The sequence below is a fragment of the Cannabis sativa genome, chromosome 9 (genome assembly GCF_029168945.1).
Source record: "Cannabis sativa cultivar Pink pepper isolate KNU-18-1 chromosome 9, ASM2916894v1, whole genome shotgun sequence".
Classification (NCBI taxonomy): domain Eukaryota; kingdom Viridiplantae; phylum Streptophyta; class Magnoliopsida; order Rosales; family Cannabaceae; genus Cannabis; species Cannabis sativa.
Genome location: NC_083609.1, coordinates 58,207,305 through 58,278,831, shown reverse-complemented (window position 1 = coordinate 58,278,831; position 71,527 = coordinate 58,207,305). Strand labels below are relative to the sequence as shown.

Sequence of the window (71,527 nt, the reverse complement as noted above, 5' to 3'; positions counted from 1 at the left end):
GTGAATTAATCTAAATATTGACTTTGTATAAAAATCAATTAAAATTAAATAATATATATAATAGATAATACCGAAATCTAAAGGCTCCAATCATTGTTTTGTCTAATACTTTGTATTTAAGGAGGAGTTGACGCAATTTACGTTGGATCTGTCATATAAGAAAGAAAAAACATTCCAGAGAAATAAATTTATTAATTAATTAGATAGCAAGAAAGGAAAAAACACAAAAGTTCATATATATATATTTTACGTACGTACCTTCTTATCTTCTTTTATATCTAGACGATTCACCATATTTATAATATTCATGTTTTGATTGTTGGATGCCATCCTATCCACTCTTGGGTTAGACAAGAAAGCATCTAAAATTTCGACATGCCATGATGAAGTAGCAGCCATATGAAGCAAGGGAGTATCTCCCTCAATGTCTTTTCCATTCAAAAAGCAGTAGTCATTGCCAATGAACTCATGTTCCAAGAGTAGTTTTACTGTACGAACATCTTGAGTTGTGACAGCATAATGTAGAGCGTTTCTGCTCTTATTATCAACAATTTGGCAGCTATCTGGACATCTACTTATGATTTCATTCGTTACCCTCAAATTGTTATTGGCAATTGCCATGTGGAGAGGTGTCATACCATGTTTATTTTTGATGTAGGCACTACTTTTATCTTTTTCAACCAACATCTTTGTAATAAATAGACCAGTAGAATAATGAATAGTAGCCGCATGGTGCAGAGGAGTACATCCCTCCTCATCGCTTTGGTTGATCAGATGTTCTACTTTTGGTAAAACCTTTTCCACCAAACCTGAGTAACATAAGATTGTACCTCATATACTCAAAATATTAATGTACAATTATACATAACAATCAACGTACGTATGTATATCGTGCTTACTTAAGATTCTATTATCTTTTAACTAGGGAATACGTTCGCTATTCGGGCGGTTTAATCATTTTTTTTTTATTTATATTAAAATAAATTAGATTTTTAGTTAATTCTGAATGGAATTTAAAATATATTTTTCTTTAATTTTTCTAATTATACAATATATGTAAATTAGGATTAATAAAGCTAATTCATAGTACAACAACAAAAAAAAAATTGTTTATTGCATTAATTAAGTTATTTATAGTAATTAATACTTAAAAAAATAAATTAAAAATATTTCTTTTAGTCAGCCAAATATTAACTGACATATTTTTCTTCATTGGATGAAATCCTGAAGTCTTAGAAAACAATTTAAGACCTTGAAGCAAGTATTAAATAGACTTGATCAAGTCTCCATGGAAAAATAAGAAGACATCATCTGCAAAGCTTAAATGGTTGAGTCTTAATTCTCCACACCTTTCATGGAATTTAAAATTCTCCATGAGCCCAATCTTTTGCATAATTCGAGATAAACACTCAATTCTCAGTACAAAAATTAATGGAATAGGATATCCTTGACTTAATCTTCTTTTAGATTCAAAAAATTCATGTATCGAACCATTAATCAAAAGAGAGAATTTAGGACTACAAACACATTGCATGATAAGTGTGATAAACTAACTTGGGAAATGAAAAGCCACTAGCAATAATTCTATGAACTCCCACTCAATAGTGTCATATATAAATTTTTTCGTAAGTCTTAACTTAATCATGCAATTTTTCTTGTTTGATTTCCTTCCATAGTGCTTCACAAGATCTTTGCAAATCATAATGCTATGCACAATGAAGCGCCCTTTAACAATTCCTCCCTAATTTTGACCAACCAAGCTTGGTAGAGCATTTCTTAATCAGATATTGCAAACTAGGCTATCTTATAAAGCACATTACAACAAGTTATGGAACGATAGTCACTTTCCGTGTCTGGGCATTTCGTCTTCAGGATGAGAGTCAAAACGGTTGAATTAATCTCTTTAAGCAAGAGACCCGAATTCAAGAAAAAAGTGATAGCTACACTCACTTCTGTTAAGGTTGTTCATATAATTCGCAATTTGTGGTTCTAAATCCCAACTAATCTAGACCAAACCATTTAAGATCGGACAAAGTGAATTCGGTGTCAATGATTTGGTCAATCTAGACCATTTATAATTTTTTAGTTCAGTTATGGTTCTAAAATTCATGTACGCTGTTTAAACCAAACCAAATTGCCTAATATATTAATATATAATTAATAGGATATTTTTTTAATTTTTTGATTGAATATTAATATTTAAGAACGATCTTAGGCATAATATTGATAGTTACCTTAATATTATTTTTAAGAATTTCTAATTTCTTTATTTTTGACATATCATAAGCTTTAAAGTAAAAGAATTTAGTGAAAGAATGAGAATATTTACGAATTACAAACCATGATTTCAAACCAAACAAATATGTTATTAAGTGGACTACTTTGATTTGGTTTGAACAATTAATTGGTTTTAAATTTTAAAAAAACCAGCATTACTGGTTTGGTTCAAAAAAATAAAACTCCAGACCAAATCAATCCATGAACATCCTTAACTTTTGTGCCTATGATATCCTATGATACCCCAATTTTTGAGAACTCTTCTTGATCATCACTGTCATCTTCACCGTGATCGTCAATTTGAATAGTCTTTTCTGGATCTTCGAGTATCTCAAACTCCACCTTAGAAAGAGTATTTGAGATTTCATTATCTTTCTCTAAGGTAGTCTGTCTTAGCATAACAAACTTATCAAATCTGACATCTCGACTCAAGACAATCTTCTTGATTCACCACACCAAAGTCAAAAACCTTTGACCCCTTCATTAAATCTAAGAAAATAACTTTCTTTGCTCTAGGATCCAGTTTGGATTCTTTGACAAGGAAATGTGCAGGACATCCAAATATTCATAAGGTGTCATAATCACAAACATGTTTTTCAGACCATACCTCTTTAGGTTTTCTCCCATCTAGTGCATTTTTAGGAAGTTTGTTAACGTTATGGGTTGCATATGACAAAACCTCAACCCAAAAAACTTTGCTCAGTTTGGATTGAGATAGCATGCATCGAACTTTCTCAACTAAAGTACAGTTCATTCGTTCCACCATGCCATTTTTCTGTGACGTACATGGTTTTGAAAAATGTCTGATTATCCCTTCATCTTGACACACTTGTAAGAAAGGATTGAATTTGTACTAACCACCATTGTCAGATCTGAGACTCTTGATCTTCCTGCCTGTCCGAGTCTCAATCATTTTCTTCCATTTAAGGAAGACATCTGGAACTTCATCTTTGTGTCTCATGGTGTATCCCAAACATATCTAGAGAAATTATCAATAAAAGTTACAAACCATCTTTTACCTCCAAGTGAAGCATTCTTGGAAGGTCCTTAGATGTTTGTGTGGATTAAGGCGCTATACTGGTAATGGTGCTTCTACAAGGGTATTTAATGATCCTTGGTTACCACGACCACCATCTTTTCTTCCTAGTACAAAAAGCCACTTTTAATGTAATTACAGTATCAGAACTCATTGATCCTCTTGGAGGTGGGGACGTTTATAAGGTGAATAACACGTTCAATGCACCGGATGCCGAACTCATCCTATCGATCCCATCAAGTCCTTTTGAGCACGAGGATAATTGGTGTTGGCATTACACAAAACATGGTAATTATTCAGTAAAAAGTGGTTACAATCTGGCTATGATGAGAGATGAGGGATTGCCTTTCTCTTCTAGTGAGGTGTTCTCAATATGGTGGAGGAAATTTTGGGGTTTAAAAATTCCACGAAAAATTCTTCATTTTGCATGGCGAGGTTTCCATGAGATTCTACCCTCAAATGGTGGCCTATTTCGGCGTAAGGTAATTCCTCATAACAACTGTCCTATTTGTGGTTATGGGGGTGATTCAAATTCACATGCAATTTTTTGGTGTCCCTGGGCTCAAGAAATTTAGACTTTGTTAGATTACCCTTTCCTTCACGAGGCGAAGGAAGATTTATCTTTTAAGCAAGTAATAAGCTATGCTTTTGAGATTGTGGAGAAAAATTCCTTTGAAAGATTAATTATTAGTTCCTGGGCAATATGGACAGAGAGAAATAAGATGACTCATGGTTATCCTCAAAAATATCCTAAGCAGATAATTAGTTGGATCTCTAGTTTCTGTGACTCTATTGATTTAACGAAGGAGCTAGTAAAGTAAAGTTTGGCGATGAGTGAGGAGGGGGTTTCTACTCTACTTCTCAAAGGGATCCTTTCACAATCAATGGATCCACTTTGCTGGTAGATGCAGCTGTGTTAAAGGAATCTAAGATATTTGGTGTGGGAGCCATTATAATGTCAACAAATCATACCATTTAAAGGTTAGTATTGTAAATTAATTTTAAGGTTTTTATTTCATATAGGGAACAATAGTAATTCTAAAAGTTTGAGGATTTTGACAATTTAATAATACTGCACTAAGGAGTAGTACTAACTAAAGGACTCTAAGTAGAGGAGTATGGATTATGTGTGTCGCATTGCTCAGTTTGTACATGAATTATAACTTTGTTTGTTACTAACCAAAGTGTAGGACTTTGGTTAGTAGGGGCTGTTTAGTTATTTTCTTTCATTGTTTTATGTAATTTTTGATCGGTGTTAAATGGGTCTTATTTGAATGTTTTGTATTATTACTACTTTTCTCTTATTAGTGAATAGTAGGTTTTCCTGCGTGTAATAATATTATTTTGTTTGTCTGTTGTTTGATTCTTTACAGGTAGTATTACTGTTTTCAAGCTGAAACTTTTGCCCTGCTGACTGGACTAAATTGAGCTCATTCGTGTGAGATTCCCCTAGAAGCGGTTAAATCTGATTCACTCTCCGTAGTTATGGCCATCAATAACAATAAGGTTTTCGCTAATGAGATGGGTGTGCTGTTTGAGGATGTCATAGTTTTATTGTCTAAATTTCTGATGGCAGTTTTGTCTCATGTGTCCTGCAAAGATAACACTGCGGCCCATGGATTGGCTAAACATGCCCTTAGGCTAGACAATGAGTTATGCTGGTTTGAAGGGATTGCAACACTGATTGTTGAAGTCTTCTCGGGAATGTCCTAATGTGATTCTGATCACGTTTTTCAAAAAAAAAATATTTATATACAAAATACTTAAGTCAAACTCAACTTTTTTTCTTATTTTTTTTTTAAGCCGATGGGACAACCCTAACTCATATAATGTAAAAAGAAGAGATTTTTTCAACTAGATAGAAAATTTAAGTATAAAAACGTAAAATTTCACAATATTACCCATAAATAGGTAATACTCATTAAGAGTACACCCATATATATATATATATATATATAAATTTATATAAAAAAGAAAGCATTAAGGAGGTTGATGTGGCATCACACATGAAATTTCTTCTATATTTTCTACTTTCTCCATTTTCTTCTTCTTCGTATTTTTATAAAAACAAAAATTTGTAACAAAAAATTATTCATATTTTTGTATCTTTACATCATTTATGTTTAGATTTAAAAAAAACTATTTGTATTATTTATATAACTCTTTTTCATTTATGTTTATACATTAATTTTTATATTAATTATCAAAACTATTGGTAGTCTTCTACTAAAAACTTAAACTATATATTTTCTTGTATCTTATTATGTTTATATATAGTACCCCAAACTCAAGTTAAAATTTTGTGTCCACTCATATAAGTTTCAAGTTGTTTTTAGAAAAGAAAGATTATTGGTATTTAAAAAAATATAAACACTTTATATAATGTACACTTTTAATAGGATATAATAATTAAAAAATAGTTTGGTAAACAATATTATGTTAAAAAAAATGAAGTAATTATATCTAATATATAAATTTCATACTAAGAGTTGCACATGAAATAAATAAAATATTTTATGCTTCTATATCCACTAATATCTATATATTTATATAAAGAAAATTACAAAAAACTTAATATAAGGTGGCATTCTAAATTATTTTTCATCTATTTTATTTGAATTTCAGTTGCTTAATTAATTATAATTTTTTACTTATTTATTTTGAGCCATAAAGTCAAAATTTATAATTTAAAAGTGGACTAATATTATATCTTAATAGTACATCTATAAATTTATAATTTTTAAAAGTGGACTAGCTAATAATGTTTTTAAATAGCATACATATATATTATATTATTATTTAGGGATTTATTAATTTTAATATTTTTTTAGTTAGCATTTTTAATATTTGTCCCAAAATTACAATCTTTCTATATATTTTAAAAATAACAAATCATTTTTTTAATTACAATACTATTAATTTGTTTATAATACACATGTTGAAATTAATGTTATACTTTAGATTATATTACTCAATGCGTAAAAATATATATTCATATATATATATATATATATACTAGGTTGATGTACGTGCAATGCACGTATAATTAATTTTTTTTTAATTAGGTTCAATTATTTTATATATTAAGTGTAATACATGTATGTTTATTTTTTTTTTTTAATTATGTAATGTATTTTTTTAATTTTTAAATGGGATTTGAGATTTTGATCTTTAAGAAAAAAAATTTAAATATAGCTATATTGATGTGTCATTTGGATATGATTATATATATACGTATTTTTTTAAAATTTTTAAAATTTTCTTAATTAGGTAACATATACTATATTCTTAACCAAAACTCACATAATTAAATTTGAGTGTGTCTTAAATTTGATATAAATTTTTTTATTCCCAAACTTTACGAAAAATATGGTGTATGAATCAATTTACCACAACTAAAATAAAAAGCAATCAATTTCTTATTACAACCATTTCAATTTAAAATATAAAATAAATAATAATAAAGTTAAAAATATAGTTAAAAATATTTATAATATTTTAAATTTAATTTTTTTTAAATAAAATATTTACATAATTTTTTTTTTATTTAATTGAGAGTTAAACTAATAAATTTAAAAATATAATTAAAAATATTTATAATATTTTAAGTATTTTAAATTTAAATTAAAATTTCTTTATATAAAATATCTACATAATTTTTATAAAAATTGAACAATGGCTTAATTCCCAAGTTTTAATATAATTATTGTAAAAATTGGTTAGATATTATTGTGTATTGTAATTATTGGGCACTGTTAATTATAGCATTGCTCAAATAAAAGGTTCCAAATTAATGTGGATAATATTAATTAATTACCTATGTTGCCTGTTTTAATTGCAGCATGCAGTAGAGTTCCTCCTCCATTAGGAACACCAGTGTCCAGTGTCGACCAATTATTCAGTAGTTCATCAACCAATTCCGGGAAGGAGTAGTTTCTTTGGATGGCTAAGTAAAGCGGAGTCTCACCCGCTTCATTAGCCGAATACCGGAAACCAGGGTCTTCTCCGGTCAATATTCTTACAACCTCAAGATGTCCGTACCTCACAGCCTCATGCAACGCAGTATCCTTTTCAATATTCTTCATCCTCATCATCTCTTGTTTCTTCTCTTGGTCGTTTCCACATTGTTCAATAAGAAACTTAACCATAGAGGCACGACCACACCTTGCTGCCATAAGTAAGGGAGTCTCGTCTCTTGCATCAGTTTGCATCAACAGTTCTGGACACATCTCCAAGATCTCTCTTGCGAAGCTAATTTCGTCATCTGTGGTTTTTCCATAAATGATATTGAGATGCAAAACTGTGTTCTTTCTTCGGGTGATTACTTTGGTAAGATCGAGTTCATTGCACTTTTCCTTAAAGGGGTCAATTTGGCCATTAGAGGCTGCCTTGTACAGCACTGGATCCATATCCTCAAATTAAACTTAATTAATATGGAGCTGTTGTGGTGGAGAAGAAAAGAAATTAAGTAGGATTGGAAAATTTTAATTGTAGGTTGTCTACTTCATATGTAATCCATGTTAATATTTCTCTACTATATATATATTGTACAGCACTGAGGCCATGTCCTTAAATTAACTTGATATCTGTGGTGGAAAGAAGAAAAGAAAAGTAGGACTGCAAGAATCTTATTCCCAGTTTTGAGAGGAATTTTTCTGACTTGGGATTTAAGGAAATTAAACTATCGCTGTTGTGTTCATCAAACCCCTTCAAAGCTACTCATAACAGATTCTATAACTTTATTAGAACTCACTTCCTATTAGGGATGCACACGGGACGGGGAATTAGCGGGCAGTGCTCTCCCCGTCCCTATCTCCGTTAAGGATTTTAACCCCATCCCCGTCCCATCTTTGCTTATTCCCCGGGGAATCCACTAATGGGGCGGGAAAGGGGCGAGAAATTCTTTATTGTAAGAATAAAATTTATTTTAAAAATTTAAATATATAAAATTATTAAATTACAGATAAAATATTACATATTATTTATTATTTAATAATTATTATACAAAAACACAACTTCAAAAATTATAAAAATAATATTAATATACTAAAAAAATACAAAGGCATATATAAAATATTAATAAATTAAAGGGGTTCCCATCGGAATGGAGAGTGTCATCCCCGTCCGCGCCCCGTTTAATATTCGGGGACAAAATTTGATCCCCATCCACGCCCCGTTACTCATTTTGACAAAAAATTCCCACCCCATTAAAAGCGAATTCATCCCCACGAGAAAAATATGCATCTGCTATAATATATATTATATGTAAAGATTTAATTAATAGTATGTAGCCTTGCTCTTTAATTTAATCTCATTTTATTATTTTATCCTGAAGTAATTTATAGTAGTGTTGTAATAATAATTTGCCAATATTGCATGCATATAGTTATATAGTAATTGGGATACTGAGCTAGTTCGGGACATGTTCAACAACCGGGATGCTAACCTTATTCTAAGTATTCCCCTCAGTTTTTCTGCTTCTTCAGATTTCTGGTCTTGGTCCAAAGAAAGCTCTGGCCTTTTTTCGGTTAAAAGTGCTTATCAACTACTTCAAGACTCAAAAAATCCTAGAACAGGCAGCAACAACTCTGGCTTTTGGCACAAACTATGGCATTTGAAGATCCCACCAAAGGTTCGCAACTTTCTTTGGCGTGCTGCTTCTGGAACACTTCCGACTTGCGTCAATCTCAGAACGAAGCATGTAGACATTCCCTCACTGTGCCCGGTCTGTCATGCTTCTCCTGAAACTGTTTCTCATATCCTTCTGTCATGTAACTTTGCTACTTCTTGTTGGAATCACATTGGTTTGCCAGCCGGAGTCTACTTAGATCATTCCTTTGCCAGTTGGTTGGATAGTCTTTTTACTATTCTGGATGAAGACCGTGTGTGTTCTCTCTCTATGGTCTGTTGGTCCTTATGGAAAGCAAGGAATTCCATTGTTTGGAAGGACAAGGTTCTCACTACTGCAAATGTGGTAACATCAGCTCGTATTGCTCTTGATCATTGGCGAAAAGCTCAAGATAACAACTCTCTGTCTCATATTTACTCTGGTAATTGCGATGACGGAACTGAGCTTTGGACTAAACCTGATATAAACACAATCAAGATCAACGTTGATGCTGCACTTTTCACTAGCGATAACCAGTATGGATATGGTATGGTGGCAAGGAATGACACTGGTTCTCTTATTGTCGCTCAAGCTCATTGTGACAAGCTCATTGTTTTAATGGAGCTTTCGCCCCTGAAGTTGTGGAAGTCATGGGAATCAAGGAGGCACTAAGCTGGATCAAACGACGAGGATGGCAACATGTTGAGTTGGAATCAGACAGCTTAGTTTCCATCCAAGCTATCCGGTGCCGCTCACCTCTCTCTTCTGTGTTTGGAAATTTAGTTCAAGATTGCATTTCTCTTTTGCTTTCTTTGCCTTTTGTTAAAATACGTTTTGTTAAACGATCAGCAAACCGTCTAGCACATGCTGTTGCTAGAATGTCACGGTCTCTCTCTGGTCGTCTTATTTCTGAGTCTAATGCTCCTGTTTCTATTCTAGATATCTTGTACTCAGAAAGTTGATTTAATGAAGTTGAAATTTCATCAAAAAAAAAAAAAAAATATATATATATATATATATGTAAAATTAAAAATATATATAGAAAAAATTCTTAGATAATGATATTATTTTCCCTCCTAATATTTCATGGTTAATTTAATTTCTATATATTTTGCAATGGTGAGTCATTATAATTCATTTTTTTCCGTTGTTTTTAAGTATAAAAACTTTGAATAATTAGTTGACCAATAACGGAGTAGATAGTATTACTGGTTTGGAGTGTGGTCGACCAATAACGGAGTCAAAAGAATTCTGTTAGATTAGTTGAAGCTTCTTCATTGTACGTGCTTGCAACAAGCAAATAGCGGCTAGCGATAGAAAGGTCTGGTCCAATTCAACTAATTCTTTAATTAATTTTAAATTTAGTTTTTCTCATTAGTCTTGTCTTTTGACATGGTTCTTTAGTCTTTTGTGTTAGAATTTGAGAAATAAGATGAATGAGGTTCCATCCCAAAACCAATTGGCAATGGAAGGAGTAGCCCTTTCATCTTATATATCACAATTTATTTCCACACATTAGCAATGTGGGACTAACTCTTAATACACCCTCCTCACGTTTGGGCCTGGAAAGTGTGGGTATAACGAACGACCTTTAAGAGACCACAGGACCGAACGTGACATTTGAAAGAATCCCACAAGGCCAAATATCGGGAAACTTGTGGGTGTACACGTCGGGAAATTTATGGATTTTGAAAAATGTCAAAGACCCAACACTGGAAATTGGCACACATTGGCCGAAAGGTCCCAAATGGAGGTTAAAGGGAGACAGCGGAAGTATCTGTTTGGACCGGCGGCACTTTGGCTCACAACGGATCACAAACGACTTTTTCGACCGGTGGCAATTTGGGCTCACAACGGGAATTTGAGAAATAAGATGAATGAGGTTCCATCCCAAAACCAATTGGCAATGGGAGGAGTAGCCCTTTCATCTTATATATCACAATTTATTTCCACACATTAGCAATGTGGGACTAACTCTTAATATTTTGTTTTTAGTTTTTTCCATTAGTCATATCTTTTGACATGATTTTTTAGTCTTTTTCTTTTAGTTTTTTCTGGTTCGAGTCTTGTCTTTTAGCATGGGTTTTGTAGCTCTGAATCATCATGGTGCTATGGTAGAAATATTTAAGAAGGGGAAGATTGGATGTGTTCAACCCAAAATTACTGAGAAAATAGGCATTAAAGAAGCTTTGAGTTGGATTGCAACTCATTTGTGGTATAGAGTCATGTTGGAAACAGATAGCTTGGTGTGTGTCCATGCGATTCAAAGCGGTATTTTTATGCCTTCACAGTTTGGTCTTATTGTTTAAGATGTTCGAAATTTACTTTTGGCTTTATCTTATGTTGATTTGTGTTTTGTAAAACGATATGCAAATAAGTTGGCTCATTGCTTGGTAAGAGATTCTTGTTTCTCTACAGGTCGTGTGCTTCAACTAGAAGACTGTTCCTCTAAAGTGCGTTCGATTGTTTTGAACGAATTTATTAATTAATAGATCTTATGATTTTTATTCAAAAAAAAAAGCTCTGAAATAATTAATTTAAAATATGAAAATCATGATTAAAATAGTTAGTTAGTTGTTATTATGCTTGAAATTAATTATTTTAAATTTTATTTTCAATATCATAAATTATTAATTTTTTGAAAAATCATGTGAGAGGTGTGTTATACTTATAATGTACAATGTTATTATTTGAAAAAAAAATAGCTAGGATATAATTTTGCTAAGAGTCGAAAATAGAAAAGTTCATTCAGGTAGAGAAAAGAATGATGTCTTTAGTTAAGAAATAGGGTAGCATAAATATTAAAGTTTAATCTTTGGTTACAGATAAATACCTAAGTTTAAATTTATACAGTAATAATACTTTTTTTTTTATGAAAAACAAAGCTTTATTGAAAAACAAAAGGCCTAAAAACCAAATTTATACGGTAATAATATTTAAATTATATAATTTTAGAACTTTCGTAGATATTTTAAATGTGAAATTATTAGTCACATGACAGTTCTTGATTGGTCAAGTTCATTAAATTTTTATTTTATTTAAAAATTCATTTAAATATACCAATAAAAAAATGACACGTGGATATTGCTGACCTCGCTTTTAGCCAACGACAATGAGTCTTGTAAGCGATACGTGATATAATTTAGATATAATATGAAAAGATAAATAAAGAACAGAGAGTTTTTAAAAAAGTTTGGTCCCGAGTAATTCGGTAATAACCTACTCCCCTTGATTTGTATTGACTTAAGAACAAAGAACACAACGTTCCCTCTCTTAAAGCTCTTACAATGAAATCTCTGAGTATGCTCTCTTAGATAATTCTTTACCCTTTGTCCAGTGAGAATGGATCACTATTTATAGAGCTATGTGCTTGAGGAAAAGTTTCCCTTCTGCTTACAATGTCTATAATTGGTAAGATTACACATTACATATATAGAGTACACAGATTGAGGAATTTTGACAGCTTGCCATATGTGATACGATCCCAGATTTATAGGGATTGCTCTTGTGCTTCACGATGCAAATACTGAAATTGATAAGTGTTGATATGCTTTTTGGATTGTCTACTGCTCGGCTGGGAGGACCTCGTCCGTACAGGTATACACAGCGCTCGACTCGGAACATCTCCTTTGGACAGATATGGGAAATCACTTCTACGTGTCACCAACATGTGATGCTACGTCAGAGTACGAAAATTGGGATAACTTATATTGACTCAGATAGGTACCTATAGAAGTTCTAAAAATATATATAACTTAAATATTATTACCGTAAAACTTAAACTTGTATTCGAGAATTAAATTTAAATATTTATACTACAAATTACTCTTATGAAAAATCTCCCATATATTCATACATTACTTAGACTTAATAAATTTTAATTGAAGTGGCCTTAAATTGGACCTTTTTTTTTCAATATACTTGTCAATGTGAGTGTCACATTATTTGATAGTAAATAAATTAGGATATAATGCTTCAGTAGAGGTATTAAAAATGACTTTATATAGAGTCATTTTTTTAAATAGGTGTCATTGTTTCATTTTAGTTTTATATTTAATTTTATTTTTATAATTATTTGTCAAAAATACTCATATTCACTAAAGAAAATTATTTTTTGGTGGATATAATTTGAGAGGCCGGAGAGATATGTACAAAATTTTTTTGCATTGTTCTGTAAAAAAATATCAAAGTTCTTAGCTTTAGTTATATTTTAGGTTCTTTGATAAATAACTTTTAAGAACTTTTAAAGAAAAAGATGAAGGAGAAGAAGAGAAAAGTGAACGATAATTTTTTTTTAAAGAAAATAATAGTATTTTAAACAAATAATTATATATGTAAAAAAATTAAATAAGAAAATAATATTTAATGAAAATAAAATAAAATAATGACACATATTAAAAAAAAATACTCTACATAAAGTTATTTTTGATATTTCTAATGAAGCATTATTATGTATTAATTAATTTTGATTGGATCAATGATATTTTATATTTATATATATAGATATATAAATAGGAAGAAAGAAAATAGATAAATTAAGTAAGTTTTGATTGGTTATATTTGGGAGAATGATTTGAAGAGATGAAGAAGAAGATTCTTTTGACTTGAGCACCTAATTAAGCTAATAAGCTAAAAAGGTTTGAAACTATACATATAGCTACTATATATATTAGCTATAAGGAATTTAAAAAGGAAGAAAAAAAAATGGTGGGAGAGAAAGAGATGCTCTTTAATTTTCTTGGAGATTGTTTGGACGAAAGGAATTATGGAATATGGAACACATTCCATTTTGTCTCCTTCAGTAAGTTTGGTACTTATTCAGAACATATATATAGTTATATATAACTATATATATATATAGAAAATGGAAAAGCCTCAAAAGTCTTTAGTAAAATTCTTCAGTTGGTATAAGACAACCGGCAGCTGGCTATTCTTCAATTTTTTTTGAATAAGGCTATTCTTCAATTTTGTCTCCTTGTTCTTGACTTGTTCCCTTTTCTTTCTTTCTTTCTTGGCTTTACAGATTCTATTTACATATGTATACACATGTATATAAATAAATATATATAAAAATAGACTATGGATGTAGTCACTCATCATTTCTTTTCTAGACCAGTCATGCAAAAATATATTATTATATATTAATATGCCATGTGAGTCCTTTAGAACTATTTAAGAAAAATAATTTATATTGAATTAAAATAAATATTAAAATGTTTATAAATTGTATAAATTAATTTTGACACATTCTAATACATAGTTGTTATAGCCGGTTGTTATTACTGATTTTATCATCTCCAAAGCTTTATATTAATTAATGGGTGAGCAATTTAGTAAAATCATCACTTTTGTGAAGGATCCAAAATGTAAACTTAATATAATTTATTTATTTGGTAAATTTAGATTTTAGGAACTAACTTGTATATATATAGAAGGGAGGGATAGGAAAAGTCATAGTTCAAACTTAGGATTTAAAGCTAAAATATTATTACGCTACACTCAAAAAAAAAACTTGTATATATATAGAACAATATATACATACAATGAGTAATAATTTAGAGACTAATTAAAATTTTTGCCCCTTAAATTTTGACATGTACCAAATCACAACTTTTTTATTTTTAATTACAAATTTTGTTGCGACTAAAAAAAAAAAATAGCATTTCTCAACTAAATTGGGTGACCGATCTAACCTAATCTCTTTATGAGTTGTGTTTCATTAATTAATTCTCTCTTATTCTTCCTTTTAATTTTTATTATTGTTGATCTTAATCTCTTTGTTCATAATATCTGTTTGAATACATTGAGATCATATATATTTACAGCTTAGCTCCGTTATTTAATCATGACGTTCATATTTATGTTGAGCTAAAGTACTATAATAGTGTCGTATCAAAATCGTGTTGACTCGAAACACATTGCTTAGCACCCGCTGGGATGATAGTACGGTGGAAAACATAGGATCTCCAATCTCGTCTTGACGCTCTTCTTTATAAGGAAGAGAGTTACTGAAAGCAACGGGCTAGAACCCAATGGTTAGCACAAGGGGACAAAAATACAAAGTTCTTCCATCGCCACGCCTCCTACAGAAAGAAAATCAATAGGATTCTCAAACTCCATAACTCGAGCGGGGGCATTGTCGCCACGGATGAAGACATCACACACGAAATCGAATCTTATTTTCATTCGCTCTTCACTTCCACTAACCCTTCTGCAATCGACATGCAAACTGCCTTGGAAGGTATTGATTGCACCTTGTCCGATAGCGACAAATCCTAGTTGGATGAGGCTTTTTCGGCGAAGGAGGTTGAAAAAGCGTTCTTCCAACTCCCTTTGCATAAAACTCCTAGACTTGATGGTTTCAACTAACTTTTACAGAGCGAACCGGCCCCTTGTCAAAAAGGATGTGTTGTCTGCCTCGCTTAGCTTTCTTAATGGTATTGGGGACATTACTCCTCTCAACACCACCCTCATCACTCTCATTCTCAAGGTCAAGCAGCCCATTTCAATCAAGGACTTTATACCTATAAGCCTCTGCAATATCATTTACAAAATTATATTCAAATATATTGCTGATAACTAATGTAATTAGTTAGCTAATTGGTTAGTTAGTTAGTTAACTACTTTGCCTTTTCTGTTTTGTAATAACAGAATTTAGTTTAACTAAATTCTTGATTTTTGTATTACTGTAAGCCTATAAATAAAGTTCAGTCCTCATTATCAATGTTAAGCTTTTTAGCATTGTTTTGAGGCTTTCATTTTCTCTCCTGCTGTTAATCTTTTCATGGTATCAAGAGCAACTCTGACTCGCGTCCATGGCATCCTCCGGCGACAACTCGTCTCCTGTCGGTGTCTCTGATCCTAGGCCTCAAGCCCCAACTCCAGCTCCTCAATCAAATCCGTTTTCTCATTCTCTCACATCTTCCCTTACCATCAAGCTCGATCGAGCTAATTTTCTCCCATGGAAATCACAGGTTGTGCCTACTGTTATAGGACACGATCTTGATGAGATCCTTTTTACTGATATTTCACCACCTGAGAAACTCGTCAATGGCGATCACAACCCTCAGTTTCTTCAATGGCGCCGCAAAGACCAGCTTCTCCTATCTTGGCTGCGCTCATCCATGTCTGAAAATATTCTTGGCTCTGTCTCTGGATATAATACCTCCAACTCTCTCTGGAAAGCTCTTGAGCAAAGATTCTCCAGTCAGTCCAAAGCAAGGCTCCTGCAACTTAAATCTCAACTCACCAATCTTCACAAAGGTTCACTCAGTATCTCTGATTACTTTGATAAAATAAAATGCATCTGTGATTCTTTGGCCACTGCAGGACACACCATTACTGATCTTGATATGATTCTTCACCTTCTTAATGGCCTTGGCCCTGAGTTTGATCCAGTTGTATCTGGAATCACTTCTCGCAGTGATGCTTTGTCTCTCGAAGATGTTCAAGCATTGCTTCTTGCTCATGAAACAAGACTTGAACGGCACCATTCCATGCTTGATATCACCACAAAAATGTCAGCCAATTTAACCTTTGGTTCTCGGCCTGGTCCTTATCGCCCACCTCCTTTCTATGCCAGAAACTCCAATACAGATCACTCATCCAAAACACAGCCTCGTCACCCCTCTCGTCCTTCACAAAACAATCGCCCACTATGCCAACTTTGTCTGAGATATGGTCATACCGCCCCTGTCTGTCACTACCGTTTTGACAAAAATTGGGTTACCCCAAAGCCACCTTCCTATCAGCCTCAAGCTCATCTCACTGAGCAAACCTTTGAATATGACCCTCAGGTGCATGTTTCTCAGTCGCTTCCTGATTTTGGTGACGATGCCGGTTGGTTTGTTGACACAGGAGCCACCAACCATGTTACTTGCAACATGGATGTTCTTGATTCTGCCACCACCTATTCTGGCCAAGAAACCGTGGCTGTTGGCGATGGTAAGAGACTTGTAATTTCTCACATCGGTAAAGCTACTCTTTCTTCCAATTCTTTACCTCCTTTAAAATTAAAATCTGTCTTGCAAGTCCCTGCTATGACCAAGAATCTTGTTAGTGTATCCAAACTAACAAATGATAACAATGTTTTTCTTGAATTTCACAAGTCTTGTTGTTTTGTCAAGGACAAGCAAACGGGGGCTGTTCTTCTCAAAGGGAAGCTTAAGGATGGTCTATACCTTCTTGGAGATGAAGACTCTGATTTGTCTCATCATAGCTTGGAATGTCATTTAGCCACTTCTACTATTTCAGCTTGTAATGACACTCATTCTTTTTCCAATTGTAACACTGCTACTGCAGCAAACTCTTGTAAAAGTTGTCATATAAATAAAATTGATGATTCCAGTTATACTTCTATCCATACTCCAGCAATATACTCTACCTCCTTAAAGTCAGATATCAATTTATGGCACTCCAAGCTTGGCCATCCTGCCCCTGCAATTTTAAAATCTATTCTTACTGCAGCCAACATTCCCCACTCCCTTAAAGAACTTAAAATTTGCCCTGCTTGCCAGTTAGGAAAAAGCCGTAGACTCCCATTCTCTTTGTCCACCAAAAGAGCCTCTCAACCCCTTGAATTAATTCACACTGACATTTGGGGTCCCTCTCACACTGTGTCCATAGATAACTTCCGATATTATATCATATTCATTGATGATTACAGCAGGTTTTCATGGTGTTTTCCCATGACATTACGATCCCAAGCATTTGACATTTTCATTCACTTTAAAAGCCTTGTGGAAAAGCAATTTAATTTGCCTATAAAACAAGTTCAGGCTGATGGAGGGGGAGAATTCAGACCTTTTGAAACTTTCTTACGAGACCAAGGAATCAAGTTTCAACTACCATGTCCACATACACATGAGCAGCACGGGCGTGTTGAGAGGAAACACAGGCATGTGACTGAAACTGGTCTGACTCTTCTTGCTCAATCTGGCCTTGATATGACATATTGGTGGCATGCTTTTCAATGTGCTGTGTACTCCATCAACCGAATGCCCACATCGGTTCTTGGAAACATAAGTCCATTTGAATGTTTGTTTCATAACAAACCTGATTACAGCATCCTTAAAGTGTTTGGTTGTGAGTGTTATCCTCACTTGAGACCATATAATCATCACAAATTGGAGTTCAGATCTGAGAAATGCACCTTCTTGGGCTACTCTTCCAAGCATAAAGGCTACCTGTGTGCAAATTCAGCAGGAAGAATATTCATCTCTCGCAATGTTATTTTTAATGAGACTCAATTTCCTGCTCAACAATGTTCTTCCTCATCTCAGGTACCTCCTACTCACCCTAATATATCTCCTACAGCTCAATTTTTTACCAATACTACCCATAATATCACTCACTTGTCTTCCTCTTTTGCTGCCAATGAGTCCTCACCCTCTGCTGCATCACCATCTCATACCAGTATTCCTACTGGTTCTGCTCCAGCAGTACAACCTGCTGCATCTCCTTCTGTGGATTCTGGAACAATGGTGGCTGCCACAATTAACTTTGGTGATAATTCCACTCATTCTCTCCCATCTGCAACTGCTGCTGTGAGTGATAATACTAATAATGCTGCAACTTTTGCAAATGGTGATGTTCATACTGCTTTGAGTAACACTGCTACTGCTGCCCCTCCAAGGAGTCATTCTATGGTTACAAGATCTCAAAATGGGATTTACAAACCCAAAGCTTATCTTGCTACCAAACACAAGTTACCCGAATCTCTCTTACCAAAGGAACCAAAATCTCTCAAAGCTGCTCTAAAGGATCCTATTTGGAATGCAGCAATGAATACTGAAGTGCATGCTCTTAAGGCTAATGGGACATGGACTTTAGTGCCTTATGAGTCACATATGCACTTGATTGACAACAAATGGGTTCACCGAATTAAACTCAAAGCAGATGGCTCTGTTGACAGGTTTAAATCAAGGCTTGTTGCCAAGGGGTATCTTCAAGCTCCTGGGATAGATTATGCTGAGACGTTTAGCCCGGTTGTTAAACCGGTTACTGTACGATTGGTCCTTACTCTTGCTGTCTCCTTTAACTGGGAAGTGAGACAATTAGATGTTTCTAATGCCTTCCTAAATGGCATCCTACAAGAAACAGTCTATATGACTCAGCCGCATGGATTCGAAGACTCCTCTAAACCTAATCATGTGTGCTTATTACACAAAGCTATCTATGGACTAAAACAAGCTCCTAGAGCTTGGAATGACAAACTTAAATCAACATTACTGGCTTGGGGGTTTAAAGCTTCGAAATCTGATACTTCTTTATTTGTCTATGGCTCGGGTGAGACTCTCCTTATCTTACTAGTATATGTGGATGATATACTTGTAACTGGACCTAACACTTCATTAATCAACAAGCTCTTACTTGATCTCAACAACCACTTTCAAATGAAAGACCTTGGGCAGCTGCATTATTTTCTAGGTGTTGAAATATGCAGAAACAAAGATGGTATGTTCCTTTCTCAAAGCAAGTATATTGCTGATCTCTTGGTCAAGGTTCAATTAGATGGTGCCAAAGCTTGTGCCAATCCTACAAGTTCTGCTCATAAGTTGTCTCTATCTGAGGGTACTCCTTTTGAAGACAAAACTTTATACCGTAGCACTCTTGGTGCTCTTCAGTATCTCACGCTTACAAGACCCGATGTTGCATACATAATAAACAAGTTATCTCAGTTTTTACATGCTCCAACTTCTGTCCACTGGGAAGCATGCAAGAGACTGCTTCGATATCTCAAGGGTTCAATATCTGAAGGTTTGCACCTAAAACCAGTTGACAGGATGTCCATTTCAGCATACTCTGATGCTGATTGGGCAAGCTGTATCGATGATAGACGCTCAACTGGTGGCTATGCTGTCTTCCTTGGTCCAAACTTGATCTCCTGGTCAGCAAAGAAGCAACAAGTCGTTGCTCGATCTTCCACAGAATCTGAATTCCGTGCTCTTGCCAATACTGCAGCAGAAATCAAATGGATCAACTCTTTATCCTCTGAACTGCAACTTTGTTTTGCTGATATCCCTGTCATATGGGTCGACAACCAAGGTGCAGCCGCACTTGCTGCAAATCCTACGCACGGTGCAAACACATCGAGATTGATCAGCATTTTGTGAGGGATCAGCTTCTTAACAATGAACTATCTGTCAGATACGTTCCCTCTGTCGACCAAGTGGCTGACATTCTCACAAAATCTCTTCCCAAAGATAGGTTTCAGTATCTAAAGGCCAAACTCAAAGTTGTAAATACCCCTTTTCGTTTGAGGGGGGATGATAACTAATGTAATTAGTTAGCTAATTGGTTAGTTAGTTAGTTAACTACTTTGCCTTTTCTGTTTTGTAATAGCAGAATTTAGTTTAACTAAATTCTTGATTTTTGTATTACTGTAAGCCTATAAATAAAGTTCAGTCCTCATTATCAATGTTAAGCTTTTTAGCATTGTTTTGAGGCTTTCATTTTCTCTCCTGCTGTTAATCTTTTCAATTGCTAATAGACAAAAGTTAGTTCTTAACAACTTGCTAACAATTTATTAAACACTATATATAAAAATCCATTTTACATATCACCGAACCAGGTTTGGTTGATGAGTTCATCAAAGTTTTATGAACTCTAGATCTTGTGAACATCTTACAACTAAAGTAGCCTATTCTAAAACAGACACCACTAAAGATTTCGATATTTCAGGAGAAAAATAACTTTGATAGTTTACATGCATTTGATATTAATTATTTAATAAATATATATATATATAGAGAGAGAGTGAAAAGTAATTAATAATTGGAGAGTACTAATAAACCAAATCATTTATTGGAGGTAGAGGGAAGAGATGGGTAACTTGGGGACATGTGATTTTTTTCGGAAACGTATTACTGACAAAAAGAAAACGAATTTAAGTATATAGCAAGCTTCGTAATCGCAAAACAGTTGTACTGGGCATTTGCTCTTGCTCTTGCTCCTATTTACTGTGTAGTATATAACACCAAAGAAAGACAATCCAATAACACCAGTGGCAATAGCAAGAGCAGGGGAAGGTGACAACACTGCGTACGTACCCGTAACAAATGCTATCACCATTAATCCCATAGCCACCATTGCTAAAACCATAGTCCCAATATAGCACGACAGTAAGTCTTCACTTGTATGTTTTTCAGAAGACAGTATAGTGAGGAAGAGGTTCATAAAAACCGATGTAGTAGACAGAACCATGGCTATTGTGTCTGTTATCATGAAAGCTTGAAAGGCTTTGTTATTAGTGAGAACAGCAGTGCCAAGTAGTTGTTGTTGTTGTTGATTTTTAAGCTCATTACTAAAATAGCCTCCAGGGAAAGTGAAATTGGCTGTAAATGTTACTGTTGCAATTAATGTGGCTGCAACTAGAGCTGACTCTTTGTATTTTGTAGTGATGAACTTTTTTCTTTCATTCCACTCATTTCTCTCTTTCATTATTTCTTCGCGGTCTGTTAATCTTTTTTCATAGTAAGGATTTACTGGCATTGATTCTGGGTAAATAACATCTTTCTCTAAAATTTTGTGTTTAACGAGGACTTGATGCAATTTCTCTTGGATCTGTCATATAAAAAAGAAAAGAAAAACATTGTAGAAATTGTCATAACTAACTAATAGCAAGAGAGAAAAAAAAAACAAAGTTGATATTGTAACTACATGCGTACCTTTATATCTTCTTTTTTGTCCAAACGATTGACCATATCTATAATATTGATGTTTTGTTTGTTGGATGCCATCTTATCCACTCTTGGGTTAGACAACAAAGCATCTAAAATTTTGACATCCCATGATGAAGTAGCAGCCATATGAAGCAAGGGAGTATCTCCCTCTATATCTTTTCCATTAAAAAACCAGTGATCATTGCCAACAAGTGAAGAATGTTCCAAGAATACTTTTACTGTATCAACATCTTGAGTTGTGACAGCATAATGTAGAGCATTTCTGCCCTTGTTATCAACAACCTGACAGCTATCTGGACATCTCCACATAATTACATTCATTACATTCCAATTGTCATTGGCAATTGCCATGTGGAGAGGTGTCATACCATGTTTATTTTTGATGTAGGCACTACTTTCATCATTTTCAACCAACATCTCTGTAATAGTTTTACCAGTAGAATATTGAATAGTTGCAGCATGGTGCAGAGGAGTACATCCCTCCTCATCGCCTTGGTTGATCAGATGTTCTACTTTTGGTAAAAGCTTTCTCACCAAATCTGAGTAAAATAAGATTGTACCCCATATACTCAAAATATTAATGTACAATTATATATAACTTTTGAGTATACTGTTGAATAATAGAAATTAGTTAGGTAGTTAGTGGTAGTTATTCTGTTAAATGGTAGTTATGCAAGTTGTTATTTTCTATTTTGGCTCTTTCGTTCTCTGTTTTAGCTGCTACTACTATAAATAGCAGCTTCAATTGTAAAGTTGATTTTTTTATTTTTATAAATTGACTTTTTTAATTTTTAAATTATTTTTAAAATATTTTAAAATTAATATTACGTGGACCATTAAAAATTTGCCACGTGTACAAGTTTGTACACGTGGATAGTCTACCATGGTACTTAACTGTAATTTGTGGACGGAGGGATACAGAGCAAAACAAAATTCAGTAGGTTTTGTTACCAAAATTTTGGCTTTTTTGATTAAGTGTTACAAAACCTAAAGTTCAAGTGGTTTAGCCACTAATATCCCTTTTAAAAAATATAGGGTCTATTTTGTCATTTAACAAAACAAAAGGTCTAATGTGTCATTTTTCCAAAACACAGGGTCCAAAATAATATTTACCATTTTCATTACCTTCCAACCAAACACCACCTAGGTGGCATTTGGTTAAAATAATGAAATAGAATGGAAAGGAAAGGAAACAATCATCATTCTATTCTTTTGTTTGGTTGCATATTAAAGTGTTAGAATGTCATTCCAATAGAATGGACTTTTCACCATTTTAGTGGAATGTATATTCCATTTTGAAATGGGAGGAAAGACTATTCCAATGCATGATGTAAAAAAATTTAATAATTTTTTTATCAATTTTTTTATATATTTTAAATTTTATTCCATTTCATTCTTATTTTTATTCTTATTCCTATTCTTATTCTCATTCTCATTCATATGTTTCATTCCTTCCAACCAAACATCACCTAGTTATTTATTAAGTTCTAGTTTGCTTTTTAATTAGTTTCTAGATTGAGTCTATAAGTTCAAATCCGTAAAGAATTTGTGGTCAAGAATCAATTGAATCTTATATATTTTAATTTAATAACTACTGTCGTTAATGTCAAAAGTAGTTAGATACTATTGTCTATTGTAATTATTGGGAAGTATTAATACCTAATATTAGCATTGCTCAAAATATAGTACCTTGGTTGCCTGTTTTAACTGCAGCATGCAGTAGAGTTCCTCCATTAGGAACATCAGTGTCCAGTGTCGACCAATTCTTCAATAGTTCATCAACCAATTTCAAGCACCAGTAGCTTCTTTGTATGGCTAAGTAAAGCGGAGTCTCACCCGCTTCATTAGCCGAATACCGGAAACCAGGGTCTTCTCCGGGTAATATTCTTACAACCTCATGATGTCCAAACCTCACAGCCTCATGCAACGCAGTGTCCTTTTCTATATTCTTCATCCTCAACATATGTAATTTCATCACTTGGTTGTTTTCACATTGTTCGATAAGAAACTTGACCATAAACACACGACCACACCTTGCTGCCATAAGTAAGGGAGTCTCCTCTCTTGCATCACCTTGCATCAACAATGCTGGACACATCTCCAGGATCTCTCTTGCGAAGATTTTGTCAGTGGTTTTCTCAGAAATGATATTGAGATGCAAAACTGTGTTCTTTTTTCGGGCAACTAATTGGGTAAGATTAAGTTCGTTGCGCTTTTCCTTGAAGGGGCCGATTTGGCCATTAGAGGCTGCCTTGTACAGGTCTGAATTCATATAAGAAAATTGGGTAAGATTGGAAAATTTTGTAGGTTGTCTACTTCATATGTAATCTTAACATGTTTCTCTACCATATATATGTTGTACAAATCCATATCCTTAAACTTAATATCTGTGGTGGAGAGAAGAAAATAAAAGTAGGACTGAAAGAAAATGTGTACGTTGACTTTGTCATCTGTTTCTCTACTATACAAAACTTGTTGAGAAATAAGAAATGTAATTCCACTTTTTTCTTTAAATATGAAAATAATTACATAAAAAAACAAACAGCTAATTAACTATCTATATAAAGTAAGCATACCCAAATTGAAAAAATGGCTACTCTCGAAGTAGACGCTCCCCCATGTCTTTCTTATTGATATTTACGTTTTTAGTTATATATCTCAAAAGTCTAAACTATACACACACATTATTATTCACTTTCTTCTCATATTGTATCTTTTCTAAAATGTCTACTTTGGTCAACTGTTTTGGGATAGTTTCATACAAAATTTTGTGTCCCAGCTGGATATTGTCCCGTCGCGACGGGATTTGGCAGCAACATATTTTTTTGGTTTTTCTTCTCAATTCTTTCACCACTTGTCCTCAATTCTTGTAAATACTTTCTTTAAACACTCGGGGACCTGAAACAAAAGAATCAAGCGTAAAATAGTCCTAAAACTAGAAACAAAGAGTGAAAACTAACCGAAAATACGTCTCGAAACTTAGACTAATTTTAGCCTAACAATAGAAAATCAAATTTCCCTTATGAAAAGGCTTTTGATATTGATCTAAGTTGTACTGAAATCTTATTCTAACATAATAATAATTTCATTAGCAATAGATCAATGAATATTGATTATTCTTTCCTACTTATAATTTTATTCGTATTGTGTCATGCTAATTTATAATATCGTGTTGTGTTCAAGTTTATATTTTTTTGTATCTTCTAAGTTCATGTTAGTCTCGTGCTATGTCAAAAAACTCGACTCATATTTACAACACTAGCTATAATAGTAATACAATGAAAATTCTGAATAGTTTACAATACCGAAAATAAGGTTTAAACAGTTACCACACGTTTAAGAAAAAACAGTCGTGTGTACAATAAAATATGTAAATCTTATTTTTGGCATTGTATATTACTCGGAGTTTTTTTTAAAAAAATGTATAAGTGGTACTAAATAATTATAACATACACGATCATAACAAAAAATAGACTAAAAGATTCTCCTAATTGCTGATAAGGAGTTTATTAAAACACACATTTAAGGGGTATACTAGTAACTAATATTAGCTGAATTTTTTAAGAGTATAAAATATTGAGCATTGATATTGGGCACCAGTAGTGCTTATAGCACCTCTAAACATATCGCCTTGCGATTGGCTAGCGATACTCCTTAAAAGTTATTATATTAAACTATGTGGTATCTAATACTTAATTAGACCTATAGAGATGTTGACACATGGGTGAGTATTAGGCTCGGCCAAAGATAAAGAAGCTGAGCTGTACCAAGACTGTTAGAACAGTTAGGATATGTTGTTAGAATTCTGTTATCAGTTGTAACAAATGATTTCCATCCTTTACAGCAGATGTAATTCTATATAAACTGTATGTACCTACTGTTCAGCTAATGAAGAGCTTCTTTCTTTTCTTCTTTCTTATCAGCTTTCTTTCTTTCTTCTTAATAAACTTCAATGGTATTAGAGCAAACTTTGGTTCAACAATAAAAAGAGTTTGTTACAACTGATAACAAAATTCTAACAACATATCCTAACTGTTCTAACAATCTTAGTATAATTTCTTTATCCTTAACAGGCACCACTAACCCTTTTAGCACTTCTCATAAAATATTCAATGCTAAGTTTAAAAGATTTTGATATTTCAGGAGAAAAATAACTTTGATAGTTTACATGCATTTGTTATTAATTATTTAATAAATAGAGAGAGAGAGAGAGAGAGAATTAATTAATAATTAGAGAGTACTAATAAACCAAATCATTTATTGGAGGTAGAGGGAAGAGATGGGTAACTTGGGGACAGGTGGTTTTTTTCGGAAACGTATTACTGGCAAAAAGAAAACGAATTTAAGTATATAGCAAGCTTCGTAATCGCAAAACAGTTGTACTGGGCATTTGCTCTTGCTCTTGCTCCTATTTACTGTGTAGTATATAAGACCAAAGAAAGACAATCCAATAACACCAGTGGCAATAGCAAGAGCAGGGGAAGGTGACAACACTGCATACGTACCCGTAACAAATGCTATCACCATTAATCCCATAGCCACCATTGCCAAAACCATAGTCCCAATATAGCACGACAGTAAGTCTTCACTAGTATGTTTTTCAGAAGACAATATAGTGAGGAAGAGGTTCATAAAGACGGACGTAGTAGAGAGTACCATGGCTATTGTGTCTGTTATCATGAAAGCCTGAAAGGCTTTGTTATTGGTGAGAACAGCAGTGCCAAGTAGTTGTTGTTGTTGTTGATTTTTAAGCTCATTACTAAAATAACCTCCAGGCAAAGTGAAACCGGCTGTAAATGTTACTGTTGCAATTAATGTGGCTGCAACTAGAGCTGACTCTTTGTATTTTGTAGTGATGAACTTTTTCCTTTCATTCCACTCATTTCTCTCCTCTTTCATTATTTCTTCGCGGTCTGTTAATCTTTTTTCATAGTAAGGATTTACTGGCATTGATTCTGGGTAAATAACATCTTTCTCTAATATTTTGTGTTTAACGAGGACTTGATGCAATTTCTCTTGGATCTGTCATATAAAAAAGAAAAGAAAAACATTGTAGAAATTGTTATAACTAACTAATAGCAAGAGAGAAAAAAAACAAAGTTGATATTGTACGTACTTGCGTACCTTTATATCTTCTTTTTTGTCCAAACGATTGACCATATCTATAATATTGATGTTTTGTTTGTTGGATGCCATCTTATCAACTCTTGGGTTAGACAACAAAGCATCAAAAATTTCGACATGCCATGATGAAGTAGCAGCCATATGAAGCAAGGGAGTATCTCCCTCTATATCTTTTCCATTCAAAAACCAGTGATCATTGCCAACAAGTGAAGAATGTTCCAAGAATACTTTTACTGTATCAACATCTTGAGTTGTGACAGCATAATGTAGAGCATTTCTGCCCTTGTTATCAACAACCTGACAGCTATCTGGACATCTCCACATAATTACATTCATTACATTCCAATTGTCATTGGCAATTGCCATGTGGAGAGGTGTCATACCATGTTTATTTTTGATGTAGGCACTACTTTCATCATTTTCAACCAACATCTCTGTAATAGTTTTACCAGTAGAATATTGAATAGTTGCAGCATGGTGCAGAGGAGTACATCCCTCCTCATCGCCTTGGTTCATCAGATGTTCTACTTTTGGTAAAAGCTTTCTCACCAAATCTGAGTAAAATAAGATTGTACCCCATATACTCAAAATATTAATGTACAATTATATATAACTGTTGAGTATACTGTTTGAATAATAGAAATTAGTTAGGTAGTTAGTGGTAGTTTTTCTGTTAAGTGTTAGTTAGTTATGCAAGTTGTTATATTCTATTTTGGCTCTTTCCTTCTCTGTTCATAGTTGCTACTACTATAAATAGCAGCTTTAATTGTAAAGTTGATTTTTTTAATTTTATAAATTGATTTTTTTTAATTTTTAAATTATTTTTAAAAGTTAATATTACGTGGACCACTAAAAATTTGCCACGTGTACAAGTGTGTACACGTGGATAGTCTACCGTGGTACTTAACTGTGATTTTTTGACGGAGAGGTACAGAGCAAAACAAAATGGGAGTTCAGTAGGGTCTATTTTGTCATTTAACAAAACAAAAGGTCTAATGTGTAATTTTTGCAAAACACAAGGTCCAAAATAATATTTACCCTTTTCATTACTTCCAACAAAACACAACCTATGTGGCGTTTGGTTAGAGATAATGAAATAGAATGGAAAGAAAAGGAAACAATCTTCATTCTATTCCTTTGTTTGGTTGAATATTAAAGTGTTGGAATGTCATTCCAATAGAATGGTCTTTCCACCATTTTGGTAGAATGACTATTCCATTTTGAAATGAAAGGAAAGACCATTCCAATGCATGATGAGTAAAATTTAATAATTTTTTTATCAATTTTTTTTATACATTTTAAATTTTATTCCATTCCATTCCTATTCCTATTCCTATTCCTATTCTTATTCTTATTCCTATGTTTTCATTCATTCCAAACAAACGCAACCTAGTTATTTATTGAGTTCTAGTTTGCATCTTAATTAGTTTAGTCTATAAGTTCAAATCCGTAAAGATTTTGTGGTCAAGAATCAATTGAATCTTACATATTTTAATTTAATAACTACTGTCAATGTCAAAAGTAGTTAGATACTATAGTCTATTGTAATTATTGGGAAGTATTAATGCCTAATATATATTAGCATTGCTCAAAATATAGTACCTTGGTTGCCTGTTTTAACTGCAGCATGCAGTAGAGTTCCTCCATTAGGAACACCAGTGTCCAGTGTCGACCAATTCTTCAATAGTTCATCAACCAATTTCAAGCACCAGTAGCTTCTTTGTATGGCTAAGTAAAGCGGAGTCTCACCCGCTTCATTAGCCGAATACCGGAAACCAGGGTCTTCTCCGGTCAATATTCTTACAACCTCATCATGTCCGAACCTCACAGCCTCATGCAACGCAGTGTCCTTTTCTATATTCTTCATCCTCAACATCTGTAATTTCATCACTTGGTTGTTTTCACATTGTTCGATAAGAAACTTGACCATAAACACACGACCATACCTTGCTGCCAGGGAGTCTCCTCTCTTGCATCACCTTGCATCAACAATGCTGGACACATCTCCAGGATCTCTCTTGCGAAGATTTTGTCAGTGGTTTTCTCAGAAATGATATTCAGATGCAAAACTGTGTTCTTTCCTCGGGTAACTAATTGGGTAAGATTAAGTTTGTTGCGCTTTTCCTTGAAGGGGCCGATTTGGCCATTAGAGGCTGCCTTGTACAGGTCTGAATTCATATAAGAAAATTGGGTAAGATTGGAAAATTTTGTAGGTTGTCTACTTCATATGTAATCTTAACATGTTTCTCTACCATATATATGTTGTACAAATCCATATCCTTAAACTTAATATCTGTGGTGGAGAGAAGAAAATAAAAGTAGGACTGAAAGAAAATGTGTACGTTGACTTTGTCATCTGTTTCTCTACTATACAAAACTTGTTGAGAAATGAGAAATGTAATTCCACTTTTTTCTTTAAATATGAAAATAATTACATAAAAAAACAAACAGCTAATTAACTATCTATATAAAGTAAGCATACCCAAATTGAAAAAATGGCTACTCTCGAAGTAGACGCTCCCCCATGTCTTTCTTATTGATATTTACGTTTTTAGTTATATATGTCAAAAGTCTAAACTATACACACACATTATTATTCACTTTCTTCTCATATTGTATCTTTTCTAAAATGTCTACTTTGGTCAACTGTTTTGGGATAGTTTCATACAAAATTTTGTGTCCCAGCTGGATTAGCTTACTCATTATTTATGAGAAAACAATTTTGTCCATGGACTTGGTGTTTTTTTATTCCTTAGATGAATGTTGAACTAACTAATATTATATTTTTAGGGAAGTTGACAGCATAAATCCTTAATAAATTTATTTGTACTTAAGTGTTTATGTGTTGCACTTAAGTATCTAATCTTTAATTTTAATGATATAAATAGTTAATTTTTGAAGCATAAAATTAAGTAAATATTGGCATTTAAATATTTAAGTCGCCCTATTTTAGAAAAAAGAAAAGAAAATATATATTTAATTCACTATAAAAACCTTATGTTCACCTTGATTAAATTTCTTTTTGATAAAATCAATTTATTGTGATTAACAATATTCATCTTAATCATTTACAATCTTGTAAGATTTGTTAATAAAAAATGTCAACAATAATTATATACTAAAATAGTAAAAAAAATCACACAAATATATTATTAAGAGTAATTATAATTTTCGTTTAAAATACACTTAAATTATTTAATCCTCTGACCAAAGTTTGGGTTTCGGGTCCAGATCCTCATCAATGCCATTTTCTATGCACTTTCTTATAGTCGATCTTAACTTCCAATATGGATAAATGGAGAGATAATAGTGTAAGACTCTGCACACTTTATTGGAAAGTATAACTAGAAGATAGCAAACGTTTTCCAGTAGATCACAAACTTTGTGTAGAAGATCCCAAAATAATTCTACTACCCTTTTGCTCCTTGTTACTGTGTACAATATAAGACCAAAGAAAGACAATCCAATAAGACCAGTGGCAATAGCAAGAGCAAGGGAAGGTGACAATACTGCATAAGTACCTGTAACAAATGCTATCACCATTAATCCCATAGCCACCATTGCTAAAACCATAGACACAATATAGTACGACACTAAGTCTTCACTATGTTGGTCAGAAGACACTATAGTGAGGAAGAGGTTCATAAAGACAGAGGTAGTAGAGAGCACCATGGCTATTGTGTCTGTTATCATGAAAGCTTGAAAGGCTTTGTTATTGATGAGAACAGCAGTGCCAATAACTTGTTGTTGTTGATTTTTAAGCTCATTACTTAAATAACCTCCGGGTAAAGTGAAACCGGCTGTAAATGTTACTGTTGCAATTAATGTTGCCGCAACTAGAGCTGACTCTTTGTATTTTGTAGTGATGAACTTTTTTCTTTCATTCCACTCATTTCTCTCCTCTTCCTTTAATTTTTCGCGGTCTGTTAATCTTTGTTCGTAGTGAGAATTTACTAGCAATGATCTTTGGTAAATATTCTTTAATATTTTTTGTTTAAGGAGGACTTCAAGCAGTTTTTGTTGGATCTGTCATATAAGAAAGAAAAGAAAAACATTGTAGAATTTTTATAACATAGCAAGAAAAGAAAATCACAAAGTTCATATTATGCTAATTAGGATTTTTTCTCCCGAACATTGACATATATCATATCATATCCAATTTTTAATGTCGTGAAAAATCTTCCCTGAACTAATATTGAGCTTATTATATTTTAAGACTTTTGTACAATTTTAGTAAAATCTTACATGGATAAAAGTTTACTAGGCATGATTAGACAAATATCAAAGTCCAAAGACATGATTGAGTAGATATTAAATTATGAGGAGCTTGATTTAGTACATGGACATTAACCAAATTAGTAAACTTGAATGGAATTGGACAAAAAATTTTAAGAATTCAACAATCTCAATAATTAAGATGAATTTTTAACGATTCATATTTTATTTTTATTTTTTTTGAAAAATAACGATTCATATTAAGTACGTACCTTCTTATGTTGTTTTTTATCCAAACGATTCACCATATCTAAAATATTCATGTTTTGTTTGTTGGATGCCATCTTATCCACTCTTGGGTGAGACAACAAAGCATCTAAAATTTGGACATCCCAAGATAAAGTAGCAGCCATATGAAGCAAGGGAGTATTTCCCTCAATGTCTTTTCCATTCAAAAAGCAGTAGTCATTGCCAAGTGACTCATGTCCCAAGAATTCACTAACTGTATAAACTTGTTGAGTTGTGACAGCATAATGTAGAGCATTTCTACCCTTATTATCAACAACTTGGCAGCTATCTGGACATCTACTTATGATTTCTCTCATCACAGCCCAACAGTTATGGGCAGTTGCGATGTGGAGAGGTGTCATACCATGTTGATTTTTGATATAGGCACTACCTTCATCTTTTTCAAGCAACATCTTTACAATTTCATAACCCCTAATTGCCGCATGGTGCAGAGGAGTACATCCCTCCTCATCGCCTTGCTTCATCAAATTATGTTCTACTTTTGCTAAAACCTTTTTCACCAAACCTGAGTAAAATAAGATTGTACCCCATATGCTCAACATATTAATGTACAATTATATATAACAATCAACATATATCGTGCTTACTTAAGATTCTGTTATCTTTTAATTCTATAAACTCATTTTTAATGTTTTCCACTAACTTATCATCCCAAACGTACCCTTGAAAATATATCTTTTACATTAAAATATTTTTCACAGTTCCTAATATTCAAACACTTTTAATGGAAAAAAAAAAGTTTATTATAAAAAGATAAAAATAATGGAAAGTCTTTTTTTTATTAATATACATATAACTAATTTATAATAATGATGTTAGGATTTGTTTGTTAGTTTATAAGGTTTATATTGTATTAAAAAATAAATAATATTATGTTTAAATAAAATAATGTATTATATTAATTACTACGACAAAATTTTTTAAAAACAATGTAAATTGTATACATAATAAATGATCTATATTAACTTGTATTATAATATTTACAAAGAATTCGGGATTAATCCGAATCTCCGACCCGGATTCGGACCCGAGAACCAAACCCAGACTCGAACCCAGACCTTAGGCCCTAGACTCGGGAACCCCTGACTCAGGACTCAGACACCAAACCCAGACTGGACCTGTGACCTGGACTCAAACCCAGACCCTGGATCTGAACCCAAATACGGCACTCGGATCCGAACCTAAACTCGAACAAGGACTCAAAACTCAGACCCGAACCTAAATGTGAACCGAACACAAGACTTGACCTAGTCAAGTTTATTGAAAATATAGTATAACTTAATTATACCACATTTTAATACAAATTTATTTATATTAAACATAATATTCTATTAATTAATACTAATATTAATACTAATACAATACAATATTTACGGCATACCACAAACAAGCTTTACTAGTATTACTAATGTGACCTCAAGTTTACTACTTGAATTGCTGTTTTTTCTTAAAAAAAAAAAAAAAAAAAAAAAAAAAAAAGAGTAATTGTTCTTTAAGTTCAAATTAAATTAGTAAAGAATTTTAGATTAAGAGACTTAATTGAATCTTCCATATTTTAATTTAATATTTACTATTAAAATTGGTAGAACTATTGTTTGTATATTATATATTGGGCACTATGCGCATTGCTCAAAATAATGTATTTTTAGCATAGTGGATAATATTAAGTACCTGTGAAGCCGGTTTGAATTGCAGCATGCAGTACAGTTTTTCCATTAGGACCACCAGTGTCCAACAACGAGCAATTGTTCAGTATTTCATCAACCAATTCCGGGCACCAGTAGCTTCTTTCGACGGCTAAGTAAAGCGGAGTCTCACCCATTTCATTAGCTGAATACGAGAAATCAGGGTCTTCTCTGGTCAATATACTTACAACCTCATGATGTCCGAACCTCACAGCCTCATGCAACGCAGTGTCCTTTTCTATATTCTTCATCCTCATCATCTCTAATTTCGCCATTTGTTCGTCTCCACATTTTTCAATAAGAAACTTAACCATAGAGACACGACCACACCTTGCTGCCACAAGTAAGGGAGTCTCGTCTCTTGCATCAGTTTGCATCAACAATGCTGGACACATCTCCAGCATTTCTCTTGTGAAGCTTTCGTCAGTGGTTTTTTCAGAAATGATATTGAGATGCAAAACTGTATTCTTTCCTTGGGTGACTAATTGGACAAGATTAAGTTCATCGTGATTTTGCTTGAAGGGGCCGATTTCGCCATTAGAGGCTGCCTTGTACAGGTCTGAATTCATATAAGAAAATTAAGTAGGACTGGAAAATTTTGTAGGTTGAGTTAATTTGTGTAGCTACTTCATATATGTATAGATAGATCAACCAATTAATTTGGTAGGTCTTTCATATTAATTCACATATTTAATTAATTTGGTAAGCCTTTCATATTAAATATACCAATAAGAAAACTTAAGCATATACTTACAAATTTACATAAATATAATTTTAGTATTATTATTACTAAAAATTAAATTTAAGCATTTATTTGATACTGAAAATTAAACTTAGATATTTGTACATAAATTCTAAGAACATTTACATTAATTATTTAAGCAAAAACAAAAAGGAAAGGAAAGAAAATTAATAAGAAAGTGAGGTGAGTACGTAAAGTGTGTTTGTGTGTATGTATTTGTATTTGTATTTTAATTTTCGTCATTCTAGTTTGGTTTGTGACAAGGCCAACTGGCCAAGATGGAATGAAACACGTTTTAATTAATTCAATTAATATTTGCATTTACATTTCAAGTTTTACAGTATAGTAAAGTTGGACATTAATGGGTTTGCCCACATTTTGTTATATCTATTAGGTGTTCACCTCACCTAGTCAGCACTCTTATAGTTTTATAGGTTGGAATGCACAGTCCACATTGATAATGTATTAAAATTAAATAGTAAATATTATACATAAGATGTATGGGCTACTATTCTCATACTAATTAATTTTAAGATAGAACCTCATAATTCATGTAAACTTTCATTAAAGGAAAAAGAAAATTAAGTATAATTTTTGTAAACTTTATAAATACTCATCAAACCCTTCAAAGAACATATACTCATAGTATCCTCAAAGCCTTTTTTAGCTAAAATCATGTGTGGGCACATATGTATAATGTATATGCTATTATAAAGTGTGATACAAAATTAAGTGACCAATTATGTTATGGGTATCAAAAGGGTATTAAATTGTCATAGAAATAATGTGTAGATACCATAAGTTAATTTATAATTTGTTGAGGGGCCAAATTATAAATACCCAAAACTCATTCTAAGATGAGTCTATAAATAGGTAGTGGTCCCCAAGAAACACTAGGGTTTCAGTATTCTCTTCTACCCCATCAGAGAAAATATTTTAGAAAATAGTGTATTCTTGGAAGATCAAAACCTTCTCTGCAATCTCCAACAATGGCTTCAGGTTAATGCTTCCGCTTATATTTTATCATCTTCTTCTTCTTTAATTTAGCAAAGGTTATTTATGATTTAGGGTTTTCTATATTGAAGCACTTTAGGAGTATGTTTAGATCTGTGATTTATATATTTCTTAAGTGTTTTATAAACCCTTATAACCCCATGATTCTGAACAATGTGTATATCTAGAATATTTTTTTTTTAATATTATATATTTGAAATAAATAAAATTTTAATAAAGTAAGATTTAGTGATGTATTTTATAAAAGTTGATGTATAGTGTAATGTAAAAGTATGTTGTAAAATAAAGAAATTAGAATTTTAGTGATGTATTTTAATGATAGATCGAGTGAGAAATTATTGGGAGTGCTCGTCATCTTTTTGAGGTGTTTGATCCTTATATGGGACTATAAGGCCATTTAAATTGGAGAAATGTTAAAGGGCACCCATGGAACATGAAGAACAAAGTTGCAGAAGAAAGGGAGTTGAAGGAAGAAGAAAGAGCAGAGAAAGGAACAGAGAAAGGAAAGAATTATCTCATTGAATCTAAACAATGTACAGCCTTATATACAAGAGAGATTGCAGAATAGCAAAACAGAAATCATAACAACCAACTGAAAGCCATAACAGATAACAAACAAACAAACTAACTGCTAACTAACTCAAACAGTAACAGACTTAACAACTAACTGTTTGATTAGTCTTAACACCTCCCCTCAAACTCTGAATTGGATGGCCTCTAATTCTGAGTTTGTCACGAAACATAGAGAATCTTTGGCTGGAAATGGCTTTAGTTAACCCATCTACAATTTGATCAAAGGCTGCCACATGTTTGATTTGCACCATCTTGTTTATGACCTTTTCTCTCACAAAGTATAGGTCCAATTCTATGTGCTTAGTTCTAGCATGTAGAACCGGATTCTGAGTGAGCATTATGGTACTTAGGTTGTCACACCAAATCGTAGGAGGCTGAGGTATTTGAATGTGAAGTTCAGAGAATAAGTAATGCAACCATGTGAGTTCAGCTGTCACATTTGCTACACTTCTATACTCAACTTCAGTACTTGAGCGAGAGATGGTTTGTTGCTTCTTGCTTTTCCAAGCAATTAGATTAGAACCAAAGAAAATTGCATAGCCAAAGGTAGACTTCCTGTCATCGGGGTCTGAAGCCCAATCGGCATCACAGTAAGCAACAAGGTCATAACTTTCTAGTTTTGTAAACTTGAGGCCGAAGTCCATAGTGCCACTGATATATCTTAAAATTCGCTTAACAGCCAGCCAGTGTGTCGAGAGAGGCTTTTGCATAAACTGGCATACCTTGTTAACACTAAAGGACAATTCGGGTCTTGTAATTGTAAGGTATTGCAATGCTCCTACAATGGATCTGTACAATTGGACATCGGCAAGAGGTTCCCCCTGGTGAGCAGATAAGCGAAGACCACTTGTCATGGGTGTTGGAGAAGGCTTTGAGTCAAGCATTTGAGCCCTTATAAGCAAGTCTCGAGCATATTTAGTCTGACAAAGATGAATTCCTTCATCAGAATAGGCAACCTCAATGCCTAGGAAATATCTCAAAGGACCAAGGTCCTTCAAAGAGAATTGAGTGTTCAGATCTGCAACAAGAGTGTCAATAATAGTTTGGTCACTCCCTGTTATTAAAATATCATCAACATACACAAGAACAAGTGTTGTTGAGGTGTTGGTGTGATTAATAAATAAGGAGTGATCAGATTTGGAAGAAACAAATCCAAAGGATATTAGACTCTGTTGCAATTTGTCAAACCAAGCTCTAGGTGCTTGCTTTAGACCATAAAGAGCCTTGTTCAACTTGCACACTAAATGTTCTTGTCCAGGGACTTCAAAGCCGGGTGGTTGAGTCATATAGACCTCCTCTTGCAAATCACCATTTAGAAAGGCATTGTTGACATCTAGTTGTCTAATTTTCCAACCATTAGACAAGGCTAGAGTCAAAACAACCCTTATGGTAACAGGCTTAACCACAGGACTAAAAGTCTCTGTGAAGTCAAAACCTGCTTGTTGGTGAAATCCTTTAGCCACAAGCCGAGCCTTGTTTTTAAGAACACTTCCATCGGGGTTTTCTTTGATCTTGTACACCCATTTACACCCTATTGCTTGTCTTCCTTCAGGAAGTCTCACCAAGATCCAAGTTTTGTTTCTAGCTAAGGCAAGGATTTCATCACTCATAGCACTATTCCATTGCTCTTGTTGAAGAGCTTCTTTGAGAGAGGAGGGTTCTCTAGAAGCCAAAAATGCCTTGGGTTTGAAAATTCCTAACTTGGATCTGGTGGTCATGTGATGCTTGTTAACTCTGCTTGGTGCATTCAAACAGCCAGCAACAAGAGGCAATGCAGCTGGAGAAGAGCAGATAGGAGGAGGTCTAGAATCTGATGTTGCAGAACTCAAAGTACCAGAATTTGGAGATGGTGAACAAGGTTGTAAGCTGGTTCTTGTGACAGTAACAGCTTCAGTACCCTCATTAGTTGGACTAGCAGTAGCCTCTTCATGAACACGAGCACCACTTGCTAAAGTTGCACCTGCATCACAGACAGCGGTAGCTCCTACAACAGGTTACACAAGCACTGGAAATTGACTGTTAGAGGGACAAATATCTATAGGAGGATTAGGTACAAAAGTATTGTCACACAAAGCATGTTGGTCAATAGTATTTGGGCTATTTAAAACACCTGAAAAATTACCAGCAGTAGGTACAGAAGTAACTGGTGCAGTAAGATCATGGATGGTGTATGGATGTCTGTAATGAGAACATGTAGGAATTAATGCTGATATGAGGAATGATTTTTCAGATGCATCTGTGGGAGAAGTGGATTGAGAAGTTTGCTCATGTGGAAAAGAGAACTCATCAAAGATAACATCTCTCGAGATGTATAGCCTACCTTTAGAGTCAAGACACTTGTACCCCTTGTGATTCAAACTATATCCCAAAAAAGTACAAGGGGAAGACCTAAACTCTAACTTGTGTTTATTGTAAGGTCTAATGTTGGGATAACATTTGCAACCAAAGGTTTTAAAGGTTGTGTAGTCGGGCTTAGTGTGAAATAGAGTTTCCAAGGGTGTAGACTGCTGCAATAAGGGTGTAGGAATTCTATTGTGTAAATATACAGCAGTTCTAAAGGCTTCATCCCAGAATTTTAGAGGTAAGGAGGCTTGTGCAAGAAGAGCTAGGCCATTTTCAACAATGTGCCTATGCTTTCTTTCAGCAAGGCCATTTTTTTGAAGAGTAGTAGGACAAGGGTGCCTATGATGAATACCACATTCAGCAAGAAAGTTGGTAAAGGATCTAAACTCTCCTCCCCAATCGGTTTGGAGGGTTTTGATGGATTTACCAAGCTGTAGTTTAGCTTCAGCCTTAAAATGTTGAAATTTTTTGAGGGCATCAGACTTGTTTTTGAGAAGGTAAAGCCAAGTAAACCTAGAATAGGCATCAACAAAATGAATGTAATATTTATAGCCATTAAAGGATGGTGTGTGTGATGGTCCCCAAAGATCAGAGACCACCAACTGAAGGGGTTCAGAAATAATAGATTGAGATGCCTTTGGGAAGGGAAACTTATGGATTTTACCAAGACAGCAAGCAGAGCAAACAGAAAATTCAAATTCTTTATTAATGCCAGAAATGTTACATGATTTCAATACATTTTGGACAACCTTCTCGGAAGGATGTCCCAACCTATTGTGCCAAAGAGTGAATTCATTTTGTACATTGTTGTTACACTTAAAGCAGTTTGATACTTTAACAGTAGAACCATTTAGTGTAGCAACAAAGGTACATTTGGAACTAGGTTGGGCTGAACTACTGTAGGAAACATGACTGGTTTGTTGAGGGCTTTGCTGCTGCAAGTCTTGAGAAGACAGATTGGAAATGGGGCTGGAGTGAACAGGACCAAGTTGAGTAGGGTCAAAAGTATATAGGCCATTCTTGTGCATCCCCATCAGCAAGGTAGTATGACTCACTTTGTCCTTGACAAAACACAAATCGTCATGAAACTCAAAATATACATTATTGTCTTTAGCAAATTTAGCAACACTAATGAGATTCTTTGTGATTTCTGGGACATGAAGTAAGTTATTAAGAACTAAAGAATGAGATGCATGCTGAGGTGTAAAATAAGATTGACCAATATGCTTTATTGACAAACCTGTACCATCTCCAACATGCATTTGATCTTGTCCTCCATAATCATAGCAATTTGCTAGATTTTGAGCTTGAGGAGTACAGTGATTAGTGGCTCCTGAATCTGGATACCAGTTGGGATCACTTGAATTGTTGTTGCTGGTGGTGGGGTTAATTTGAGGTTTCTGTGTTCCAGCACCTTGAGAACTAGAACCTGGCTGTGATCCTGAGAAAGACTTGTCAAAACGGTAATAACAATTGTGTGCAGTGTGACCGAAACGCAAGCACAATTGGCATTGCACCTTACTGTTCAGATTCATAGCAGATCTACCAGATTGATTAAAGGAGATATTACCTTTACCACCACCAAAGTTTTCTCCTCGATTGAAATTTCTGTTTGGAGCTTGATTAAACTGACCTGAGTTGCTGTTAAATTGTGCATTTCCTCTTCCAAAATGTTGTCGAAACCTTCTCCAAGCTAGAGTAACCTCCATCAGTGAATCCATAGCAGGATCTTGATCACTTGAAACAAGATTCGCACTCAGATCAATTTCCTTATTCGACTTTTCGATCCTCGATTCTGAAGCCAGAAGTAATGCCTCAATTTCACCGACGGTATACTGCTCAGTTCGAGTATTAGTGGATATGACGAAAGTATCATATTCACTAGGAAGCCCCTTGAAAATCACAGCAACGTGATCTCGATCACTCAAGATTTCTCCAACAGAAGCAAGAAGATCAACGGTCTGCTTTACCTTCAAGAGATAGTCGTTGAGGCTGAGATTCCCTTTCTTTAAGTTCTGCAATTTAGTGCGAAACTCCAGAATTTTCGAAGATACTTGCAGAGTGAAATGCTTCTCCAAAGTCGACCAGATCTGTTGTGATGAATTGCATCCCACCATTCGAGTGAGAAGACCTTCAGTCATCGATGACAGCAACCAAGAGACCAAGAGCTGATCTTGAACTTCCCAGTTAATGTATTCTTGATTAACTCTGCTCTGTATTCGATCCTCTGGGGTTAGAAATTCAGCTGGAGGTGGATCCTTGATAAACTTCAGTAGCCTATTCCCTTTGATCGCAGCAAGTACCTGTTGCTTCCACAACAGAAAATTGTGGTCATTCAAACGAATTGAAATGCTATGGTTGAAGTAAACAGGTTCTTGAGATCGAGGTTGTGTTGCTTGAACTCCATTGACACCAGATGTGTTGGAGTTTCCACCAGCAGCTCCTAGAGTAGCCATATTTGCATTGAGCGGAGGAAAGTGCTCTGATACCATGTTAAACCTCCGATCCATTGAACTGTAACACCAATAAACATGAAGAACAAAGTTGCAGAAGAAAGGGAGTTGAAGGAAGAAGAAAGAGCAGAGAAAGGAACAGAGAAAGAATGGAGAAAGGAAAGAATTATCTCATTGAATCTAAACAATGTACAGCCTTATATACAAGAGAGATTGCAGAATAACAAAACAGAAATCATAACAACCAACTGAAAGCCATAACAGATAACAAACAAACAAACTAACTGCTAACTAACTCAAACAGTAACAGACTTAACAACTAACTGTTTGATTAGTCTTAACATGTCTAGTAACCTTATGAAATGTAATATTGTTATTAGTGAAATTTAACATTCAGTCCCACTTATTTTAATTTAATAAAAATTATAGAAAACTAGTAACCAATTATAAGAAGTCATGTCATTGAAGTGCTAGCCATTTGATACCCCATAACAATATTACTCTTTAAATTTTGGATATAGTTAAATACATAAATTTAACTACCGGTTACAAATAACTAAGTTTAAACTTAAAGTTAATATCTACGTGATCATTCTCTTAATGATATATATATAAATATATAAATTTTTAAATAAATAAATAACATGGACTAATAAAAAATTTTCATGTGACCATTAAATTGGCACCAAATATATCTACAAAAGTTCCATATACCTTAAGTATTATTATTATAAATATTAAATTTCGGTACTCTAAATTTACTATTATTAATTATTTGAAATGACATTACAGAAAAAACAAACTATTTGAAATGACAAGTTATAGCTTTTGCCAGCCCTTGAATCTGTCTTTTGGTCATATCATTATACAGTAGAACTTCTATCCAAGAATACACTTGGGACCAAGTAAATTATATTTTAATTGGGAGGTTATAACTAAATAGAGTTACACTAGAAAAAAATTAAAAAAAACCAAAAAATATCAATGTAACAATAATAACAATAAATAATCATTAATACTATATCATAATAAAAATATTTTAGAGTAAATATAATTTCATACATATATTATAATTTAAAATAAAATTATTAATTTTACATAAATAAATTTACAAAATACATGTACATATTTTATTAAGATGTAATTATTCTTATATAGAGATATACTTTGTTAATACGGGACTTAAAAAATGTATAACTAATTACAATTTAGAGGTTATTCTTATTTATAACTGGCCCAAATTGAGACTTGATTTTTTTATAACAAATTAGAGGTTATTCTTAAATAGAGTATTCTTAAATAGAGGTTCTACTGTATCATTTTAAATGACACATCGATTGTTTACGATCTAAATCTTTCCAAAAAAACATAAAAAATGGAGGTGTGTTATATAATCTTTTAACCAATCTGTGCTCAAAAAATAGAGGAGTGCTACATTAATCTCTTAGTCAATGTTAACGGTCTAAATCTACTGTTAATATTTCATTATAATTTCTTAGTTAATTTTTGTACTTAAAATTTTTTAATCAACTTTCCTACCTGAAAAACACATGCGGGCCTAAATGTTTTTATATTATTTTATTAAATTAAATTGTGTCACCTCACATTAAATTAAACTAATTAGAACATCTTCAAAGGAACTTGCTCAATAAGATCAATGCTAAGTTTCTTTAAAAGTAGTCAAAAAAATTTCACATTTGTAACAACTTTCATTCTAAAATACTCAAATGCTACCAAAAATTATTATTCAATATATTATTTATTTTAATTTTCTAAATATTAAAAAAAAAAAAAACTCACTACGGTAATTAATTTGAATGTTTATTCCAATACTAAAACACCTTGCAAACGTGGTTCTTTGTCTAAGAGCATCTTCAATACGGGACATTTATAGTTATTAAAATATATAAATCATTCTAAAATATTTTTTCTCTCTCATCTACATGAGATTTGTCACATTTTTTTTAAAATAATCTAATAATTTACAACTCTAAAAGTTATCCACCATGGTCTCAAATCACATTAAATTAAAAAAAAAATTAGGTAAAAAATTATTTTCTTCTAATAAAAAAATATCATGTGGCCATTGTCTATATTGAGCAACATTTTACATAAAATTGGTCTTAAAAATTGGACCACATTACATATGTGACAAGACCACTTCAAGTCACTACTACAAAAATAGTTTTTCTCGACGTTTTTAAATAGTCGTTTAAAGTATTCACGTCGGTTTCTATTACTGTCGCCTATACGAAATAGGCAAAATAGGCGACGGTCTAATGTGGACTTCCCGACGGTTTGAATGTAATAAAAAAAGAAGAAAATACAGATTTTTCTGCCATTAATGGCAAAAAATCTGCATTTTCTCTCATTTTTTCCTGCATTAGTTTTATAATTTTACTTAAATTAAAATAAAACAACTAATTAATTTTGTTACAATAACAACTAACTTTAAAACACATTAAATTTATAGAATAACAAAATAAATATATATAATAAATACAAAAGTATATAAATAAATAAATATATTTATACCGAGCTCGGAGAGAGAGAAAGAGAGAGAGGGAGACAGACGAGAGGTGGTGGTGGTCCGACGTATGAGATGGAGATGAGAGAGATACCAACGGAAGATGGTAGTGGTCTGACGTATGTGACGGAGAGTCAGTGGCAGAACTTGGCACCACTTTAAGGAGGGGCCAAGTATAAAGATTTTTTTTTTACAAACAAAAAAAATAATTGAGTATGTATAGTACACTTATATTTTTGTTGGTTCTCTATTTGTTCGACATTTTAGAGTATTTTTCAAACTATTTTTTAATGATCATGTACGTTGTAGTTATTTAGGCTCACCGGTAAATTTTTATAAAACTTTGAATAGTTTACAATGCCAAAAATAAGTTTTAAAAATTTTATTGCAATCATGACTATTTTTTTTTATATATTTAGTAAACAACTATTTGAACTTTATTTTCGACAATACAAACAATTTAAAATATTTTGAAATTTTGCAAGTGATCCTAAATATCTACAATGTATACTATCATAAAAAAATAAACTTAAAAGCTCTCGTGAATGCCTAAATAGATAAGGGGTCTACCGAAATATCCCTTTAAGAATGTCTTATTGATTCTTCCTAAAGAATTAAGTATTTCTTCTTATAATTATATAGTAGTAATTTTTGGTTTTGATTTGTTTTAGATACTTAAAATTAAAATTAAAAAAAATATAATAACTTTTATTTTTATTATTTAAAAAGAACAAAACAAACAATAGTATTCAAAAAATTGTATTTAAGGTCATATTACAAAATGAAATGGACTAGTCTAAGGTAATTTAATGTGACAGTCAGTAGTCCCGTGATCCGTAAGGGGAAATACCGGGTAAGCTGTGCAATCCCACATCGCCTGGGGAAGGTCAAATGGGATGATTTAGAGACTGTGTAGGTATGGGACTACACAGTTGAAGAGAGCTTAAATGGATTGATTGGTACTACCTGTGTCAACAAGGTGCATCTTGTTTTTCGGTAGCCCATCACGAAAGAACTCCACAGTTAAGCGTGCTTGACCTGGAGCAATTTTAGGATGGGTGACCTCCTGGGAAGTTTTCCCAGGATGCGTGTGAGTGAGGACAAAGCATGCTGGAAACACTCGTGTTGGTCTGTAGGTCGGTCATCGATCAATGAATGGCCCAAAGTGACGTACTCGTGTATAAGAGCCATTCATTCCGTGGGTGTAAGGACCCAATGGAGGCTTGAAGCGGGAACATTACAAATGGTATCGAAGCCTCGACCAAATGGAAGTGTGGTCGACGAGGACGTCGGACCCGTGAGGGGGTGATTGTGACGGCCGTAGTCCCGTGATCCGTAAGGGGAAATGCGGGTAGTGCAATCCCACATCGCACAGGGAAGGTCAAGTGGGATGATTCTGAGACTGTGTAGGTATGGGACTACACAGTTGAAGAGGGCTTAAAAGGATTGATTGGTACTACCTATATCAACAAGGTGCATCTTGTTTTTCGGTAGCCCATCACGAAAGAACTCCATAGTTAAGCGTGCTTGACCTGGAGCAATTTTAGGATGGGTGACCTCCTGGGAAGTTTTGCCAAGAAGCGTGCGAGTGAGGACAAAGCACGCTGGAAACACTCGTGTTGGTCTGTAGGGCCAGTCATCAATCTAGGAAGCAGCTAGAGTGGCGTACTCGTGTATAAGAGCCATTCATTCCGTGGGTATAAGGACCCAATGGAGGCTTGAAGCGGGGACGTTACATTTAAATACCTGCTGACTCATTCAAATCCGCCAAGTAGTAAATTTTTAGAAAGAATAAAATAGAACTTCAAATAATTAACTTTTAAATATGTGTATAATAATTAATGTCACATCTATTTTTTTATTAAAAAGAATATTATATATTTAATTGTATATAAACCACAAAGTTGAAGTTAGGGGGGCCATGGCCCCAGCATCCATCAACATAGTTCCGCCACTGCGGAGAGTAGAGGGAGACCGAAGGGAGGAAGGGTAGGTGGAGATCGATGGACGAGAGAGACGAGAAGAAAGGGAGATCGAGAGAAGGAGGAAGACAACGAGAGAGGAGGGCGATGGTGCGAAGGCATTAGTGGGGTTTTCGATATATATTTTATGAATTTTACAAAAGTACCAAAGGGTGTTTTGATATAACAGCAAAATGATATCCAGGAAAGTTTATAAAGTAGTTATTTAGGAGCATTTATAAATGTTTAAGGAATTTTAGATAATTTATAGTGTAAAAAATAAAATTTAAATAGTTATTTAATATTACTATAAAGAAAATTGTCACACGTGCTATAAATATAGATGAGAGATACTGAAATATTAATTTAGGGGTGTTCTATGAATTTTTCCTATAATATATAAATATATTTAATGGAGGAGATTTGAAGATAATTTGTGTATTAATGGAAATTTGAGGATAATTTAATTTATTGATAAAGCAAGGGTAAGGGACAAGAATAATAAAGTGATTTAGAGAAAGAATTAGTTTTTAAAGATGGTAGGTTGGAAAATTTGTAGTAGTAGTTTTGATTAAAGAGTATTATCGAATTTAATTGTAGTACAAGTTCTTAGAAATTTAAAAGTTTTGTCATTTATTTTTTCTTGATTATATGCTGATCATATTTTTTTCTTTTTGATGTTGCTAATATTATAGTATTATAAAATTTATTATTTAAAATATATATTTATTCAAAGTATATGTTAACCAATCGACATATTGATGAGGGGCTTAAATTATGTTTAATACGACAAATATCAACAAATATATAAAATAAAAACTTAGCAGTATACTTATAGAGTGTATATAATAACAGTACAAAAAACACAAAAGCAAGTATAAAAATCTTTGTAAAAGAGCTGAAATTACAAAAACACCCTCATCTCGTTTATCCTTGAAGCTTAATCCCAATGCCCTGAACAGTAATTTGACCTTTCCCAAACTTAGGTACCAAAGTGACAACCACACTATCATCATCATCTGCTCCCACTTCCTCCAACAGATCGGAAATCCCCAAATTCAGACCAGTCTTCATCGTCTTACTACTTCCTCTCCTCTGCCCATGCGGAACATTAGCAAAGCTCCCGGCGAACTCCGCCGTATCAGGTCCTCCCATGACGTCATCCACGTCGTTCACGTACACGTCAAACTTCACCGGAAGACTTCGATCGAACTCGATCCCTTCGATCACCAGAACCTCTTCTTCGTCTTCTTTCTCCGCCTTGGTTCTCGATTTTCGTGGCCTGATCACCACTCGCTTGACAGCTCCGTCTAGCTTGATCGGGTAATCAGCCGCTGCTGCTGGGGACGGTGATGATGATGATGAGGTAGCGAAGAGTGTTCCGGCGCCGATTAGGAGATTTCGACGGTCGAGAGTGAGGTTGTTGGAGTGATGGTGATCGTTGGATTGGGAATTGGACATGATTGGTTTTGGATTGGGGGAAATTGATTGGATTATTGGTGAGTTTTTGGTTGTGATTTTGAAAAAGGAAGAAGAAGAAGAAATGGGTATTGAATTGAGAGAATACATTTTTGTAGGGTTTTTGTTTTGGGTTTGGATTTTAAAGAATGAAAATATTGTAATTAAATAAATAATCGGGAAATACACGTTAATATTATTGATTTAATTATTTGAATTTGACATGTATTTATTGTATATCTTTATGGCTATAATAATTGAACTAGCGGCAAAATTTTCTTTATATTTTAATGTCTAATTAAAAATTTTGTTTTTTAAATTTTAACATGTATTAAATCATGTTTCATGAATTTTTTTTAATCGTTAAAAATTTCTCTTGAACTATTGAGATTATCGAATTTAAGTACTTTTGTTTAATTTCATTCAATTTTACTAATTTAGTGATTATTTATGTACTAAATCATGCTCTTGATACTTTAATATTTATGGAATTATTTCTCTCGTACTTTTACATGTGTCAAATCATGCTCCATGAACTTTCATCCATGTTAGACTTTCCTTACTAAAATTGGACAAAAGTCCTTAAATTCAACAATCTTAATAGTTTAGGAAAAATTTCTAACGACCAGAAAAATTTAGGAGCATGATTTAGTGCATGTGAAAATTGGAGAGACAAAAATCTTAATTAGTCTATTTTAATATAGGTAAATAGTGGCATAACTGTTTAAAGTTTTGGGTTTATAGACGGCATAAACCAAATTATCTAATGATTTTTTTAGTGACATAAGTATCCAATGTTTATAAAACTGTAATTTTTCTCCAATTTTATCAATAGAGACTCTATTATTGTCTTAAACAAGGTACATATAAGATTCAGAATCAAGATTATTTAGTTTGGACAGAAATATATAGTATCAGTTACTTTCAAATCTTTTTTTAATAAATTTAAAACGAAATTTGGACTAACGAAAATGAAGAAATTACAATTTTACAAATTGGATATTGATGCCATTAAAAAATTTATTTGGATACTTATGATGTTATTTACCATTTTAATATTTATATATACTATGAGAGTTTATAGCTGTTTTGACATGTATGAGAGTTTTTTTTTTAGTGTAATTCGGTTATCGATGATTACATACACTATAATTTTCTAAGAACATGTGTAAAATTTTTTTAAAAAAAAATAAATTATTTATAGTATTAAAAATACAATTAACTATTTGTGACGATTGTAAAAAAAAAGAGTCAATTGAATCTTAATTATACTTGAAAACTATCAATTATGTAAACTATTCTAAAAAAAAATAAAATTTATAAGTAATAATAAATAAGTATTACTATCACGAAAAAGAAGTAAAGACATTTCATTAATTTGAGAAAGTTGAAATTAGATTACAGGAATGAAGACTAAGGACTATATATACAGAAGGTTCACTCAATTAGAACTTAGGTAGACCAGTAGTTAGTTATAACTAACATCTAACAGAAAACTGAAAAGAAAAAAAAAGAGTTTAACAGAAATAACTACTTTCCTATACAACAGAGTTTACTGTATATAAGAACTAACTAACTAAACTTAACTAATCATAATTCATAATACCCCCGCCCCCCCTCAAGATGGAGCATATATGTTGTAAATGGACATCTTGGAGATATGATTAGTAAGAATAAGAGATGTAAGAGGCTTGGTGAATGCGTCGGCCAGTTGAAGTGACCTTGGAATTGGAATAAGTCTGATAGCAGAATTTTTGATTTTATCACGAAGAAAATGACAGTCCAGTTCTATATGCTTTGTTCTTTCGTGGAAGGTGGGATTGTTGTCAATATGAATTGCTGATTGATTATCACAATATATGAAAGCAGGGTGTTGTTGTGGAATCTGAAAGTCTTGGAGAAGGTATTGGAGCCATGTGATTTCACTTGTAGTAGCAGCCAAGGCCCTATATTCGGCTTCTGCAGAACTCTTCGAAATGGTGGGCTGTTTCTTTGTCTTCCAGGATATAAGACTGTCTTTGAGAAAAATACAGTATCCAGTTGTTGAGCGTCGAGTAACAGGGCAAGAGGCCCAATCCGAGTCAGAGAATCCTCTTAGAGTAAGTGCTGAAGTGGAAGAGTAAAGGAGTCCTTGACCAGGATTGTCCTTGAGGTATCTTAGTAAATGGTGGACTGCTTGAAGATGTGTTGTTCTCGGGGTGGCCATAAACTGACTAAGGTTGTTAACTGCAAATGTAATACCGGGCCTGGACAGAGTGAGATAGAGTAATTTGCCAATGATCTGTCTAAATGTGGAGGGGTTGTCCAGGGTCTCTCCATGTTCATTGTCTGGTCGAAGCTTGGGGTCCATTGGAGTTTTACTTGGTTTACTGCCAAGAAAGCCTGTATCTTCAAGGAGTTGAAGAGTATACTTTCTTTGAGAGATGAAAAGTCCTTCTTTTGCACGTGCAATTTCGAAGCCGAGAAAGTATTTAAGGTCACCAAGAGTTTTGAGTTGGAATTTCTGGTGCAGGGAGGCTTGTAATTGGTGAAGAAGGGGAAGATTAGGGCCAGTGATGATGATGTCGTCGACGTAAACAAGGAGAGCAATGAAATTGTCGTTGGAGACTCTAGTGAATAAAGTGTAGTCAACTTGGGATTGCTTGAAGCCTTCTTCGAGTAAGGCATCAGACAACTTTTTGTACCATTGGCAAGAGGATTGTTTGAGTCCGTAGATTGATTTGTGAAGCTTGCAAACCAGATTTGTTTCTGCAGTATGAGAAGAATCTAGTGTTAGACCTTTTGGAAGAGTCATGTAGACCTCTTCATTGAGGTCACCATTTAAAAAAGCATTGTCAACATCTAGTTGCAAGATATGCCATTGTTTAATAGTGGAAATAGCAAGTAAAAGTTTAAGGGTGACCATTTTGGCCACAGGGGAAAAAGTATCGAAAAAATCTAGCCCTTCTTGTTGCGTATAACCTTGTGCAACAAGTCGAGCTTTAAGCCTTTCTACACTTCCATCACTATTGAATTTAATTTTATAGACCCATCTACATCCTATTGCTCTTTTGTTTGGAGGTAGTTTAACAACACTCCATGACTTGTTTCGTATGAGTGCATTTAGCTCGTGTTGCATGGCCCTCAGCCATTGTTCAAATTGTATGGCTTCTTGATATGATCGAGGCTCCCTCATAGCAGAAACTGCAAAAACAAAAGCTTTGTAAGGATCAGATAATTGGGAATAAGATAAAAATTTAGATAAATAGTGAGGAATAGAAGATTGGTCTTGAAGAATTGAATAACACTCAAAATTTTTAAGATAAGAAGGTGGTTTAGTTTGTTTGCTGGATTTTCTGGTAGGCTGTAATGATGGATCTGGAGCAACAAATGTTGAAGCAGCTGAACCAGTAGGCTGAGGTAGGGTATCTAAAGGAGCTGATGTTGAAGTATCAGCAACTGAATCATGTTGCAGAGTGTCTTGATCATTGATTTCAGGTTGTGGAATGCCTTCATTACTGTGGTCAGGTGCTGAGATGTCTTCGTGTACCTCTTGAGGCAAAGAAGATCTAATATTGCTATCTGTGGGGTAATCACAGGCAGGAATGTTGTGAAAATTCGTATTTGGGGGAACTAATTGAGAGAAAGGATCAATATTAGATGAATCAGTATTAAGTGTATGAAATGGAAATATATTTTCACGGAAAACAACATTACGAGATATAAAAAATTGATTGTTGTTGATGTCATACAACTTATACCCTTTAACTCCTTGTGGATAGCCCATGAAAACACACGTTCTGGCTCGAGGTGAGAATTTAGACCTGTGAGCAGATAGAGTAGATGCAAAAACAAGACAACCTATTGATCTAAGATGGTTATAGTCAGGTTTTTCTTGAAAAAGACATTCATAAGGAGATTTGTTTTTAAGTAAGGGAGTGGGAATCCTGTTAATTAAAAAGGCAGCAGTCGTGATACACTCACTCCAGAATTTGATGGGGAATTTAGCTTGGAAATATAAGGCACGGGCCACATTGAGCAGATGCTGATGCTTTCTTTCAGCAACAACATTTTGCTCTGGTGTTTCCACACATGTGAACTCGTGCATGATGCCATGCTTTGCAAATAAATCTTTGAAAACAAGTTCTGGTGCATTGTCGGATCTGAATATTTTAAAGATGCATCTGAACTGAGTTTGCACATAAGATAAAAATTGAGGGATAACAATATTAGCATCAGATTTATGTTGCATCAAATAAACCCAAGTAAATCGAGAATGATCATCCACAAGAGTAAGGAAATATCTGTGATTAGTGTGTGATGTTATGTGATAAGGTCCCCAAACATCACAATGTATGAGATCAAAAACATGTATAGATGATTTATTACTATTTCCAACAGGGAGTTTCCTTTGTTTGGAAATAGGACAAATGTAGCAAGGTTTATGTTTATACAAAAGAGAGGTATTACAATGCAAAGTATCCTTGAGAAGATCTAAACGTTTTTGAGACAAGTGTCCAAGCCAAGAATGCCAAGTTTCAGCAGACACAGAAAGAACTTGGGAAGGATCTGGTGCAGTATCAAGGATGTAGAGATCTTTGACATTGCTACCTTTTCCAATCATCCTCTGGTTGGCATTGTCCTGAATATAAAAATCATTAGCAGTGAATTTAATTGTAACAGGGAGATTTCTAGTCATGAAACTAGTAGAGATAATATTGTATTTAAATTTGGGTGCATAGAGAACATTAGTGAGAGTGATTTTGTTACCCAAAACAACAGTTCCACTGCTATTAACATAGAAACATGTACTGTCAGGCAGAATCAATTTGACAGCAGAGATCTTATATAGGCATTGAAAAAGCTTTATATTTGAGCATATATGCCTAGTTGCTCCTAAATCCATAATCCATGAATTATCCAAAGGAGATTCAGAGTTATGAGACAAAACGATACCTGAATTACCTGAGGAAGTGCTTGGTTCTGAGGTGTTCAGATTTGATTGTTGAGATGCCAGCAGATTAAGTAATTGCTGGTATTGTGTTGTGGTTAATTGAGGAAGCAATGCATGATTTTCTTGCTGGTTACTGCCATTTTCATCAGCAATTTGAACTTGATTTGCACTGGATTCTTTGGACTTGTTCTTGTTGAAACCAGGTGGGTAACTGTGAATTTTGTAACACTTCTCGATGGTATGTCCCATGATGTTGCAGTGTGTACAGAATGGCCTATTTCGCTTTAGAGGTTGATTCTTGGATTGTTGATTGTCTGTTTTCTGTCTTGCATTTTTATTTCCTTGGAAGGCAAAGGCCATGGTAGGATTAGCATTATTATTAGCATTTGAAACATTACCTTTCTGGTGTTCTTCTTGGGTGACAAGGTGGAACACACGACTTACTTCAGGCAAAGGATCCATTAGAAGAATACTCCCTCGAACTTGAGAGTAAGAATCAGATAAACCCATTAGAAAAGACATAATGTGTTCCATATGATAATGATCTTGAAGTCTTTTTAACTCCACCACAAGTACATCCATTGCAAGTGCAAGATGGCCTAAAATTGGTTAGTTCCTCCCATATAGTTTTGAGTTTAGTAAAATACATACTAACAGATTGATTGCCTTATTTGAGATTCATTAAATCTTTTCTCAAATTGTATATATGGGGGCCATTTCTTTGGTGGAATCTGACTTTAAGATCATTCCAGATGGCAGAGGCAGATTCATCATAGAGTATACTTGATGAAATTTCTTTGGATACCGAATTTAAAATCCAAGATATAACAGTGTTGTTATTTCTTATCCAAGCATTGTAAAGAATTGAATCAGAAAGTGAGGGTTTAGAAATTGAACCGTCCAAGAAGCCGATTTTGTTCTTGACTGAAATTGCAAGAAGCATGGCTCTGCTATAGGACACATAGTTGTCCTGTCCAGTGAGGGGCTGAGAGACGAGAGTGTGCCCTAGGTTGTCTCCATGATGAAGAAAATAAGGATTCGCAGGGTCTTCAAGAGGATTTCTTGAAGCTAAAACTTGCAGAGGTGCATTCTGAGTGTCTCCAATGGCGGTTCGAATCGTAGTTTCTCCCTGAGATTCTTGAGTTGATCGATTATCATCTGTAGGCATTGCAGAAGATCAATCGAGAGGGGAACGATCGAATTTGAGCAAGAGAGAAGGAGAAGAAGTTGCAGCGGAGGAAAACACAGCTTCGTCGGAGATGAAGAACACGACTATGGCTGGAACAGATCGGACAGGAAAGCCTAACTTTCCTGCTCTGATACCATATCACGAAAAAGAAGTAAAGACATTTCATTAATTTGAGAAAGTTGAAATTAGATTACAGGAATGAAGACTAAGGACTATATACAGAGAAGGTTCACTCAATTAGAACTTAGCTAGACCAGTAGTTAGTTATAACTAACATCTAATAGAAAACTGAAAAGAAGGAAAAGAGTTTAACAGAAATAACTACTTTCCTATACAACAGAGTTTACTATATATAAGAACTAACTAACTAAACTTAACTAATCATAATTCCTAATAATTACGTATGTTATCATAACAAAAAGGTTAGAATACAAAATCTCATCTTTCTCTTTTCTTTTGGATAAGAGATACTAAAATATATTTATTTTATTTTCAAAAAAAAAATATATATATTTATTTTAGGGATGTACTAAAAACCTTTCCTATAATATATTAAATATATTTAATAGATGAGATTTGAAGATAACTTAATTGTATAATGTGTATTAATGGAGATTTTGGGGATAATAATTTAATCTATGGATAAGACAAGAGTAAGGGACAAGAATAATAAAGTGATTTAGAAAGAATTAGTTTTTAAAGATGGTAGCTTAGAAAATTTGTTGTAGTAGTTTTGATTAAAAAATATTTTTCAAATTTTTGATTCAAAATATCTGTCAACCCATATCCAGCTTTACATTATCTTTGATGAGAAGAAGAGGTGAATTAATTTAAATTGATAATTATCTATAGTTTCTTTTGTTAATATGTATTAAATTGTGATTTTTGTTAATAAGAATATAATTTAAAAAAAAAAACATATATGTACAAATATAATTAATTATAACCACTAAATTCTCATTTAGATTTTAATTAATTGAGATATTTTATTTAAATAAATATACTAAAAAACAATATGAACATAAAAAATCATATCTAATCTTTCAAGAAATTGAAATATTTTTTTTATGTATAGTAAAACACTACTAATTAATATTAAAATTGAAATATAAATCTATAAACAATAATTAATATTAGACTTGAAATAAAAACCTTAAACTCAAAACAATCTCCATAAAAAAGTTACCAACAAAAAAAAATAAATGACTACAACCATTCAAGAAGAAGAGATTTAGTTCTTATTTTTTGTTAAATTCAATTATTTACTCGAAGGGGTAATATAAATATTTTATTTAGTTACTGTTTATTTTTTATTTTATTTTTGTTTTAAAATAGTTCTTACTTTAAGAAAAAAAAAACTATTATGTAAACAGAATGGACAAAAATTAGAATTTTAAAATTAGAATTTTAATTAGAACTTTAAAATTCTAATTTTAAGTTTTAGTTTTTTATTTAATTTTATCATTTTAAGTTAAAACGATAGTTGCTTTTTTAAAAAAAGAAAAAGAAAAAAAAATAATAAGACACGATAGTAGCTCTTCATTTAGATATTTATACATTTATTTTAAAATAATAATAATAAATAAATAAATAAAACACGGAAGTAGCTCTTTCGAGGCACCATGTATAACCAAAAAAAAACTAGTACCTAATTTTATCATTTAATATTGATTTTTTTTATTCAAATTCAAAAAAAGATATACGAATCTTCTCTTTTTTAAATAAAAAATAAATAAAAGATAAAAAGATACCAAGTAATTAAATTCAACCAACAAAAATCGTACTTCACAATCTTATTCCAAAAGAAACTAGGACTAGATTACTCCTTTCTAATTTTCTATAAATAGACAAAACTATTCTCATATTCTTATTCTCACATTCTCTCTCACTTCTTCTTCTTTGGAAAAAAAAAAGTAAACCTTGATTCTTGATTAGATAATAAGCATCGTTTATAATGGAAACTGAAGGAAGCGCAGTCGTTTTAGTGGAGTCGAAGAAGATCATCTTGATCAGTTCAGATGGTGAATCGTTTGAGGTAGAAGAGGCAATTGCCATACAATCCCAAACGATCAAACATATGATAGAAGATGGTTGTGCTGATAATGGCATTCCTTTGCCTAACGTCACCAGTAAGATTCTTACTCTTGTCATCGAATACTGTAAGAAGCACGCCGATTCCTCCAATTCCACTGATCTCCAATCTTGGGATGCCAATTTTGTCAAGCTTGACCAAGCCACACTTTTTGAACTTATTTTGGTATGTATATTATGCTATTATATTGTGTATTTATTTATTGAAATTATATATTTTTTAAAAGTACTTATTAAATTTATTTTACTTTTTCAGTCTGCTAATTACCTCAATATCGCGAATTTACTTGACTTAACATGTCAAACTGTGGCTGATATGATCAAAGGAAAGACTCCGGAAGAAATTAGGAAGTTATTTAATATCAAGAATGATTTCACTCCCGAAGAAGAAGAAGCTATTCGCAAGGAAAATCAATGGGCTTTTGAATAAATATTATTATTTATTAATTTTAATTGATCATTATAGTTTGAAATCATTTTTTCTAGTGGAATTCTTTCACATTAGGTTTAGTTGATAGGTTAGCAGAATTAATTTTTCTTTTCTAATATTAGTGATTTCAAGATTATTATCTCAATCTCTAGATTGATGTAATTATTTTTATATTTTATCTCTCAAAATTTTATAGTGCCGAGTCTAAAAATTATCTCGAGTTTACACCAGAATAATTTCAATATTGCTTTTAAAACAACTTTTCACAAAATATAATAGAGAAAAGAAACATTCCAAACTTGCAAATATCCCTATATATAAACATCAAGTAATAAATCATACTATAGTAAACCCCAACAGAAAAATTATAAAGCACATAATTTTATAACTCATGTAAAACTTTTCTTAGTGAAAAAAAAAATTGTAAGGCTTAAATTGAATTTATTAAATTGATTGTGTAATTACACTATTGAAAAAAGCTTTAAAGAGTTTCTCTTTCTCCTAGTTTGGGAGCCTATTTATTATTAGGTAACTTAAATAACTGAAGTGAAAGTAAAAGAAAAAGGCTCCCATAAACAATGACAACAAATAACTGTCATTGAAATTTTATGAAGATTTAATGTACACTACAACCTCTGTACATTTAAATTTACAGTGGTGGATTTTATCAATTAAATAAATTTAAATTAATAATAAAAGATCCACAGTGACTAGTGACTACAACTATATCCTAACACATAAATCAAATTTTATTTTATGGTCAAATTTGATTTTTGACAATTTTGACACTGCTGTAGAAGCGTTTGAGATCCTTTATTGCTTTCTCTTCTATCTGAATTGAACGTATTGATGAGGGTGTGTCCACCTCTGGCTTGAACCACCGGTTCATGGCTGGGGTGTCGGATGGCGAGCCCTGCCCGGAAGTAACGGCGAATCCCGATACTTTTGTCTTTGGACTGTGGGAAAGACTTTGATGGTGTTTAACCTGCTCGAGACGAGTACACCGAATCATTGACATGGCTATCTTTTCAAAATTGAAACTGAGAGAAAAGGAATAATAATGAGTACCTGCTGCAATTGGATGTCCCTAAGAGATGGTCGAGAATGACGAGGAGGTGTTCCTGATGATTGCCACGGTGGTGTGCTTCTTTCTCCATCTTGTGCCTGTGATGTCTGAGGCGAGACCATTGGTATAGGCTTGGAAGCCATAAACGAACTCAACAGAATTTTCCCCTCGCTTTTGCTATCCCCGAGATCTTCCTCCTTGTCCTTGGCGCGAATTGGCTGAGTCCCTTTGATTCTGCTTTGCTCACTTTGAATTTCGCGAAGAGATGCAGGTCCTTTTGGAATTTTAGCTCCACCCCATGCAGGACCCTCGGTTTTTTTGGGTGTTGGGGGAGGGGGTGCAACATCTTTCGGTGCATCATCGAGGGCACCACTCAAGAACATGGAGAGCCCTCCCTTCCTGTTCTTTTTCTTGGAACCTGTCATTGACGGGCTCTTATTCTTTGACGAATTTGAAGTCTCCTGCACACAGAAACCTGACTCTTTTGTGGCTTCGCTTGTCAAAGTCATTTCAAACATATCACTCATATCTTCCTCCTATAAGAAAATTCCACTAGTAAGTAAACATTAATTAAGTTTAATATTTGAATCCACTGCTTTATCACTGCAATTGGTGAGAAATTCAAATATTTTAATGTATCACTTCATTAGAATACGGTTTAAGTATTATCTTAAACAAAAGCAACCATACCAACAAGGAGAATTTCAAAAAACCCACCTTGAGTTTTAAGGCCTGAGAGACTTCAACATTGAAGAAATCCTTAGCAGTTTCGGATACAACTTCAGTTCCAGAAACACCAGACGGTGCCTCGATTTCTACTGCCCTTTGTTTGCTCTTCTTTCTTTGTTTCTTTGCTTTTTTATTTCCTTTGCCATCTTGAAGAGCTGCGGACGATGCTGCTGCATCCACCTGCTCGGTTATGACTGGAGCACCAAGTGCAGCGAGTGAGTTCTCAAGCACTGGTCTTGTTTTAAGCTTTGCAATTTGTTGGTCATCGAGAAGATGTCCTTTTGATTGCTTTACTTCCAGCATCTCAATCTGCTGCAACTTTTTCCGTAACGCTCGAATTTGTTTATCAAGATCGAGATCATCCCTAGGCTGCAGAAAGGAATCCATTCTTAGGTTCATTTCATTTTTCGAGATAGATATATGGTTGTCACGAGTCCTCTGGACCTCATTATCACTATCTTCCTCTTCACTATTAATGATGGCAGGAAAAGTAGCTGTGGGAGTTGGGAGACGACGGTAACTCCAAGATTCAGATGATCTTTGGTCCAACAAGTTTTCAAGTTTAACTAAAATTTCCAGAGAAGCACTAGCAACAGCTTGTGAAGACACTGTGAAAATGTAGTCAAGGTTGCGGATAACAATTTCCTGAAAGAAACAACAAAAAGAGCTTCCGTAAGAAAAATGAGGATGAAATGTCATCAAATGCACAAGAAAAAAGATTGTTCTAACCATCAACTGTTGCATATAAAAAAATAATTTTAAAAAAAAAAAAGTTTGAACCATTACAACCTTCGACCCTTTCACAAGGAAAATTTTTTGTAAAGAAGGAAAATATTGAAGACTAGCTAATAAAATGGACCAGAGGCAAAAGTTGCATGCCGCCATGGCCAGAATTCAGATGATCGCCAATGTTACCTTTTAAAAAAGAAAAATCTTAAATTTAAACTAGTAAGGCTATTAGATTCAATGAAAGGTGAGCCTGTGCAATGTGGAAGAGCGCAAGCCTACAATAGAAGGTTTTGCTGCAGTTATGTATTAGAGTTTGACCAAGCAAAAAAGAGAGAGGGAGACGGGTATAGAAGGTGACAAAGCCTAACATTGTTAGTAGTAAATCATATGTTTGACCTGATTGATAGTTTGATACAATTAATACCACTGCAGTAAGCTATAATAATAAAAGGCCAATCTAATTCAAGTCAATTAAAAATTAGTCATTTCTAAAGAGATTGAGGGGAATACCTCACAATGCTTCCTCAAACCCTCTGCATCAAGTGAGTCAGCAATTTCAACCATCTGAATAGCATTCCGTGGCTCCACTAGATTTTCTGCGGCCACTTTTTCACATAAACTTTTTAAGCTTGGTACGAGCACTTTTCCTGATTCCGCATCTGTACTAGGTGGTTGGCTAAAGGATTCCATGTCATTAGTCATGAGATATTCACTAAACTCTTCTAGCTCATCACTGACATTTGACTTCTGCTTCTCGGGATCCTTCACCATATTGTGGGGATAGACAGGATGATAAAGAGAACCAATAATCAACAAATGAGTTTCACCAACGGAAACCGAACTAGCCCGCTTTTGACCATGTAAACGAGTTGGCATAGGTGGTTTATCCTTGCCTGTCTTCCCATCCCACATGTAAACATCACCTGTTGCTGTGACTGCTGCAGTCCAGTATTTCCCGGCAGATACATTTACAACATTGTGTCCACATAGAGAATATAGCTGAAGAAAACCAAAGATAACTAATAAGGCTTTTCATCAAATGATAAAGACAAAACCAACAAAGACAATAAGTACAGTCTAGTAAACACCTGTTGACATCTATGATCAGTATCTGAGGAGACCCAATAAAATAGCGCACCGTCGTCAGTAAGAGCTGAGCTATGTACCATCCCTGCAGCTATAGCGACCACATGAAGCCGTTCACTACGATGAAACTTCAGAGCAGCACCCCCACCCTTCTTTAAGTTTCTAGCAATGACAACACGTTTCGGGGTAACCAATCGATGACCCCACGTGTATACCTGCCATGCATGTCACGTGACTAATTTAGACATCATTAATCCTCAACAACATATAAGTCGTATAATTTTGGATGAAAACTCCAATAAATAATCCATAAGAATGACCTAGGCATCCACCTAGTTAGTACTTAGTGGTTAGCACCGAATTAAAGCCCATGGTATAATGACCAAGTGAGTACTTTATGTGGTTAATGTTACCTCTCCATCACCTCCTAACACGAGTGTATGATACTTTGCAGCAGAAACTCCAGTGAAAACCTTTCCCTTCAAGGATTCAACCAATCTTGGGGTGTAATTCGATGCTGAATTTGATGTACCATAACCAAGTTGACCTTCTCTGTTACACCCCCATGTAAAAACTTCCCCAGCCTCAGAAATAACAGCAGTGTGCTTATTTGCAGCAGCAACAGCCACAATTTTTGATCGAAGAGAACTCACTCTGCGGGGTGTGGGCTGTGTATCCACAGATGTGTAGCCGAGCTGACCCTCTACAGAAGCATGTAAAAAGGATCAGAGTCATTAATTTCAGCATAACATAGATGACTAAAGCACAATTTGATTCATATTCATTTAATTGTTAACTTAAATCAACAATAGATAATGTTCAGATTTGATATGCACACTAGTCCGTATTACATAGAGGTTTATGTTCTCTTTTCACGAAAATTGGAGAAGACTTTTTAGACAGTTTTACCCAGATTCAGTGTGGTTCAATTAAAAATATTTTTGAATCAAGATACTATCTTTCAATTCTCTATTTAATAATTTAAATTATCTTTCTGTAGCTAAGATGATATGGAAATATACCACTGTCCTTTAGGTTTGTTTTACTGAGTATTGAGGTTTTTGCAAATTGCAAGTGGTGTTGAAAATAGAAGAAAATGGTGATAGGCCCGTGGTTAGATTTTCAGTTGCCAGCTTTGAATAAGATCAGTACACATATCATACCATTACCAAGTTCTCCATGAAAGAATCTGAAAATGTGAACCACATGCTTCATTCATTGTCAATTTACATCAGTCTCTGTGATCAAAGTGTGTGCAAGAGTTTAGAATTCCAAGCTGTAATGATTTTATGGTTCATGATTTTGTTGGGGATGTACTTAATACAAAAGATAATTTTAAATTGTTTAGAGATAGTTGTTTTGTGGACAGTTTGGACTTTTCAAAATAGAGAGAATTCTATCAATTATTGGAAACAGGTTGCTCCTTTCATAAGGTTTTTTGGCAGTGTTGTGGCTTGGAATAAGATAGACACGCTTAGAGCCTTCATATTAATGTCCTTACCAAACTCGTCTTCCGGAATTGTATAAAAGAATCTGAGAAAGTGAGTCACATATTTGTTGATTTTGAATTTAGCTTCTCTCTGCAATCGAAGTTTCTGTTAAGAATTTTGAAATTCATGAGTTATTCCAATAAGTTGTCATGATTGTAAAGTTTGTAATTTTGTGGGGGGTACAATTAACAACAAAAACTGCTTCAAAGTTGTGAGGAGTGATATGTAGGCAGATTGGTTGGAAAGAAATAAGAGGATTTTCAAGATAAGGAGAATCTTTCTTTCTTTTTTAGTCTTTCACCGTATTCTCATCTTTTGGGAGAATGGGAGGTTCTGGTGTAATCTGTTTCTATTTTATGTGGTTGGTCCTACAGCGTTCTATTCCTGTCAAGTAGCTTTTGTTTCAGGTAAGTTTGATTGGAAGGATTTTTGTTCCACTGAGGCTCTTTCAATTTTGATGTTCAACCTATAGCCATAGTCTTGTTTCTTCTTAATCAAACAACTTATAAACTGATAAAGAAACAATATTTGCAAACTTTGTATATGCAAAATCTCAAATCCCCGTATAATTTACCTCTGTTGGATCCCCAGGTGAACACTTCACCACCTTCAGTAGAAACAACAGTGTGATGTTTAGCTGCTGCAACAGCCTTCACCCGACGAGACCCTAAACCGGAAATCACTTGGCGAGGTGTAATAACTGCAGCTTGACCGCTGAAAAGATAATAACAAGTTGCATCTAAAATAACAAATTAAAAATGAGAAAGGTAAACAGCCACAGCTTACAATTTCAGACAATACTTTTTTCAACTTCAACAATAGCATATGGCTGACAATCTACATCAAATTATATGGAATTTATTAAGAAAATAAAATTAGGTTTGTTTCTATCAAAGATTCTTCCGTGTACAAGTCAGAATAATTACACATTCACGTTTTTTCAACAAATTAAAAAATCACACATTGAGCATTGTTCATGCATCAACATGTTGTATATAAGAACAAATTCCAGATTGATTTGTTACAACTATGTATACATGGAAAGAAAAGTGAAAGACAAGAGTGACATAGTTCAAATACTTTCAGTACAACAAATGGATAGTGTGGCCTACTATATCATTGAATGACAGAACCAAATGAACAATACATTATCAGTACACTAATAGCGTATACAAACAATGTATTAGCATCCTCTACCTGTGTATATCAAAGTCGGGTTGCCCAAGTCGGCCCCCTCTACCAAATCCCCAAGTGAAGACTTCACCTCGAGCAGTTACTGCAACACTATGAAACTTGGAAGCAGAAACCAGCTTGATCAGCGAGTCATGAAGAGAGTCAACCTTGCAAGGCAACTTCTGTAGATGTGCATTTCCAGTTCCAAGCTGATAGTTAACACCACTTCCCCAACTGAAGACCTCAGTCACTACTGAACACAATGACAACAACTTGATTTATTCACAATAATATTCAGAAACAAAACAGTAATATCCCTTAAAACATGCAAAGGATGGTAAAGCATGCCTGAATTACGCCCACTTCCGACAACCTGTGATAAAGGCCCAGATAAGAGATCAACTGGTATTCGAGATTTAGAATCCTCCAAAGTAATAGAAGCCCCAGACTGCAGAAGGACACTTGCCACAGCTAGATGACCAAAATGGAGTGCCCGGTGAAGGCTACTCCATCCTGACTCCCCATCCTGAAATATGTGATAAGACATATTGCATAAGACAAGACACCTTCCCGCAAAACTATCCAATTTACAAGTTCTCCATGTAATACCGACATCCCAATAAATGTGATACCTTTACTAAAGCAAAAGAAATCTACACATTCCCTTTAAGATAAATAAGCAATAATGTAATCCATTGGGCAAAGTGACAAACCCTAGCATCTGAATCAGCACCAGCTGCAAGAAGCCTTTTAACGATGGGAATATGATTTCTCCAAGTCGCAATATGAAGAGGAGTTAGTCCAAATACACTTCTTGCATTAATATTAACCCCATTCTTCTTCATCAGTGCTAATGCAGTATCCACATCAGCCAAGGAGCCCTCTTCCACAGCATGCCATATATCTTTTTGAGTCCCACTAGAGACAATTTTGCGACCTAACATCTGCTTTTGCCCTTGGGGTCGATCTAGAACCTCCATAATTATATAGGGACGACTTCCGGTACTTGACAAATAAATATTCCGGCACAAACCACTATCGTCGATGACAATAATCTAAAAAATCCTACTAAAGTATGTATCTTTAAACTGAGTCGAATATGTCTATTCCATGTTAGACTTGCTTTTCCATTCCAAATCAAAGATCACGAGTACACACTACACATGCATGATGTTCTCAACAAGCTAAAGTAGCACGACCATCATCACCAGCTATGCAGAAAGAAAAAACAAAAGTTCAGCAACGATTGAAAGCCCCCACCATTCACGTACCATGAAAAATACAAAGTAAAAAACTCTACAAGTTCTTGTTCAGTTGAAAAGTTATGATGACAACTAATAATAAACCAACATACAATGGAATCATCAAAATATTCATAGTCATCAACATAAGAAAACAATATATCTAATTAGAAGGTGAAAGCAATGACAACGGAAGTTTTGTTGGTAATACATAGAATAAAATAAAAGGCTTAAACTTGCATAAGAAATAACAATACACAACCCCAATTAAAACTATTACATTACCATCTTTGGAATCAAACCACAATCCTCCTACTAAAAATTTAAACCAAGGGTCCAATGTAGGACACTCTAATACCTCCCACACACGCACACAACCCTTAAATTGGAATGTTATATTTGATTGATATCTTCTTTATAGCAATAAGCAGGTAATAAACCACAACTGTGATTATAACACAACAAATTAAAGTAAGCAATGTGACAATGTCAATGTATGTGTAACTGTGAACAATGCTATCAATGTAATAATAAAACTACTAAAAATGGATTCCACTACATAAGATAAGACCCCAAGCTCTATGTATGTACTACAACGTATATTAAACAGATTGATGTTCTTCCATGTACTGCTTAGTTCTATAAATAGAGAGAGAGATAGACAGAGGGAGCTTTCAATTAAAACAAATCGGAATAACCAATGCCCCAAATAACTTCGATTCAACAGAAAAAAACCGAACTTTACATCAAACTACCTCTCAAAATCTAAAAATTCAACGAAAAAAACAACCACACATTGACTTAAAATCAAAAATGCCTTCATTCATCAAATCAACAAAACCAAATTACGAAATCATAAACAAAAACAATGGAAATGAAGCCGCGAAAAACTTCACCAAACAAAAACTGTCAAATACACAAAAATTTATATAATTCGAAAGGATAAGAGAAAAAATTGAATCACCTGAGAGATTATAGGAGTGGTACGGAGAAGTGGGAGAAAACGTAGAGAAATAAGAGAGGCATTTAAGGTTGGCGATTTTGTAGAGAGAGAGAATCGAAGGGAAAGGGAGAGAATATACCTTTGTGAGAAACGAAGACAAAAACCGCATCAGATGCAGAAACGGATCATCATCTTATGCTCAAGGGTATTTTCGGGATTTTGATCGCTAGAGAAGAGAGTTGGGTCTGAAATTTGCTTCTTTGCTTCTGAGCGTAACACGTGGCGTTAATTTAGGCTGACGTGTTGGTTGGAAAATCCAACATCTTCAACTAAAAAATTATAATTATTTGTTGCTTTTTCTCTTTATTTTCTTTTTCTCGATAAAAAAAATGTGGGTACTATTTGGTACTCTATTTTAAGTTGGGATAGTGCTCTGGATATGGGTTGGATTTTTTGACGAGCACGAGTATGTGTTTAAGTACGATATGATATGATATAGAAAGTATGAGCACGATTCGATATAAAAAATAATATGTGTTTAAGTACGATATGATATGATATAGAAAGTATGAACTTAAATATAATACGATAAGTCTAAATATATAATATATAAGTATAAATAGATTAGCTTAAAAATATGACATATTAAAAAAATTAATGATTTTATAATAACAAATCATCACATAGTAAAATATGTAAAAATGATTTTGGTGCTTATTTAAGTTCAGAGTATAATTTAAGCAATTGTCACACTAATAAAATTAGACAAAAATTTATAAATCTAATAATTTTAAAATTTATTTAAAAATTCTTAATTAACCTAAAAAATTATAATTTAATATTTTTTTTATATACATGAATAAAAAAAAGTGCACCAATATGATATATGAATATTTATAATTTAATTTTTTTATATGATTGATTTATCATTTAATTGTTTAAGACATCTTTTGAATTTATAATAAATGTAAAATAATTTACAACATAAAAAATATATTTCAAACATTATATTTCACACTATAAAATAAAAGAAGTATGCATAGAATAAAGTACTTGAACTTTTTATTTTGAGTATGTTAGTTTATCTTAAAATTTTAAAAAATTTACTAAATATGTTAAATATTTACAAAGTATGATTTAACAAAAAAATAAAATAAAAAAATTTATTCAAATATCAAAAATAAAAAAATAATAATAAAAAAAGTTTATTGGTACAATCATCTCATTTTTCAAGAGTGCACACTTTTGCAATAAAAAATAACCTCACCCAAGAACTTGTCTTCTTTTATTTAATATTTTTTGCATTATTCTAAATTTGAAAATAGTAGGTAAGAAATGATGAATAAAATAATTATTAGTAGCATCAATGAATTTACATGATAGTGATTGTAATTTGTTAGGGACTGTTTGGACTTAAGGATGTTCATTAGTTGGTGGGAAAAAATACAATTCAATTTTAATGTTAAGTAACATTCCTTTCAAAATAAAAAATAAAAAGGAAATGTTAGGTAACAAAATAAATAAATTGTGGGATTTTGTTTATTTTTTTTTTTTTTGAATAATTCTCCCTTAATATTTATATTTACAGTTATTTAGTCATTTTATGAGGTTCTATCTCATTATTTTGTTTAAATATTGTAAATTATTATTATTTTTATCTACTGAACTTTAACAACTATCAAATCATACTCCTCGAAATAAAAATAATAAATATTCTAACATTTTTTTTGGTAAATCTTAAAATATTATTTTAGATCCTTAAAAAAATTAGTTTTAATGATTAAAAAAATAAAAAAGAAATCAAAATTTTACAACTACTTAAACGATATAAAAATTAATTATTTTTATTGTAAAATCTATTTAAATATAAAAAAGTATATTCAAAGTTTAATTTTTTGTAAAAATTAAATTTAAAAGGAACAAGTTTGAGTTTATTTTTTTCTCAAAAATCTAGATTTGTTTAAGTAAGTATTATTTTTTTAGTTTAATTACTATTTTTTAAAAGAAAAATTTTATATTGTTCTTTATTTTTTAAAATATGAGTTTGTAAATATAAATAAACTTTATTTTTTCTTCTCGAAATTTTAGTTTATTTAAATTATTTATTGGATTTTTAATAATTTTTGTTTTATTTTTTAATATATGTGTTTATAATTAAAATAAAATTTTAAAATATTTTTTAGGAATAATTTAGGGTGTTTAAGTGAAGTTAATATTTTTTTATTAATTTAATACTTTTATTAGGTATTTTAATTTTTTTTTAAGAATTTAGAAAATTATAGTTTGTAAAATTATTGTTGTTTAATAAAATTGGGCAAAAAAATTTATTGGTCAAAATTCAAAGGTAGAAATATTAATTTTAAAAGTAAAATAAATAAAACATCATAAGAGGTATAATTATGTAACTGTTATATTTTAGGGAAAAAATTTAACAAAGCGTATATTTTATGATGCATGATTAGGTATTGTGGAAAATTTAGGGAGCAAAAATGTTAATTATTTTTTATTTTTTGTTAACAATTTTTTTTTATAAACGAAAATGTATTATATATAATATTATATATAATGTGAAATAGTTTGGACCATTTCTCGATTTGTGTGTGTCATCCTTGCGCAGGGGCCATGCTAATCTTCTCTGTATCGTTCCAATTTTATCGGGTGTCCCCGAAGGGACTAATGTGAAATAGTTTAGATTTATAAAATTATCTTCCCCAAGAATGTATACTAATAAATAGAGCATTGCTATTAGGCATCAGTGGTGCCTAGCACCTTCTCGAGATGTCGCGTTGTGATTGGCTAGTGATACTCCCTAAAAGCTATTATATTAAATTATATAAGACCTAATACTTAGTTGGATCAATAGCGATATTGACACATAGGAGGGTGCTAGGCACCACTAGTGCCCTTTAGCATTTCTCTAATAAATACTTGGTAAAACTAACATATAATAAATAATACACGTTTTTTATTTAAAAATATTAGAGAAAATTTATAGGGTGTTTTGGTAGAACTTCTTATTTGTTTCGGCATCGAACAACTCTTTTTAAGGTATGACCACCTGTAAATTTTTTAGAAAATCCTAAATAGTTTACCGTGCAGAAAAAAATATTCAAATATTTTGTTACACGCATGACTGTTTTTTTTATACTTGTGGTAAGCAATTTAAACCTTATCTACCGTGTCGAAAATAAGATTCAAAAATATTTTTGTTACTTGGCATATTGTTTTGTATTCTCGATTTGAAACTACAACACATTACCCCCTTTATCTCTCGATCTCATACTTGAACCCACCCCCTCTATTTCTCAATCTCATTCCCAACCCCTAAACCGAAGCCCTGAGGCACTCGCTACCAAATCACACCCCCTCTAGGCACATAATCAATCCCAACCCCTAAATCGAAGCCCGAGACACGAAGTTGGTTGTCTCATTTCCGCCATCGCTTGGATAAGCCTCCACGAGATTTTTGCTTTTTTTTTTTTTTTTGGTTCTTTGATTTGCAATTTAGGGGTTTGGTTTTTGTGATATTGTTTAATATTACGCATTACATTATTTTTTTCTCTTTTTTTTCGTTTCTCAATGAAATTAGGCTTTCTTTTTCTTTTATTTTTAATTGTTTTAAACTCGATAGGCTTGATGAAATTTCGATGATAACTCAATACAAGATTGATAGGCTCGACGGGGTTCATTTTTGTTGAATGTATTTGGTTGAGGATGAGCTCAATAAGTTATCGATGTGGGTGTTAAACTCGAGGAAAAAATCTCATTGATCAAATCCTATCAAGTTATTTGTTGAGCGCTCATTAAGGGCATCAAATTTCTTTTAAAAATCACACTGATTAAAAACTCCCCATCAAATTATTGTTGAGTTCACATCGAGGGCATTAACTTTCTAACAAAAATGGCAGAAAAAAATTAAGAGTTCATTTGTATATGTCGGAGTTGGAGTTTGATTCAAAAGGTGAAAGCATAGATAGAGTCTTAGAGGTATGTGGTCATCAAAGGCGTGAGGTTGACAGAGGAAAGAAATAAATAGAGAAGAGATCGATTAAATGAGAGAGAAACAAGTGAGATAGAGAGAAAATAAAAAGCTAGAGTGAGGGATAAAGAAATTATGAGGAGAGTATTTTTGGTAATGTGATAAACAAAAGTATATCTTTTATAAAGTGGTAACTCTAGGGCTAGGGCTGGATCCAGATCCTAGGTCCCAGGTTCAGGTTCAGGTCCTGGTCTCGATCTAGGTCCTGAGTTTAGGTCCTGGTCCCAATTCAGATCTTGGGTTCGGGTCTAGGTCACAGGTCTGGGTCTTAAAGCCAATAGTTTATTTTCAAGATATTATAATTTTACACAACCTATTAATATAAGTTAATACCAAACATAGTATTGTATTAAATAATACTAATACAATCCAACACAATACCATACAATACAACACAGTGTACCAAACGAACCTTTACTGACCTATTTAAAGTTATTTAGTTCTTTAATAGGTTATGAATGAGTCATAAACTTGTTAAATATGTTATAAACGTGTTAAAATACAATTAATATATTAATGGGTTAACATGTTTAAATAAATTTATTTATAAACTGGTTATGCAGGTCGTGTCGTGTCAACCTGTTTATAAATGAGTCGTGTTCAGGTCGAGCATATACCTATAATACACGAGCCTCAACACGACATGAACACGACCCAGAAACACGAATTGCCACCCATAGTAGGGCTGTAAATTGGTCGGTTTGGACGATTTATCCTATATATTTTTTAACCCAATCTAAAGTTCGGGTTGCTAAAATTTAAGTGCAACCCGCCCAATTTAAAAAAAATATCTATAAACCGACCAACGGTTTGGGCGGTTTGGTAGTTTCGAAGTCAAAATCAATAAAAATTAAAAAGATTTATTAAAAATATCACATTCCACCAAAGTACAACACCATATATATGACTTTAAAACTAATAATTAAGTATATAACTTTATATTATTATATATTTAATCATTTATGTTATACTAGGTAGATATTACGTGCCGAGCCACGTAATGTTTGTTTTATTTAAGATTTTTTATCTTAATTTTGATAAAAAGTTATTAAATAAAGACAAGATAGTATAATTTAGAAAAACTAAACTAAAACATTGTAAAACTTTATCTTAATCTTTATACGATTCAACAGTTTGAATCCCAAATCAAAGTTATAATGGAATCAATTCCAAAAGAATTTTTGTACAGCTACATGAATAAAATGTATTTGTTTGGTTTGGGTAGAGCAATTGATTAGCAACGGCGCCAAAAACTTGTTGTGAAAATTCTATTGCTTTATAATTGCGCAAGTGTACACAATCACAAACAAGTAATACAATGATAAGTAAATCAAAGTTCGTCTCCACAGGGACTTTTTACTAAATAATGTTAAATCAACTAAAAGTAATTCCAAGAATTTCAAATAAAAATAAAATAAAGTCACACATTAATTCACGAGAAAAATTTATAGCCTTGAATCTAAACTTGAGAACTAATTTTTTAAACTAAATAAACTAAAAATAAGAAACTAAAAGTGATTAAAATGGTGGTAATTTCAGATTAGGAAAATAGACTTGGGTGATTAATTTCCACTTGTATGTCCCAGTTGATATAGCAATGACCCAGCAATGATTCAGCAATCCTGGCAGAGTTAACAAATTTCAACAAAAACCCAGCAAGCTTTTTCCAAAACTTGCAACTAACCATTCATAATCTCACAATGCATTCCTACATCAGTTTAGATCACAAATAGCCCAATAAAGCATCAAATCCTTAGTTATACATGGTAGCAAAATATTCCTATTTCACTACTAATTAATACCTAAAAGGAAAGGTAAAAATCATGCATCAATTAGAAGGGTTCAACTAGGTCTTACTTTTCCAAGTAAGATCTAGCTTGCTAAATGTTAAAAATGGCCAAAAATTAACATTCATTCAACATTTCATCACATCTAATTGAACAAAGACAAGATTACTTCATCATTGCAAAGCCAAAACACTAGTCCATACAAGGGTTTTTAACCACCCAAATCTCAAAAAAAGTTTAGTTCATAGCTGAAATTTGAAACTCAAAACCAGAAAGTGTATTGTTCATGAAGTTAAAGAAAAGCTTAAGGTGAAGAAAATGATACAAAACGAAGTGGAGAGCAAGGGAGATGAGTGTTGAGCTCAAATCCTTCTTTGAATGTTGCCTTCTTCTCCTTCTTCTCAATCTTCTTCTTCTTTGTACTCTTCTTCCTTCTTTGTACTTAGAAACTTTCTTTTTTCTGTATTTTTTTAAATCTTGGTATTCAAAGTGCAGCCACCTTTTTTTAATTCATCCTCCCCTTTTCTTTTTGTTCCCCAATTAGGGTAACAAGGTTTACCCTAATTGGAAATCCCAATCATCACCCACTTGTCCTTCATTTTCCACATGTTTGTTGAGTCACTAGCCAAATTCCGCCACCTCAGCTCGTTTTTCTTTTCATTAAAGCCAGCTGGACATTCTGCCAAAATAAACTTACTGGGCTGACAAATTGCTACGCGATGAGTGCTACAGCAATGCCAGTCAGCAATAATCATTTTCCTGCTCCTTTTTCTCCTTGTCCCAAACATTTTCAAATACCTATTCTTGTATTTTTTTCTGCTTAAAACACATAAAAACAATAACATAAGTCTATTTAACACTTACTAACACACACACTTTCATTTATTACAAAGACATAACAAACTAGACACAATTACACAATATAAACATTAATTGATCCACAATTCACATTAAATTCAAGCTTAAAGATATGATAATAACTCTAAATCTTAGAGTTATCAGCAATTGATTAGCAAATTAAGTATCTCTGATTGATCATTTGACTGACTAATGAAGAATTAGGTAAATATAATGTGGAAACAAAAATTACCCAAAAAGTAAAAGGAATTTAACAAAAACTGAGAAAAAATAAAATGGTTTATAAAAATAAAGGTACACAATAAATGAATAAGCTCTAAACAACATATTCAGCAAAAAAAAATTGGATATCAAAGTTTGAATAAGATGTCAATATTGATCGTGAAACACCATACTGAAAAAAAAAGGCACACATGATCATGTACATGCACAACTATTGTACCTTAATTAATCTAGGGACACATACAATTATCCAAATATACCAGATGTCCTAAAACACTAAATTTCCCAGGCAATAATTTCATAGTGTCGGCTTTACAAGCTCCAACACATCTATACACACAGTTAGAAGTCCTGCGAAGAAAATTTTGTCCATTAATCGCGAGCTACCAAATAAGAAAACATTGTCATTATGAATTATGAAATGTAATAAAAAATTGGAAATAAATTATGAATAAAATATATAATCTTAATAAGAAGAAATAAATTACATCTAATAATTTTAAATAAAATCAAGAAAAGAGACTTCCTAAAACTCTATAATCTTATATAATACCCATTATCTTATTCACTCTTTATTATTCTCAATATCTTCAAAGATGACCCTTTACGTCAAAAGATATTAAATCGAAAAGGTAAAATAACGGCAGCATAATAGATTGAGATTTACAATATCATAAATGATAAAATAATATGGTATTTATTCACTAATTGGGCACATAATTTGATAGAAAATCTCCATCTATATTAACAGAGCAAATGAAGGTCCACAAAATGAAAAGTCTGACAGTTTTTCACATATATAATCTTAATAAGAAAATAATGTCAAAAGATAAGTACATACCTCAAACAAGACCCAAATGGAACGTTATGTGCCTAGTGCATAGTTTCAAACACCTAAGAGTAGAGACAATATTTTTATGAATAGATAGAGATATAAATAAAAGTAATCTGGAGGGCACATGGGACACGTACAGAGGGATGAATTTTACTTATTTAACTTGACCATCATATTTATATGCAGTTGGTCCCCGAAGGATACTCACGGTATACATACAGAAGACTGAAAAAGATCCCTCTCACTATTATGTAAGTGTTAGTTTTAATTTTCTTGGTATTGCCATTAATAGTCTTATATGTGATACATATAATTAGAGCCTCATCTTAGGTGGTGCTTAGAGACATCAATAGTACCCTCTATCTCTTATGATTGATTACACTTTTTAGGAAGAAGATGTATAGGTTTATATTTCTTTATTGTCTTGAATTGAACTAGGAAGGACCGTGTTCCTTTCTTGAAAATTTAGAATAAATTATAATAGGAGTTCATAAGACTTTATTTGATAAATAGAATATTACTAGTTAAGCTTGACAACATTAAGTTTAGATATGTACATAGAATCTTCTCTTCCAATAATTGAACTCTTTTGTTTTTTTTAAATCAACCTTTCTTGTAAACATGAACTAGAAGATCAGTTAGAATCAATGTGAAAGGAACGACCAATAGAGGTGGGGG

The 71,527-nt window shown here is 33.0% G+C and overlaps 7 protein-coding genes and 1 non-coding gene across 9 annotated transcripts in view; 1 reads left to right on the top strand and 7 right to left on the bottom strand.

Moving 5' to 3' along the window:
- LOC133031067 (protein ACCELERATED CELL DEATH 6-like) overlaps positions 1-7,894 on the bottom strand; it is a 9,296-nt gene extending 1,402 nt beyond the window's left edge. Inside the window, exons 1-3 of the mRNA XM_061104315.1 lie at positions 7,131-7,894; positions 259-809; positions 72-148 (exon numbers count right to left, since the gene is read on the bottom strand). Of these exons, the coding sequence (XP_060960298.1) occupies positions 72-148; positions 259-809; positions 7,131-7,722 (1,220 nt within the window). The 5' untranslated portion in view covers positions 7,723-7,894. The remainder of the gene's footprint in view (positions 1-71; positions 149-258; positions 810-7,130) is intronic.
- Positions 7,895-20,723: 12,829 nt separating this feature from the next.
- LOC133031533 (protein ACCELERATED CELL DEATH 6-like) lies at positions 20,724-24,149 on the bottom strand. Its single transcript, XM_061105055.1, has 3 exons — positions 23,294-24,149; positions 21,590-22,143; positions 20,724-21,485 (listed from the first exon to the last, which is right to left on the bottom strand). The coding sequence occupies exons 1-3, from the start codon at positions 23,874-23,876 to the stop codon at positions 20,724-20,726; spliced, it is 1,899 nt and encodes a 632-aa protein (XP_060961038.1). The 5' UTR covers positions 23,877-24,149.
- Positions 24,150-25,720: 1,571 nt separating this feature from the next.
- Positions 25,721-29,088, bottom strand: LOC115723470 (protein ACCELERATED CELL DEATH 6). Its single transcript, XM_030652962.2, has 3 exons — positions 28,331-29,088; positions 26,729-27,282; positions 25,721-26,626 (listed from the first exon to the last, which is right to left on the bottom strand). The coding sequence occupies exons 1-3, from the start codon at positions 28,656-28,658 to the stop codon at positions 25,862-25,864; spliced, it is 1,647 nt and encodes a 548-aa protein (XP_030508822.2). The 5' UTR covers positions 28,659-29,088; the 3' UTR covers positions 25,721-25,861.
- Positions 29,089-29,852: 764 nt separating this feature from the next.
- Positions 29,853-33,588, bottom strand: LOC133031066 (protein ACCELERATED CELL DEATH 6-like). The gene is made up of 3 exons (XM_061104314.1): positions 32,924-33,588; positions 31,216-31,757; positions 29,853-30,754 (listed from the first exon to the last, which is right to left on the bottom strand). The coding sequence occupies exons 1-3, from the start codon at positions 33,504-33,506 to the stop codon at positions 29,924-29,926; spliced, it is 1,956 nt and encodes a 651-aa protein (XP_060960297.1). The 5' UTR covers positions 33,507-33,588; the 3' UTR covers positions 29,853-29,923.
- An 11,770-nt stretch (positions 33,589-45,358) lies between these two features.
- LOC115722749 (polyphenol oxidase, chloroplastic) lies at positions 45,359-46,280 on the bottom strand. Its single transcript, XM_030652047.2, has one exon. The coding sequence runs from the start codon at positions 46,117-46,119 to the stop codon at positions 45,478-45,480; it is 642 nt and encodes a 213-aa protein (XP_030507907.2). The 5' UTR covers positions 46,120-46,280; the 3' UTR covers positions 45,359-45,477.
- Positions 46,281-53,935: 7,655 nt separating this feature from the next.
- Positions 53,936-54,782, top strand: LOC115723017 (SKP1-like protein 1A). The gene is made up of 2 exons (XM_030652413.2): positions 53,936-54,387; positions 54,478-54,782. The coding sequence occupies exons 1-2, from the start codon at positions 54,085-54,087 to the stop codon at positions 54,649-54,651; spliced, it is 477 nt and encodes a 158-aa protein (XP_030508273.2). The 5' UTR covers positions 53,936-54,084; the 3' UTR covers positions 54,652-54,782.
- Positions 54,783-55,198: 416 nt separating this feature from the next.
- On the bottom strand, positions 55,199-63,286 carry LOC115722163 (uncharacterized). Of its 2 annotated transcripts, none has more exons than XM_030651294.2 (11): positions 63,130-63,286; positions 61,638-62,135; positions 61,273-61,450; positions 60,949-61,174; positions 60,326-60,465; positions 58,675-58,964; positions 58,264-58,476; positions 57,686-58,174; positions 56,435-57,091; positions 55,720-56,253; positions 55,199-55,636 (listed from the first exon to the last, which is right to left on the bottom strand). In XM_030651294.2, the coding sequence occupies exons 2-11, from the start codon at positions 61,902-61,904 to the stop codon at positions 55,412-55,414; spliced, it is 3,219 nt and encodes a 1,072-aa protein (XP_030507154.2). In that variant the 5' UTR covers positions 61,905-62,135; positions 63,130-63,286; the 3' UTR covers positions 55,199-55,411. The 2 variants fall into 2 exon arrangements, with proteins under 2 accessions (XP_030507154.2, XP_030507153.2); XM_030651293.2 differs by having other exon boundaries at positions 60,949-61,177; positions 63,130-63,285.
- Positions 63,287-65,679: 2,393 nt separating this feature from the next.
- Positions 65,680-65,782, bottom strand: LOC133031613 (U6 spliceosomal RNA). Its single transcript, XR_009684717.1, has one exon. It is a non-coding gene; the product is annotated as a U6 spliceosomal RNA (small nuclear RNA).
- Between the last annotated feature and the right edge of the window lie 5,745 nt (positions 65,783-71,527).

What these genes read in the sequence shown, in the direction of transcription:
- LOC133031533 (XM_061105055.1), bottom strand. Translation starts at nt 23,876, where the DNA reads ATGAATTCAGACCTGTACAAGGCAGCCTCTAATGGCCAAATCGGCCCC. An exon ending in AGTTAAAACAGGCAACCAAG is followed by an intron (nt 22,144 to 23,293) that starts GTACTATATTTT and finishes TATTTTACTCAG; the next exon opens with ATTTGGTGAGAAAGCTTTTA. An exon ending in ACAAAAAAGAAGATATAAAG is followed by an intron (nt 21,486 to 21,589) that starts GTACGCATGTAG and finishes TTTATATGACAG; the next exon opens with ATCCAAGAGAAATTGCATCA.
- LOC115723470 (XM_030652962.2), bottom strand. Translation starts at nt 28,658, where the DNA reads ATGGTCAAGTTTCTTATCGAACAATGTGAAAACAACCAAGTGATGAAA. An exon ending in AGTTAAAACAGGCAACCAAG is followed by an intron (nt 27,283 to 28,330) that starts GTACTATATTTT and finishes TATTTTACTCAG; the next exon opens with ATTTGGTGAGAAAGCTTTTA. An exon ending in ACAAAAAAGAAGATATAAAG is followed by an intron (nt 26,627 to 26,728) that starts GTACGCAAGTAC and finishes TTTATATGACAG; the next exon opens with ATCCAAGAGAAATTGCATCA.
- LOC133031066 (XM_061104314.1), bottom strand. Translation starts at nt 33,506, where the DNA reads ATGAATTCAGACCTGTACAAGGCAGCCTCTAATGGCGAAATCGGCCCC. An exon ending in AATTCAAACCGGCTTCACAG is followed by an intron (nt 31,758 to 32,923) that starts GTACTTAATATT and finishes TATTTTACTCAG; the next exon opens with GTTTGGTGAAAAAGGTTTTA. An exon ending in ATAAAAAACAACATAAGAAG is followed by an intron (nt 30,755 to 31,215) that starts GTACGTACTTAA and finishes CTTATATGACAG; the next exon opens with ATCCAACAAAAACTGCTTGA.
- LOC115722749 (XM_030652047.2), bottom strand. Translation starts at nt 46,119, where the DNA reads ATGTATTCTCTCAATTCAATACCCATTTCTTCTTCTTCTTCCTTTTTC.
- LOC115723017 (XM_030652413.2), top strand. Translation starts at nt 54,085, where the DNA reads ATGGAAACTGAAGGAAGCGCAGTCGTTTTAGTGGAGTCGAAGAAGATC. An exon ending in CACTTTTTGAACTTATTTTG is followed by an intron (nt 54,388 to 54,477) that starts GTATGTATATTA and finishes TTACTTTTTCAG; the next exon opens with TCTGCTAATTACCTCAATAT.
- LOC115722163 (XM_030651293.2), bottom strand. Translation starts at nt 61,904, where the DNA reads ATGGAGGTTCTAGATCGACCCCAAGGGCAAAAGCAGATGTTAGGTCGC. An exon ending in CCCGACTTTGATATACACAG is followed by an intron (nt 60,466 to 60,948) that starts GTAGAGGATGCT and finishes TTATCTTTTCAG; the next exon opens with CGGTCAAGCTGCAGTTATTA. An exon ending in GGGACATCCAATTGCAGCAG is followed by an intron (nt 55,637 to 55,719) that starts GTACTCATTATT and finishes CGTCTCGAGCAG; the next exon opens with GTTAAACACCATCAAAGTCT.